The sequence below is a fragment of the Odocoileus virginianus genome, chromosome 12 (assembly GCF_023699985.2).
Source record: "Odocoileus virginianus isolate 20LAN1187 ecotype Illinois chromosome 12, Ovbor_1.2, whole genome shotgun sequence".
In the NCBI taxonomy this organism is placed as follows: domain Eukaryota; kingdom Metazoa; phylum Chordata; class Mammalia; order Artiodactyla; family Cervidae; genus Odocoileus; species Odocoileus virginianus.
In genome coordinates this window covers 55,882,857-55,954,945 of record NC_069685.1, presented here as the reverse complement: position 1 = coordinate 55,954,945, position 72,089 = coordinate 55,882,857, and the positions used below count along the sequence as shown (strand labels likewise).

Sequence of the window (72,089 nt, the reverse complement as noted above, 5' to 3'; positions counted from 1 at the left end):
ATTCATGGGGTCTCAAAGAGTCGGACACGACTGAGTGACTGAACTGAACTGAACTGAACTGAGTAGCAAGCAGACTTTGCAATAAAGACATGGTAAGCGTTGTCTTATTTCATTCTCATAGCAATCTTATCTTATGGATCAGGACACTTTCCCCTCCTACTTTCCTATTTCTTATGTACTCTGCTCTCATACTCACATCCCAGCTGATCTTACTGTTTGCCTTCTTCTCCTTAGCTGCTTCCTTGGTCTTTCCCATTTTTTTTTTCATTGTTTTTAGCTGGTCCCTTTGGCTTTGAGTTTTCTTTTTTTAATTAAAAAAGATTTTTTTTTAATGTGTGCCATTTTTCAATGCCTTTTTTGAATTTGTTACAATATTGCTTCTGTTGTTTATATTCTGGTTTTTTTGGATTCAAGGCATGTGGGATCGTTGCTCCTCCACCAGGGATGGAACCCGAAGCCTCAGTATTGGAAGGTGAGGTACTAACCACTGGACTGCCCGGGGAGTCCCGTGACTTTGCTCTTCTGCTTTCGGTTCCTTTAGTACTCCACTGACTCTGAAGATCTGCCTGGCCAGATTTCCTAGACGAGTTCTTGAAGGTAGTGGAGCAAGGGATCTTTTTATAAACTCAATATAGTTTAATGAGCATTTATTGAAATCCGCTCTGTGAAGGTGCTGGTGATCTGGGTCTCTTCTGAAATTTGTGTGGCATTTACCTTCTCCCTTCCTGCCCTGCTTCCATGCTCCATTGAGTCTGGGAACTGCTGATGCATGTGGTTCTCTGGAAACGGGGTTCGGGAGATGAGAGGTGGCTGCTGTTAGCATCCAGGGGAAGGGCACTCACTGCACAGAGAGATGGGAGAGAGAAGGAGCCTATTTTTCCGAGTCTGAGTGGAAAGTTCACTGTGTACAGTGGTGAAGAGGAAGGTGTCCCAGGCCAGCATGCACTTCACTGTCGCCTGGATAGAAAACGTCTGAAATCAGCCCTGGGGCCTGGGCATTTCACCTGGAGAAGAGCTTCCACCTTGCCCTTGTTTTTGACTGTTTAAAACTAGCTGGAATGAATGGATAAGGAAGTTGTGGTACATATACCCAATGGAATATTACTCAGCTATAAAAAGGAACACACTTGAGTCAGTTCTAATGAGGTGGCGGAACCTAGATCCTATTATACAGAGTGAAGTAAGTCAGAAAGAGAAAGACAAATCCTTTGTATTAATGCATATATATGGAATCTAGAAAGATGGTACCTGTGATCCCAGGTACAGGACAGCAAAGGAGATACAGATGTAAAGAACAGACTTTTGGACTCTGTGGGAGAAGGAGAGGGTGAGATGACTTGAGAGAACAGCATTGAAATATACACATTACCTTATGTGAAATAGGAAATCACCGAGAGTTTGATGCATGAAGCAGGGCATCCAAAGCTGGTGCTCTATGACAACCTGGAGGGGTAGGGTGGGGAGGCAGGTGGTGGTGGAGTTTGGGATGGAGGGGACCTATGGCCGCTTCTTGTTGATGTGTGGCAAAAAACCATCACAGTATTGTAGTTATCTCCAATCACATAAGTAAATTTTAAAAAGTTATAATGTAAGAAACCAAAAAAACAATAAAAACCACTCTTTGGAGCACCTATGGGTTCTTGCATTAGGGGTGTGTGTGTGAACTCATAACAAATGAAAAACCCCTCTTTCCTCTCAACAGCTGCCCTTTAGAATCTCCTTGTGGTGGAATCATTCCCAGAGTTCCCCTCTTTACTGATGTCTGTGGACTTGCTCAAACCTTGCCTGATCTTCCTTAACCATTCCTAAAACTCTGTTCCTCAGATTTACCACTTGTGCCCCACACCACAGAACTTGTGCCAGGAGCACTGTGTCTCCCTCAGTTGCACGCTTAAAGCTCAAGTGAGGTTCCCAGACATCAAATTCCAGCAGAAATCTCATTTTCCACCTGTCCCTAGTTGGCTATATCTATGCTGTCCTCTGAATCCTGCCCCAGTCCTCTATAAGGTCATGTTTACTCTCCAGTTCCCGTTTGGGGAAATGGAGGCATATGGAGGTTATGCATCTTCCCTGTAGTCACACAGCATGTGAATGGCCAAGTCACAGTCCGCAAAGCCAAATCTGTCTGAATCCAGAACTTCTTTGTTCCACTGTGGTTTCTACGAGACTCTCCAGGTGGTGGGGAAACGCGAGGCAGAACTATTGGTTATGAGCACCCAGCTGTCCCTCTCTTGGAGTTTACTTCCTTCCTCCCAACAGAGCCGGCCATTTGGTTGGTTGAGGATTGAACCACCAACTCATTGCTCAACTGACATCATGTGATATTTTGTCCTTCATCTGTAAAATGGGCTTAATAATAGCAGGGGTGTTGTGGGAGAGATTAATTAATGTTTGGACAAGTTCTTTGTGATTCCTTGGATGAAAGGTGCGACAGCAATGCCTAGGGCTGTTCAGAGACCTATGCTATGCCGTGCCTAATTTAGTATTCCTTGTACTTCCCTCTTGGCGGGTTCCATGGTGATTGCTGACTCAGGAAATATTTACCAGGGCAGGCGATACCCCAATATCAAGTCTGAGTAGTGATGGCAGAGGGAATGGGTCATGATGTCTTTGCAAGGATTTGTGGCCTCATTCCACTTTTAAAAGTTAATTATGTTTTTATTTTTGGCTGTGCTGGGTTTTCCTTGCAGCATGTGGCCTCTTCGTTGTTGTGTGCAGGCTACTGTCTAGTTGCAGTGCAAGGCTTTCTCATTGTGGTTCAGCCCTTCTCATTATTTATTTATTTATTTGGTTGCTTCAGGTCTTAGTTGTGGCACGTGGGATCATTGTTGGGGGGTGCAGGGTTCTCTCTAGTTGCGGTGTGTGCAATTAGTTGCTCTGAGGCATGTGGGATCTTAGTTCCCAAAGCAGGGATCGAACCTATGTCCCCTGCATTGGGAGGCAGATTCTTAGCCACTGGACCACCAGGGAAATCTCAGTCTCATTCCTTGTTGGTGGTCTGTCCTTCCATGTTGGGCTTCCACTGATGCACAGCCCTTGGCTGGGGCTTAAGGATTTAAGAGGAGGGGCGTAACAAGATGGGCTGAGGATACCCAGAATGGCTTCACCCCAACACAATACCCTTGCCTCAGTTGAAGAGATGATGATGGTCAACAGTTTAGGTATCCCAAGATCCTGGAGATCAAGCAAATGTGAAACAGAAAATATTCAATAGCTACCTATAAAGGGAATGAACGGGTGATGGATGGGCTTCCCTGGAGGTTCAGTGGTAAAGAATCTGCCTGCAGTGCAAGAGTCACAGGAGACAAAGGTTCGATCCCTGGGTCGGGAAGACCCCCCGGAAGTGGGCCTGGCGGCCCTCTCCAGTATTCTTGCCTGGAGAACCCCATGGACAGAGAAGCCTGGTGGGCTACAGTCCGTAAGGTCGCAAAGAGTCAGACACAGCTGGAGAGACTTGGCACGCTTGTTCGGGTGACAGATAGATTTTACACAGCCATGTCCACGAGTCTCAGAAAGGCATAATCTGTGTAACTGAACGTCAAAAAGCAATTCCTCCCTCGCGGTTCAGCTTCTCTTCATTACTCTGTTCAGTGACGCATGATTGTTTTAAATTTTGACCTTTTACTGATTTTTATTGGCGTATAGTTGCTTTACAATGTTGTGTTCTTTCTGCTACACAGCAAAGTGAATGAGTCATACATGCACACACATTCCCTCTTTTTTGGATTTCCTTCCCATTTAGGTTGCCACAGAGCCTTGACTAGAGTTGCCTGTACTACACAGCAGGTTCTCATTAATTATCCATTTTATATAGTAGTCTTATATATAAGGTGGCTTTTATATGCAGATGATTGTTTTTTTAAATCAATATTTAATTTTAGAATCGTTTCACATTAATAGCAGAAAAATTGTGATGATAGTACAGAGGGTTTTCTCTAGACCCCACACCCAGTTTCCCCTACTATTAACATCTTATGTGAGTGTGATACCTTTGTTTCGATTAATGAACCATTTTCTGTCCCAAGATTCCACCTAGGATACCACACTACAGTTAGTCACCGTGTGTCCTTAGACTCTCCTTGGATGTGACAGTTTTCCAGACTTTCCTTGTTTTTCATGATCTGGAAAGTTCTAACGAGTACTGCTCAGCCGTTTTGTAGAATGTCCCTCAGTGTGAGCCTGTTGGATGTTTTTCTTGTGATTAGACTAGGATTATGGGTTTTGGGTGATGAAGGTCATGCAAGATGTGAATTGCTGTTCTTATCACAACCTATCAAGACTGCATATGTATATGTTTTAAGGCTACATATTAAATACTGTTGATATGAAGTTTTATCCTGTGACTTAGGTAGTGTTTGTCAGGAGCTGATCATTTTTAAACTTATTTTTATATCATGGAACATTTCAAAGCTATGGAAAAGGATGGATGAATAGATGAATAAATGGGAAGATGGATAGATGAATGAATAAAGGGATGGAAGGAGGAAATGAAGGACAGATAGATGAATGAATGGGTAGATGGATAGATGAATGAGTGATGAATAAATGAATGACTGATAGTGGTAATCAGGTGCCCCTTCAACACAGTTCCTTGTAATCAGAAAATGATATAATTTAAGTACTCCTTCAGCATATGTTTTAAACTTCCCTAGGACTTGTTTGGGAAGTTTCTCTCTAGCCCTTAGCTCTGTGCTTACCGAATACCTAAATGAAAGCAGGAAATGAGCCTTGGTTTAAAAAAAAAAAAAAAAAACTTGAAGGAAGATAGATTGTCCACATTGAACTTAGAAAAACTCTTCTGTCCTCCAGCCTTACCTGATGGTTTAACTCATACATTTGAATGCCCTGGTCATTTTCATCAGACTTGTTTTTCTGATATAAAGTTTTATTTTCATGCTCTCATGAGAGTCCAATCCAGTATTTTCATCAATCTAGCTATTTCATTAGCCAACTCAAAGGTTATTGGTAAGAGGCCCTTTTGCTGGATAAGCAAAGCCCTTCACTTAATCAAGGCCCCATGGGGATTTTCCCAGGAACTAGGAAGACTAGCTTAATAAGGGTGCTGCCGAATACAGAAGGGATCCAGGAACACCGGCTCTAGACTTTAGCTCTGCAGAGTGGCCTGGCCTGCCTAGGTCTTAGTTTCTTCATCTGGGAAATTGAAATAAACACCTCTGTTTCACAGAACCTGTGAAAGAAAATATATTTGTGGGCTGTAAAGTAGGAATGGAAAAAACATTATTTGGAGAACTTCTAGACAGTGGTGGATACTCTGTCTTGGTTATGGTTTTAGTCCTCAGCCCTTTGTACAGCACCAGGCACATGGCAGGGTGTCAGTCAAGGCTTGCCAAATGAATGAATGAGTGAGTGGAGATGGGCGGATGAGTGGATGAATGAGTAAATGGATGGAAGAGGGAATGATGGATAGACGGACGAATGAATGAGTGGATGGAGGGATAGGAGAGTGAATGATATATGAATGAATGAATGAATGACAAAAAGTGGCAATCAGGGCCCCTCCAACAAATGAATCTTTTCTTTCCAGTTCCTTGTGATCAGAGGAAGGCAATCATCCCAAATTTGGCTTCTGCCTTACAACTGTTTTGTGGCCTTGAGCCAGCCAACTAACCTCTTAGTTGCCTGGCTCATAAAAGAACGATAATGACACCTTTGAGGGGTGGGGCTGATGGCGTAGTGGATGTTGAGAAAATTAATTGGGTGGTGGTAAATGGCTTTGAGAGCACCAGATGAAAGGTGCCGTGGAGGTGAGCTGTTATTATCTATGTTACCTGGGGTTTCCTCTGCCCCCTTCTGCCTCCCCCGAGAATGGCTTCTCTCCTGGTGCCCCAGAAGCGAGTTTTCCTTGGAGAGGGAGCCTGCCTTTCATTGGACTGACTCTTCCCTGGGGTCATTTGGCAGAAGGCTCCCAGGTGAGAGAGAGCTATAATCCCAGAAACCTGGCTGTCCTGCTTTATTTCCTTCCAGAAGGATTGATTTTCCCAGATGCCAACCAGGCCCTGCAGTGCACGGCAGCCTGAAAACAGATTCTCTTTTTCCTCTTCCTGGAATGATAAAAGAGGGATGTCCCTCCAGGTACTAATTTTGAGGGCCCCACCTGTTGGCACGACCTCAGCACTAGAGACCAGGTGTGTAGCATCTGGTGTCCAGAGAGACCTGGGAATTCACTGACATCCAAGAGTTTTGCAGGCTCCCTCCTTGCCATAGGTGGCATCCCAGGTTGAAAGCATGGACTACATGTATCTTTCAGTTTATGTTTTTCTCACAGAGGACAAAGGTCCCAGGCTTTGGGGTTGGGAGATGGTTTAGATCTACAACTGTGTGCCCTTGGACAAGTTGCGTAACCTGTCTGGAAATTTCTGAATTTTGAAACACATCTGGTTCTGGGGTTTGGGATTAGGGATGGTGGGCCCATATTCCTTTTTATGGCTACCTCTTATTTCTGGCAAGCATTTAAGAGTGGATAAAGTGAGTTAATATAAACAAACAGAAAAACAGCAAATAAATAACAATAAGAGAAGTGCTCAGATCTGGCTTAAATTGTCAAGCGGTACAGAAAGGACGAAAGTTCAGGAAAAGCTGTGCTAAGGGGGATTTTCCATCTCTTTAATGACCCACCCACTCTTTTCTCTTGTTCCCTTCCTTATGCCGCTCCATGATTACCAAGCTGCCCTCTTATTGCCTCCAAACTCAGACCATCTCTGCGTGTGTTGGTGAGTTAATGAACAATCCTGTCTTACCCATAAAACCAGATGGGGCGCCAGGAGCTCATTTGACATTCCCAACACTTTTGAGAGACCAACTTCGAGGTCGCCAAGGACCCCTCGCAGGGAGATGTTCCCTGGAGATGTGGGGTTGGGAAAGGAACTGTGACTCTCAGCGTTCGGGGTCCCAAGGATGGTCTTGGGGTGAAGGCTGTGGCTTCTAGACCAGGCTCACTAGAGTGCTGTGTTCTGAAAGGGGCTGCTTCAAGCCTTTCAAGGGGCAATCTCCCTGGCCTTAAGTAGTTCTTAAAACACCAAACAACATTAGTGCCCACAAATGAGGGACATTTAAACCTAAACCCGATTACAGCCAAGAGTGGCGAGGCGGCCAAGGTGCTATAAAGAAATGATGTTATTATGTCCAAGGGATGCCATTAAAACTCTGTTTACAAACCAAATGTGCCAGAGAATGGGTCAGGGAAAGAATTATTAGCAACAGAGCTATTTGATCTCTTTTATGATCCAATGAGTCATATTGCTCCATGCTCTAGAAGGTGAATAATGAAAACCTCAAGCCTGTTGATTTATAAACAGGCCCAGAATTCCCTGTTCTTTAACCTCAAATGCCCTCTTAAGTGTGACTTACCCTAAATCACATGTGACATCAGATGCCACCGGGCCTCTCCCTCCCCCCACCCCCCGACAAGAGGTAATTGAAGAGGTGATTGGCGTAGAGGGTGCATAAAATTCCTGTTCACAATAATGGATAGCTGGGGTAAGGGTCAATGGCCAGGACTTAGAGCCATGGCTTTGTTTCTGCATGCCCCTATCTGCAGGGCTTGCAGCTCTAAAGCCGTCTTTGTTCACGCTCCTGGATTCTCCATAGACCAAGGGAAGTGAGGCTTGGGGTGCACATAACCCTTTGTCCTCGTGACCACAGTCTTGCCTCTCCCCCCCCACCCATCCCCGAAAGATGTTCTGAGGAGTAGGACCAATGAAGAGTCCCACCTGAACCCCACCCGTTATTGAATGCAAACTTGGGAAGTTTCCTTAGGGTCTCTGAGCCTCGGTTTCCACCTCTGTACAACGACACAGCCATCTTCAAGTGCTTCCTTACTATGTGAAGATACTTTGCACATGCCAAGAGCCAGCTTAGTCCAAACCTCATAATAACAGACTAACTTAATCATGACTTGACTATGTGGCAGACACAGTTTTAAGAACTTTGCATCTAATCATGTATTTCATCCTCACAAGGTCTCTGTGAGGTAGTGCTGAGAACCTGGATCCTACAGACGCCCCTACGGTAGGACTTGAGTCTGAGTGGTTAACTTGGGAGATCGTAAGAGGCTGCGTAAGGAAGTAAGAAAGTAAGACTAGAAAGGGAAGAAGTTGGGCAAGCCACCCCCCTTGCTCAGTAATATCAGCATCTCTACAGAGGGCAACTGGGATGAAGTTTCTATGGGGCATCTTCAGGAAGATAGCATCAGACACACCCGAGTTGTCTCACTGGAGAGGCAGGAAGTTGGGGGTAGTTATGTGTCAACTCGAGCCCATCCTAGTGGATGGAAGGCTCCTCCAGGGGTCTTAACTACTGGTACCCCTCATCTGTGCCATGTGTGGGCCAAGTGGGTCCCTGGGACCAAGGAAACTCCTTGGACAGAGAATTGCAGGTGCTTGTAGTTGGACGCATTGGGTTGACCTGCATGGGAATGGTGTGGGGAGGGTATGGGTGTGTCCCCATATTGTCCACTGCAGGTCCGAGCCAGGGAGAAGAAGACTGGGCCGCCAAGAGCTGGGAATCTTCCCAAAGCTTCTCCAGCTGGCAGGAGGGGGAAGTGTTAGTCGCTCAGTCATGTCTGACTCTTTGCAACCACATGGACTGTAGCCTGCCAGGCTCCTCTGTGCATGGGATTCTCCAGACAAGAAAACTAGAGTGACATTTCCTTCTCCAGGGGAGTTTCCAGACACAGTGCAGGAGTGGGGAGCCTGCGTCTGTATCCCCTGGTGGATATTTTTTGGTGTTTTTTTTTTTTGATGTGGACCATTTTTAAAGGCTTTTATTGAATTTGTTACAATATTGCTTCTGTTTTATGTTTTGGTTTTCTGGTCATGAGGCATGTGGAATCTTATCTCCCCAAGCAGGGAATGAACCTGCACCCCCTGCTTTCAGAGGTGAAGTCTTAACCACTGGTTTGCCAGGGAAGTCCCCAATGGTGGTCTTAGGTTTTTAAAAAAATTTTGGCTGCACCATGCAGTATGAGAGATCTTAGTTCCTCAACCAGAGATTGAACCCATGACCCCTGCAGTGGAAGCGTGGAGTCCTAACCACTGGACCACCAGGGAATTCTCTCCCCTCATGGTCCGATTTCAGGGTCCACAATGAAAGTTCCTGGGCTACACATTATAACCCTTCGAGGAAGGTATCACTACCCCATTTATATATGCAGCATCTGAAGTTTAAAGGGGTGAATTGACTTGGTCCCAGGGAACATTGGCCACTGATCTAGGATTGCAGCTTGGCCCCTGCTGACTTCAAAGTCAAGGTCAGCTTCAGCACACCACCTGCTTTTTGCCTGCCAAGGGGACCCCCAAGTTGTCCTGAATTAAAGCAGTGCCCCAAAGTCTCCAACGAGAGGCTCAGGTTACAAGGATGCGAAGAAGGTCAACCTTGTGGCTGGAGGTAAGGGGAGGACTGTGTATCCACCTCCAGGAGCTGACTCATAGCTCTAGTTTCTTTCAGTCTGGTTCTGGCCCCTAGAGACTGCTGGATTCAGCTTCGTCTTGATTCCATCTCCCATTGTCCCTCAGGTTATCTGCCTTCATGCTTTGGGGGCATGTAAAAAATTCTGCACCTTTGATTTGAAACTGGCATGAAAAGCTGTAATTATATATCCTAAAATGGAATCTTGGAGGGCTTTAAGCAGAAACTCAACTCTCCCCTTCCTCCTCCTTCCCCCCTCCTCCCCTTCAAAGAATGATACAGAGGCTTTGAAAGTCCCACTGGGCTCGCAGGCACCTTGGCAGAGAGTTGCATTAGGAAACCGCACGGCGCTTGTAGACACTCTCGACACGCTGTGGTTTTCTAGTCCACTTCGCTAGACCGTGCCCAGCGCTGTTCCCGGAGTAGTCTGTCATTGTACTTACAACTCACGTCACAACCCGAGTCAGCCCATCACCCTGCGGAGCCAACGGCCTGGCCGTTTTCATGCAAAGCCAGCAAAAACAGACCGCCTGGTGGACTTGGAAAACACACAGGCTCCCAAGCCTCTTCTTTCTTGCAGAAATAATAAATGATAGCAGCATTAAGACTGACTGGGGCCAGGTGATGACAAGAAGAAAAAGGAAAAAAAGAAGAAACCCAGTATCTTCCAAGCTGGGGAGTGGGAGATCAGGCCTGGCTTGGGCACACATTTCCTGGGTGACTTTGGGTTTTGTGACTTCCTTTCTCTGGGTCTCCTCTGTTTTCTCATTAGTGAGATGGAAATATTGGGTGAAAAATCAATCTCAAGTTCTTTTCCAGAATTTGGGTATGGTATTTGTTTCCTGGGGCTCCCGTGACAAAGAACCATGTCCTGGGGGACTGAGAAGAACTGAAATGTATGCTCTCCCAGTGTGGAGGCTATGGTCTGGGATTGAGCGGTTGGCGGGCGTGCCCCCTCCCGAGGCTCCAGGGAACGACCCTTCGGCGACTCCGCCAGCGTCTCGCGGTGGCCGCCCGGCCTTTCCACTGCTCGGTCTGCACCTGCACCTCTCAATCTCTGCTTCCGTCTTCTCGTGCCTTCTTGCCTGGGTACTTCGTGCTCAAAGTTCCCTCCTCTTATAGGGCCACCCGTCGTATTGAGTTACAGCCCATCCCACTTGAGTATGACCTCGTCTTGACCCGATTGCATCTGCCAAGACCCTATTTCATAGGCTCCAGGGGTTAGGACATCAACATGTAGTTTTTGGATGATACAATTCAACTCATAACAGGTATCACTGAGTGCTTTCTTACTGAATAGAATTTAAGGATGCTCACTTTTTTTTTTTTCCCGTGGCATGTGGGATCTTAGTTCCCTAAACCAGGGATCAAACCCATGCCTCCCACAGTGGAAGCTCAGAGTCCTAGCCACTGGACCACCAGGGAAGTGCCTAGGGAGATTCATTTATGAATTTTGAGCTAGGAGATGTTCATGGCTTGACCTTAGTGGGGGAGAAATTGAGGAAACAAGAGGAGGGACCAGGATTCACCAGGGCTGAGATTAAGGTGGGATGTGTGGCTCCCTGACAGTTTGTTAAAATATCAGGGGACTGACCCACTGCCCTGAGATGTCCCTGCCCATGCATTCTTCTGTCCCTTGGCTGTCATGGGAGCAAGGTGATTTGTTCAGGGTTTTTCCATTGCTGGAGTTTCTGATTGGCTTTGCGACTCTGCTGAGCAATACAGGGGATCCACTGTGATGTCAGAACATCCTCAGTGAAAACCTTGGCCACGTTGGCTGAGTCTCGTCCTCCACCGTATGCTGACCATCCCATAGATCATACACTCCATGAGGATGGGGATGTCTGTTTGTCTTGCTCACTCATGTAGTTCCTGGCTCAGGGAATTAGGGGCCAGATCACATAATGTATGCATGCATGCTCAGTCACTAAGTTGTGTCTGACTCTTGTGACCCCATGGATTGTAGCCCACCAGGCTACATGGGATTCTCCAGGCAAGAATACTGGGGTGGGTTGCCATGTCCTTCCCTGGGGGATCTTCCCAATCCAGGGATGGAACCCGTGTCTCCTGTGTCTCCTGATTTGGCAGGCAAATTCTTTACAACTGAGCAACCTGGGAAGTCCATATCACATAATAGACACTCAATAAATATTTATTGAATGATCTTTGACACAGAAGACCTTTGACAAATGCGATGACAAACATTAGCCAAGGAAGACTTAAGAAAGAATCTATCTGCACCAAAATACTCTCTTGAAATGTTCAGAGTTTCTTAATTTGGTATCCATGCATCCCAGGAATAGCTATCTTGGAACCTGGAGTTCTCTAATATTCTTGTAGCCGTTGACCTTGTCCTCATTTTCCAGCAGAGCCTAATGACACTAAAAGAGGTTGAATTCTTGCTCAAAGGCACATAGAAAATAAGTGGCAGAAGCTAAAACCCTGGTCACACCTGACTAGCAGAGCTGGTCTGTCTCCTATTCCGCATTCTAAGAGAATCACATAATTTGCTCCAAGGCTCATGCATGATCACATACTTCTTTGTGTGATTGGGTAAGTAATGCCTGTCACCTCCACTAGACTGGGAACTCTGTATTTTTTTAATTAACTAACTTAAAAGATTTATTTACTTATTAATTTGGCTGTGTTGTCGAGTCTTGATTGTGGCATTTGATATCTTTTGTTTTGGCTCTGGGCTTAATTGCCCCAAGGCATGTGGGATCTTAGTTCCCCGACAGGGATTGAACCCGCACCCTCTGCAATGGAAGGCAAAGTCTTAACCACTGGACCACCAGGGAAGTCCCTAGGAATGCCTACACCTGTCGGTGGCACAGAGTAGGTGTGTGCTGTCAGCAACCAAGATGGGCCCCATGATCTTTGCCTTCTGGGCTTTGTGCTCATGGGTTGTCCCTGGATACACAAGTTGGCCTATGTATCCCGTAGGGTATTGTGAAAATAACTACGGTTTGCAGTGTAAGAGACGCTGCAACGTCCAACCTCTTCTCTCTTGGGTCCCTTCAGGGAGCACCTGGCACTCAACAAAGATGTATCTTTTCATAGACTATACCAGGGCTTCCCTTGTAGGTCAGATGGTAAAGGATCTACCTGCAATGCAGGAGAAGTGGGTTCGATCCCTGGGTCAGGAAGATACCCTGGAGAAGGGAATGGCAACCCACTCCAGTATTCTTGCCTAGAGAATTCCATGGACAGAGGAGCCTGGTGGGTTACAATCTATGGGGTTGCAAAGAGTCAGACATGACTGACTAACACACACACATACACACACAGAGAGAGATGCCTAGTGAAAGTGCAGACTGTGCCTCTGCACTCGTTTTGGAGGTTCCAAAACAGGTCTGGCAGGTCTTGACCTTGTGTTGCGTGTCTTCATTGCCATGCCTGCAACCCCTGGCTTTCCTCCTCTTGAGCTGATAGAGTGAACTTGAACTCCATGGGGACGAGCAGCTGCCAGGACACAGACCCTCCCTCCCCACCATCAGCACATGTCTCCCTTGCTTGGAGAGGTGAGACTGACATTGGAACTTCTCACATTTCTTCCAGTCTCTGTTCGCCAGGGTAGGGAGACCTCTTGAGGAACTCATTCTTTGCCCCTCAGTTGGCCAAGAAACCTATTCTTGCTCCAGTTTGGGGACTAAGAAATCAGTCCTAGGCCAAACTATAACCCAAGTTCACCATTCATCTGTCTTGGGACATCTAACATGTCACTTAGCCTCCCTGAGCCTCAGTTTTCCCATCTGTAAAAAGGGAAGCATTGTGGTTCTTACCTTCCAGTAAGCACTGAATTCAGACAGTTTCTAGTACCATGCCTGACACCAGTAAGAGCTTTATAAGGGCCATGTGGCTTACTATTGTAACTGTTTTTATTATTTGAAGTGCTAAATGATACCTCTTCTTCCTGGAAGTTTCAGTTCTCATGGAAAGGATGTTCTCCATGAGAGACAAATCAGTTTTCCTTCCCACACATACTGTACACACTGCTCCCTTGAACTTCAAAGAGAACCCCCACCCCTCACCCCCACCAGGAAGCTCAACTTGTTATAAGTACAGCCGGAGAAATATGGGCGCTGCAGCCACGGCCTGGGAGCAGCTGTTTGATATCACACCGGGGTGGCCAAGACTTCGGGACGGGCCTGTTTACTCCTCACAGATAATATCTGGAATGAATCGCGGGGAATGACGCTCAGGGTCAACCTTCACCTTTGTAGTTGTTTAAATATCAATTATAATGCATCTGAGGCTGAGCTGGATGAGGGTGAGGAGTGAGCGATGTGTTTGCAGACCTTCCATCTGTCCACTTGCAAACTTCATTTAGAGAATCTTAAACCTCTTAACCGAGTGGGCGATTTCCAGAGCTCATTTTTCCAGTTAAGAAAGAGTTAACCAGCTCCTCGTTAAGGACTGATTGTTGAAAACTCTAAGATGCTAGAGGCCTCCCCCATCTTAATTACATTTGTCAGGGAACATATAAGACAAGATGGAGCTTTCTTGCTGATTTAGAATGGGAGCAGGATGGTAATTGGATTTCAGGAAATAAGGAGTCCACGGACAGAGATGTTTGGGAAGAAACTTGTTTTTAAAAATGCAATGATTTTTCATAACTGCAGAACTTTCCAGAGTCTCTCAGAGGTTCATGTGCATCTTGTGATTTATTTTTCCCCCTGAGATGAATCCAGTCGGTCACATTTCTGCAAACACTTTTGGACCATGTAGTCTTCAACTTATGCAGTATATTGTGAGACCAGCATTCTATGGAACACTTCAGTCAAGGCTACTGTGTGAAATAAAACAAGCAAAGGACTTAGAACAAGGCATACAGCCCCGTGTATGCCCTTGGTAAATACCAAATATTGTTGTTAATATTATAGAGGGGGTTGAACTTCAAAGGCACCTCCAAGTCTAAAAATCCATTATTCTAGTTATAGTGCCATCACACAAAAAAGTGATTCTAGTTATAGTGTTATCACAGAACAACTGGGCTTGTTGGCTTGGGGAAAATGAAAAAAAAAAAAAAAAGAAAGAATTAGTAAGGCAAGTCAAATAATCCCCAAGAAAAACTCTAGGTTACTCATTTCAGCATTTGGAGGAAAGGCATTGTCTTGAAAGGGTGGCATAGTTTGATGAAATATGGGTTGGATGCATGTCCTACTTGGACCTGCATGAGCCAGGACCATATGGAAACCACCTCACTTCTTGGGTCCTGGGCTTCCTAACTGTCAGACATAAACAAGAAATGAAAATATCCCCTTGCCACTTGTAGCGTGGCCCACAGAGATTAGCAGTGTTGACACTGCCTGGGAGTTCTTCTCTCTTTTGGAGAGTGTTCCACCTACGTACCACTTCCAGGCTCTGTTTGGAGACTTGGTAAAGGGGCCACTTGCTTGGCCAGATGTGACAACACAATTTGGAATTCCAGGTTAAGAGGGCAGTTCCTGTTTTAGGGAGAGGGCTGGTGCTGATTGTAACATACATCTGTGTTTCTGGCTCTCTATGAAAAAAACCTCATCAACCTGGAAGACTAACTCTGGGTTTCCTGTCACCTCCGTGATCCTTTGCTCTCTCTCTCTCTTTCTCTCTCCTCTTTTCCATAATAAAACAGAAATGTAATCAGACTCTGGAATGTGCCTTGGCAGAAGGAATAAACTCAGGCAGCTTAGTTTATTAGCTGTTTCCATGGGAGAGAATTCTCGGGGCCAAATAGATATTTACAAATATTGAAATACTGTGCTGATCCCCAGTAGTGTCTGGAGATAAATAGCTTCTCAGAGAGGTGGTACTTTTTTTTTTTTTTTTCTGCACCCTCTCCTCCTCCATCCCATTTATCTATCCTGCTTTCAGCTGGATCATCCAGCACGGAGAAGGTCTCCAGAAGAAAATTCTTCCCTGCCTTTGCAAATTCAGGACCCAAGGGCATGGAATTTAGTACTTCAGGGGGTGAGACCATCAATGGGGTTTTGGAAGATGAATGATTTGGTACTTTCAGTGATTTAGTCAGCTGGGAGACTTTGTGACCAGAGGTGAGTATCCCATAAGAGGTGTTCTCAGCCAGAGAGCTCCTCTGAGTGGTCAGAGGACCAAATTCAGGGATTATGTTAGCATCCTCCTCCTCTGAGTATGTATTCATCCAGCAAATATGCATTGAATCCCCTACACATACAAGGCAATGTATTCAGCACTGGAGTTACCATGTTGTATCTGTGAGGGTCTGGACTGAAAGTAGACATCATGAAAGGTCCTTCAAGCAGAGAGCATTTAATGTAGGGGATTGACTCCCTAGGTGATGGAAGAGTTAAGGAGGTAAGCAGGGGGAAATGAGGCTGCTCAGAGATTACCAAGAGCAGGAAGTCATTACTCTCCCTAGGGAAAAGGGACAGAAACAGAAGCTTGTGTTACGAGAGCCCAAGTGCCAGGACCTCCACGTGGAGCCAAGGTTGGTTAGCTGCTGCCAAAGCAGGATGGATGAGTGGAGTAAGAAATACCATGGCATCTTCTTCCTCCCTCCCTCCAGCCTGCCACCATTGGCTGAGCCTACCAGGAAACCAGAAAGCAAAGCAGCTTGGGAAATGTAGTTCTCTGTGATTTGGAGCTGCTCATGGCTGGCAGAGGTGGTAGATGGGACCTGAATTGTCCTTACTCTCTTGGAAGGATGTGAGTACTGACTACTGCCTGGTCCTACCCATACTCTTGACACCCATTTCCCAAATTAAAACTGAATCTAAAGGGTAAGAGACCACAGTCTTCTAATTTTTTTTTTTTAATCTGAAAATTTGGGAATTTGCCAAGGAGAAAGCAAGTTCACATTTCAGAAGGAAATCCACTTAGTGGATGAGCAAAAATGTGGATGAAGGAGTCCATAGTGGTGTCACCTTAACTTTTGTGCCCCAGACTGAACTTAGTATCAGGTCTTCTTCCAGCCCTGCAAACATCTTCCCCTGTAATAAAAACTAACATTTTGGGAATGCTGGGTGTGTTGTGGTCCTAGATGCTTTCCATGCATTATCTCATTATGCCTTATATCATTAAACCTTATGCCAATCCCATGAGTTAGCTAGGCTGATTACACCCAATTTATAGATTAGCAATTTGCAGCCTAGCTCAGCAAATCACTTTCACTTATCCCATTCTCAGGAAGTGGTAGAGCTGAATTTGGAGAAAGTTAACCTGACTTCAGAACCCATTTTCTTTTTTTAACTTTTTATTTTTTATTGGAATATAGTTGATTAACAATGTCATGTTAGTTTCAGATGTACAGCAAAATGATTCAGTTATACGTATACATGTATCTATTCTTTCAGAATCCATATTCTCTCTTATTTTAACTTTTTATTTTATCTTGAAATATAGCCAATTAACAATGTCGTGATAGTTTCAGGTAGTCGGTGAAGGGACTCAGTCATACATACACATGTATCCATTCTCCCCCCAACTCCTCTCCCATCCAGGCTGCCACCTAACATTGAGCAGATTTCCCTGTGCCGAACGTAGGACCTTGTTGGTTTTCCACTTGAAATGTAGCGGGTTGTACATGTTGATCCCAAACTCCCTTACTATCCTTTACCCCTATCCTTCCCATGAGTCAGAGTCCTGTATTCTAAGCCTTGTCTCAACACTGCCTCTAAAGTCTTGTACATAGGAGATGCATAATGATGGTGTATTTAATTGTGTGGTAGATAAAAAGAAAATGCTACTGCCTTATGTAGGATATAGTTCAGCTGCTTGAGGAGCAATTCCAAATACCTATAGCTTACATGAGGTAGATACTTACTTCCCTTGCACATAAAAATCTGTGCTTGCTGCTATGACAACTCTGAACCTTGGGATTTTTTTCCCCTTGGGTTTCTTCTTTTTTCTTTATCATCCTTCAGGTGTTTTCACTGTAAACACTTTTTAAGGAAATTTAGCACCAAGTCTATAGCCTAGCCCGTGAAGAGAGGACAATGAAGATGGAAAAGAAATGCCCCTTCTTCTTAAGGGTTTAGCTGGGAAATTGCACACATTTTTCTCATCTCCATGGTTATAAATTCCCACCTAGCTGCAAGGGAGCTAGGAAAAACCCACCTAAAATCCAGTTGTTCTATCAATATAGTAGAAAAGAAAAACTGGTATTGGAAGACAACTGTGGTTCTCCTTTCTTCTTTAATTTTCTGATTGCAAAATTTTACCATGCTTCATCTTAGCTCATGTACAAATCTTCAACGTGGGCTAATTTTGTCTGCAATTTACACCCGAGGCAACAGAGGACAAAACAGGTGAAATTATTTGCTCTAGGTCACAAACTGTGTCAATTATGTGGGGAATGAGGTTTTCATGGTAATTAATTTTATAAGTGGCCATCCACTTATGAATTCTTCTTTATATTATAAATGGCATTTTGCTTCCAGATATAACCTCATTACTGTGTTAGAGTTGGATAATAAATTCTTATGTAATGAAGACCCCCATGCCCATAAACAGCCTTTTGTTTTGTGCTCAGAGCTGTTCAACTATTAAGAATTATTACTGAGAATATTACCAAACTCAATTTTTGGACATTTACACAATTCCAGCAAGTCTGAGCTAAGTACTTCATATGAAACAATAAAAAAAAAATTAGTGTCAGAGCTCAAGTGTCTGGAGGATTTAGTTAAGAATATTTGTTTTTGTGGACAGAAACTTAGTCTAGCTCATGCCAAGAGGATTAAGTGTAGCATATACCAGATGATATCCTGTGTACTCAAGGGTTAGAAATAAAGTTTAGGAGATCTCATTAACTGGGAATTCATTGTCTGAGCTCATGTTGTACAGAGTCATGCAGAGAATCAAATGTTGTCATGATATGGTAAATAACCAATAAGCTCATCGTACATGCTAAGTTACTTCAGTCATGTCGTGACCCTATAGACTGTAGCCTGCCAGGCTCCTCTGTCCATGGAGATTCTCCAGGTAAGAATACTGGAGTGGGTTGCCATGCCCTCCTCCAGAGGATCTTCCCAACCCAGGGATCAAACCTGTGTCTCTTACGTCTCGTGCATTAGCAGGTAGGTTCTTTACCATTAGTCACCACCTGGGAAGCCCATAAGCTCATCACTTACACACAAATTTCCCCCTTCCACTTCATACAAGCCTAATTGTCCACCAGGGCACCAACATCTTTGTGGGGCACCCCCCCCCAAAGGTTGCCAGATGCTAGAGATATCTGATAGTATGATGCAAATATGATGCAAATGCTTGCAAAGTGGAATTGCAAATCTTGTAAAAGATGCATGGTTTCATAAAATGGATGAAAATCTTGCTGGAGAGTGGCTCTAATTACAAGCGAAGCATTTGATGGATGAGCATATGGTAGCATCAGGCCAGTTGACACGACAGGTGCTTCAAAAGAGAGTGATTTGTGAATCAAAGGATTAAGAGAGTCTCTTCAGAAAATTGATGGAGCCCTCCAGTATTTCTGAAAAATTGCCTTCTGTATGCTCCTGCTGCAGAAAGTTATATGTGAAGGGAATGTGTCATATTGCGGTGTCATATTATCTATCTATCTATCTATATATCTACAAATAGTCTCTGAAGACTTGCCAAAACTTGATTCAAGCTTCGTTCGTTCTAAGAACAAACGAACAAGCACAGTTGACATTACAGCTGAATTGTTGTTAGAGATGATAAAATAAAACCTGTTTTGATGATTTTCAGTTTAAAGAGTTTTCAACCTCCTAGGGTCCCTTGCATGTTTTATTAGATTGTAGAGTTGATTGACTGCACCTTCTTGCAAGGTGGAAATGGAGGTCTTGACTTGCCTGTCAATCGTATAGCTTTAGATGGCTGGAAGGGACACAAGGAAGTAGTATGTGATGGGGGAACAGCAGTTCCTGGCAGCTTGTCTGGGCACTGGAGTAATAGGATGTTTCTGATGATGATAACAAAAACAATAATAACAAACATTAATTGGGTCATTATTATGTTCTAGGCAAGGTGCCAAATACTTTGCGTGGGTTTTGTCATTCTATCTTCAGATAACTCTGTAAGGTAATTACTGTTTTATCCCCATTTAACAGTTGAAGTGATAAGGGTTTAGCAGAGTTCAGTGCTCTGCTCTGAACAGAGCATGTTCAACAGGTAGTACTTTGGGAGACTAAATTACCCCCTTTTTCGATTGTAATAGGAACACTGAATATGACACTGAACAAATGTTTAAGTGTACGATACAGTATTGTTGACTACAGATAGGATGTTATGCAGCAGATTCCTAGAACTTATTCATCTTGGATAACTGAACACTTATACCCATTAAACAGCATCTCAGGGACTTCCCTGGTGGTCCAGTGGCTGAGATTCTGTGCTCCCAATGCAGGGGACTCAGGTTTGGTCCCTGGTTGGGGAATTGGATCCCACATACCGCCTGTAAGAGTTTGCATGTCACAACTAAAGATCCTGCACGCAGCAAAGATTAAAGATCCCGTGTGCCTCATGTAAGACCTGGCACAGCCAAATAAATTAAAAAAAAAAAAACCCTCCCCATTCCCCACTCCCTCCAGCCCACGGCACCCAGCATTCTACTCTCTACTTCTGAATGGCTGTATTAGATACTTCATTTAAGTGGAATCATACAGTATACATCCTTTGGGGACTGGTTTATTTCACTTAGTGTAATGTCCTTCAGGTTCATCCATGTTTCCCCTTAAGGGAAAGGATTTCCTTCTTCCTTTTTTAAGGCTGAATAATATTTCATTGTATGTATATACCATATTTTCTTTATGCTAAATCCCCTTTTGATTCCTGCAAGTTGATCAAAAATAGGAAAGTAACTGGGAGACATGGTAGAGTGAATTTGAGATCCAAATCATCACATCTTAGCTTGCTACTAACCTTGGGGAAGTGACTTAATCTACATCATATATTTCCATTACTTTTTTGTGTGTGTTGATAACATTTAAGATCTATACTCTTGGCAACTTTCAAGTATTGAGTTGGCCAAAAAGTTCATTTGGGTTTTTCCATAGCATTTTACATCTTACAAAAAGACCCAAATGAACTTTTTGACCAACCCAATATACAGTGCAGGGTTATGAACTATAACCACCATGCTGTACATTAGATCCCAATATCTTATTCATATTATAACTAGAGGCTGTGCCCTTAGAATACATTTTAAAAAATAATTTTATTTACTTCTTTATTGTTGACTGTGCTGGGTCTTTGTTGTGGCCCTAGCCTTTCTCTAGTTGCAGAGAGTGGGGGCTGCTCTCTAGCTTCGGGGCCTGGGCTTCTCATGGTGGTGTCTTCTCTTGCTGCCGAGCACAAGCTCTCGGGCACATGGGTTTCGGGATCTGTGGCACCTGGGCTCAGCTATTGGGGCTCCCGGGCTCCCGAGCACAGGCTCAATAGCTGTGGCACACGGGCTTAGCTGCTCCTTGGCATGTGGGGTCCTCCCCGACCAGGAATTGAATCCATGTCCCCGGCATTGGCAGGCGGATTCTTTACTACTGAGCCACCAGGAAAGCCCCAGAATAATTTTGAAGATTTTCTTAGAAACTTATAACCAAGTCTAGAACCAAATCTCCCCACCTCTTACCGCCACTGTGTTTTTGCTCACAATAACTCTGATATGTACTGCACTTTGCACAATAGAAAGGATTTTTACCTTTATTCTCTTACGTCAGACCCACAGTGACTCTGCAATATAGAAATGAGTGATTAACCCCATTCTCAGGTATAGAAAGTGAAGCTCAGAGAGGTTGAGTGGCTGGCTTAAGGTCACACAGCTGGTAAACCTTACTCCCCACAGCAGTAATATTACTTCCAGCCCTAAAGTTCCATTTTGCCTTCCTAGCCTGGTCTCAGCATCCCACAGTCATCATAAGCTTGCCAATGCCTATCTTATAGTCCTGTTGATAGAGACAGCCATTTATTTATTTGTGCATATTTTCCTATCAGTTGAAAAGTTAGCGATGTGAATAAAGTGATGGTTAAGTTCAGGCTACAGTCCATAGGGTCGTAGAGAGCTGGACACGACTGAAGCGACTTAACGTACACACACACACAGGTTGGTTTTATCAGTAAGTATACCCTTAGGTCACTTAGATGCCAGGCTGTCAGGAAAAACTAGCCAGGTCTCTGCAAGCTCAACGATCCTGCTGTTGATGGTTTCCTTATGTATCGCCCAAGCATGGCAAATGCAGTTACCCAATGACATCTGCGCCCAAACTCGAACTTATTTACAGTAACTACACCTGCTTCTCCAGTAAGGAGGTCCTGTGTAATTGAGTGGACTGGGCGGGAATTAGATCTGGGCCCATGATCTATACAGCCTGCCCATAGCTTAATCTATGTCAATTATTTCCACTGATCACTGTTCTGTAGCAAAATTGAACCATGTGGCTTTTGGAAGGCCAAGAGAAGGGGCAGCAACCGATACATTCAGAAAAGGGTCCTCAGGATAGCGTGACTCGTCAGTCCTAAGACGACAATAGCTTTGGGAGTGGGCTTGGCTATTTTTTCCTCATAAACTCCAAATGCTCTCTTCCTGGCACCCTGGGCATCTTCTTCTCCAGGAAGCTTTTCCTTCCCCTCCTAACGGTATCCACCCTGTTTTGAGATATTCTTTATTTGTCCGTCTCTCTGACTGGCATTTCCTGAACATCAGGATTGTGTCTTGTTTATTTCTGTATCGCTAGCATGTCATCCAGTGCTGGGTACGTGGCAGACGCAGAGGGATTGCTAAATTGTTGAACTGGAAATAACGGGGGAAAAAAAAGAAAGGAGAAGAATGTCTCTCTCCACCCTAAGGCTCCATGGGCTTCCTGCCCATCGGCTACCTCTTCCTTCTCACGAATGTCAGTGGAGGGTAAAGCATGGTTTGTTGTAAATAATGCATTTGGCATTCTGGAATTGAGACAGGGTGTGAGAAGCAACCTGAAATGGCCTCAAAATAAACTCCTTTTTAAAAAATTGAAGTATAATTGATTTGCAATGTTGTGTTTCAGGTGAGTGGCAGAGTGATTCACTTATGCATATATGTATATCTATTCTTTTTCAGACTCTTTTCCACTATAGGCTAGTATATTAAATATAATTCCCCATGCTGTACAGTAGGTCCTTGTTTATCTCTTTTATATATAGTGGTGTGTATCTGTTAATCCCCAGTTGCAAATTTATCCCTCCCCTCTACAAATTCTTGGCTAGTATCCAAGGCTTTCTCTTCTTTTCTTTCTTTCTCCTCCCTCCCCTCCTCTCCTTTCTTCTCTCTTCCTCTCTCTCTTTCTTTCCCTAGGACCCTGAATATTACATTTGATCATATTTTTCTTTTGAAGGGTCCACTTGTATAATTAACACATAGAAGGTTCTGAGAAGCCCTATCATAATAAAGAAACTAGAATCATTTTCTTCAACTCAATATTTTACTGATTATTTTGACCCTGGGGCCATTTTTTTTAATATATACATACCCTTCCTCCTCTCCCAACAAAGTCCCACTAGAAGTGTTCCCTCGCACTCCTTCTTGTTTTATGGTGGAGGGGTGTATGGCAGTCCAGATGAGGGGGGACTGGTCTCTTTGGAGACTTTTATTGTAATAGTATCTTATAATATTACATTATTGTAAAAATGTAGTTGACAATTCATCCCTGGGTTCTTTCATTCAAGTGTTCTCAGACTCATCCTGTATTATTCATGACTGTTTTGGGTAGCAAATGGTAGAAACCCAATTAAAGAAGGGAAAAAAAGGGAGCTTCCTGGCAGTCCAGCAGTTCGGACTCCATGCTTCCACTGCAGGGGGCTTGGGTTCAATTCTTGGTTGAAGAACTAAGATCCCACATGTGGGGGTATGTGCTGCCCCACCCACCTCCCCCCGCCCCACCAAAAAAAAAAAAAAAAAAAAAGGAGAAAGAACCAAAATTAATTTGTTGGATCATCTAACTGTGAAGTTCAGAGATGGACCTGGTTTTAGGACCATAAAGACTCTATGAATTGCCCTTTCTCTCTTTTTATTTTTTTCTTTCTTTCCATTTTTAGGTCCATTTCTCCTCTGCTTATACTGGTCTCATTTTCTTCTACAGCAGCTGAATTTCCTCCTTTGGTGAGGGAGTGGAGAAGGAGACGTGTGGTCAGAGGCAGTTTCAAGCTGATATTATACTAACTTGTTCACTCCAGAGTGAAAAGCTCTTTTTTTCTCTAGTATCTTTGTAAAAACTCCAGGCAAGGAATATGGTTGGTTGGTTTGGTTAACCCCTCCTCCTTTTTATGCCACTCATTCTGGTCATTGGGATAAGAGTCTACAATACCCAGTTTGGGTGGCACGCCTACACCTGTGGACAGGAGGCTGGGATAGTTTGTGATTTTCAGCCCATCAAAACCTCACAGAATGGGTTTCTCAAAGAAAGAGGGAATGTTATTTCTAGAAGACAGCTAGACATGGAGTTCCAGGTAGACTGAAATAAGATTCCATTATACCTTCTTCTACTATCACCTTGTAATCTTCGACTTTTGTTTAGCAGCCATTCAAGAATTTATATTATAAGCAAGATGGCAGAAATAATCATTTGGTCCCTAGTGGGGCCATACTAAGTTAGGGTGTCTCATTTAGGGGGCATGAAATGAACAAATATTACTTTCATCCGAAGATTAACTATCTCATAGAATTGAGGTCTGTTAGGAGAAGGGAGAATGTTAAGTGTGTTACAGCCTAACCCATTATGGAAATACTCTTCAGGTTAATCCAACAGTTTAGCACCTTGGGGATGCCCAATATGGGTTTTCAGCTACTTATCATTCCCACAGTCCCCTTTCCTGAAGATTGAATGACCTTTTTCTGCGGTGGTACCTACCTGGACAGCTACATTATCAGGGTTCTTTGGGGTCTGAGGAATCTATGCTCACCCAAACAAATCCAAGTTAAAGGGATTTTTATTGTAAGCTTATTCTCAATAATAGGGAATATTATTATCATTATTGATAACAGACTCACAACACAAGAAGGAGAAAGGTACTTTGAGAGATTTGGAGTTGAGAACTGGGAAGTAAAGGCCATCATTCCTCCTCCTGGGGGGAGGGGGCACGGTGGCCCTGTGGTCCCTCTCATCTTTGCTCCCTTTTGGAGTCTTCGCCATTCTCATTTAAAAATAAAAATAATTTGTTTTTTCTATTCTTTTTCAATTCTTTTCCCTGTTTAGATGATTGTAGAATGTTGAGCAGAATTCTCTGTGCTCTACAGTAGGTCCTTGTTGGTTAACCATTTAAAATACACACTGCTGGTGGCTCAGATGGTAAAGAATCTGCCTGCAATGCGGGAGACCTGGGATGGAGGATCCCCTGGAGGAGGGCTTGGCAACCCACTCCAGTATTCTTGCCTGGAGAATCCCCAAGGACAGAGGAGCCTGGTAGGCTGCAGTTCGTGGGGTCTCAGAGTTGGACATGACTGAGTGACTAAGTGGGAGCAGGAGGAGCATATTTAAAACTGATAACACATTCTCCTTCTTGCCCCGACCTGTCACTGCTTGGGGTGGCTAGGCCCATCGCCTCATCACTTTCCATCACGACCTCTCTACTCCCAGTGACTCCTATCAACTAGCAGGTTGGTTTACTGATTCTCAATTCTTGGAGCAGGATTTATGGCTGAATCATGTCTTGGTGGACAGAGCCCTTTCTAACGGCATATGGATGGTCTCCTGTTGATCAGGTTATCGCCTCTGGACCAGCCTGGGGCTGGCAGCACAAGACCTACAGGCTTTTCACTGAGGGCTATGGGAGGGCTATGGACCAGGATTCATCTCGAACCTCTTTGGTACTTCAGACAATTCAAGTAAGACACTGGACTAGTATGACCCTCATTTTTAATAAAATAAAGACACCATGCCAACCAAAAATGTCTTTAGACATTGTCAAATATCCTCTGGAGAACTAAATTATCTTCCCCAGTTGAGAACCCACATCCTAGAGTAAGAAGATGACATAATAGGTGCTGACTCAGTTTCAGCTGAGACCACAGATTTCAAAGGACCTCCGTGTTTCAAAGCAAAATGCTAACTCACCTTAGAGATTTTCAAAGGAAGTATCTAAAAACCAAATGGTTGTTCCAATGGCGTTAACCCATGGATACTTCAGGGCGAGCCTCCTTCACCCCCACTTGCAGCTCAAGTCTTGACTTCTTCCCCGATTTCTTCTTCCTTCTCATTTTTGGCCTGTTCAGGAAGGGGATGGCAGTGTCCATAGTCCACTCATTTATCTTCTTAGTCATTTTGTTTTTCAGTCCACAGGCTACCCTGTCCCTATCTAATCAGGGGGCTGCTTCCTGTTTTTGTTCACTGCCATTCGTCCTGCGGGAGCGATTTTTATCATCAAACAATATGAAAATAGAATGCTAGGAATTGGCACCCCTCTCCTGTTGGAAGGCCATGGGCCTGGCCAGTTGGCTTGGGCAGAAGATACGGAAACAGCAGGGGACCCAGCCATGTATTGTGTGTGGGACAAATACCAAAGCATGCCTCTAGTTCCTTCACATGGAGGCCCCTCAAAAAAAGAAAAATAATGATGCAATTTGTTTAAACCTAAAGACATGTATTTACAAGCACTTCATGGTCCTTCTTCCTGGGGAGCGGGGGGCAGTTTTCATAGTTTGATGAATGGGTTCCTTCTGCCATCCGGAATGTGCACAAAGGTGGGCATTCCCATTCAAGGGTGGGTCTTAGCTTCCTCTCTGGTCAATGTCTGCCGCCGGGAAGGAGCCATGGTTCTCAGTGTTGTGGCAGAATGGCAGCATATGGGTGAGATATCGGGGTGAGCAGGAAAACTCAATGATATGACGTCCTCAAAAAAGCAGTTTTCTCTATAGGTTCATCAGTTTTTGCCATTGCATGAACTTAGGGGACTCACGATCTGCCTGGTGGGAGGAAAGGTGACATGTTGGGCTTGGGCTCATGGGTCAAGCACCTCCAGGGTGCCTAACGTCAGTTGTTATTATTGTTTAGTTCCTCAGTCGTGTCTGACTTTTTGCAACCCCATGGACTGTAGCCCACCAGGCTCCTTCCTCTGTCCATGGGATTCTCCAGGTAAGAATACTGGAGTGGGTTGCCATTTTCTGCTCTAGGGGATCTTCCTGACCCAGGGATCAAACTCGTGTCTCCTCTTTGGCAGGAGGATTCTTTACCGCTAAGCCCCCAGGGAGGCCCACCAGGTATCAGTAGTGCTGCTTCAGGGGAAGAGCAAGAATCAGAAGATCAAGAAGGAGAAAGCATGGTCACTATGTTCCTTTAAAAAAGGTTACCACTTCCTTAAAAAAAATCAGTCACATTTCTATTTCTTTTGCACATTCATTGATAAACCCTGCTTCTCCTTCTGTTTATTTCTCATCAAAAAAAAAAAAAAAAATCACCCGAGTTCAACACTCCAACGATTCCATTAATTACACATCATTACAAATCTGACCTGTGGTTGTAAATATGTGGCTTGCATGCCTTTATTCTCCATCCCAGACCCACAGCAGACACTGCTGATCAATCATGACATTCTTTCTCCCATTTGTTGCTGTGGCTTTAGAATCATTCCTAGAACATCATTCCAAAGTAAAAAACATCCCTTCCTGTCCCTCTTGGAAGATCCCTTTCCTTCAGAAACTATCATAAGCTCAACAGGCAGCAAATCAGTTGAAATGATTCACACATATGCCAACAGCTCTTAACCTTTTCCTTTCTGGTGGCTCAGTTAGTAAAGAATTCGCCTGCAATGCAGGAGACCTAGGTTCAATCCTGGATCGGGAAGCTCCTCTGGAAAAGGAAATGGCAACCCACTTCAGTATTCTTGCCTGGGAAGTCCCATGGACCGAGGACAGAGGAACCTGGTGGGCTACAGTCCCTGGGGTCACAAGAGTCGGACATGACTCAGCCACTGAGCCACCAGAGTTGCCAGATAATATACTCAGTGAAACACACTCAGTGAAATTGGAATTTCAGATAAATAACTGAGAACTTTTACTTTAAGTGTATCCTCACGTATTGCACGAGACATCCTTATACTTAAAAATATTTATTGTTCTTCTGAAATTCAGATTTTCCTGGGAGTCCTATATTTTTACTTGTGAAATCCATGTCTACTACCTAACACCCACTTCTAGAAACAGAGATGGGAGGCTGTAACCTGTATAAATCTGTAAGGTCATCATTTCAGGTCTGAGCCAAGAAGAGGTGAGACTTATACTAGTAGACCTTGGGAGGGTAACTACTTTGCCGCCAGCTATGGTGGGAGGTGAGAGTCTTTCTTTGTCTTGATATTACACTCCATCTTCCTACTCAGCCTATAAAACAAATAGGGGTACTGAGACATATTGGGCTCACAAAACTCAGTAGCTTTTGCATAGTTAGACCCTTCAGCATTGCCTTGGAAGTGGGAGCTGACTAGACAACCTGATTGTAGCCAACCAAGGCTCGCTGGAACCAGCTGTGTTTTTGAGGATGTGGAGTTTTAACTCGAGGGCATAGTGGGAAGGATCAGAGAGGAGAAACAGAGGCAGAGTCCTGGAGAGATCTGATTTCTGTGCAGGATTTAAGATGTTGAAAGCCGGGATTAAAACACTGCAGTGTGGCTGCATTGGCTGTGTCCACAGCGCTTTCTCTGACAGAGCTGGTCTTCATCGGGCACATCCAGGCATGGCCTCCCTACTTGTTTCCAGCAGGCAGACATTTCGATGGAGTCACTTGCCCTGCAAGATGTGACCTATTTTATGGACCACCCTTGATTTTAAAGGGTGCCAAGGTGGCAGATGGGCATGGAGAGTTGAGAACAAGTTCTCTGCCTCACCAGTATTTCCCCCAATTTTCTGCACGTTTGAGTCACGTGCAGAGGTTTTACCAGTCCTGCTGTCCTGATGTCATGGCTCAGACCCATCCGATCAGAAGGTCTGGGGATGGGGACCAGGCCTTGCTAGAAGATTCCAGGAGATTCCTGTGTGCAGCCACGTTTGCGAACCACCGGCCTATGCTCAACGCGCTTCTCCTGCTCCAGCAAATGCAATCTCAGCTAGACATCCATGGATCTGCCAGGGTGGGTGGTGGTGGGGGGGGATATGGAAAGTCGCCCTTCCTTGTCCGTCCAGGGGGAGGAAGAAGGGGGGCGGTCCCCTCAGGATAGAGTGGCATTGTTTTGTATCAGTTTCTGGCTTTCTAGCTTGGCTGGGTTGGCAGAACAAAGAAGGCTTCATGCAGGACAAAAGCGCACTGTTTCACCTAATGAGGAACAGTTGAGAGGTCTGGTGACAGCGCCCCATCAGTGAGGGACAGAGGGCGGCAGAAGAGAGAGGCTGTCGGGCCGCCTAATGAAGACCAGTTGAGAGGTGCCGGCCAGACACCAGACTCAGCTTTCTTTGTGAGGCCCCAACACTTGCCCCCCCACCTCTCCTGTCTCAAGAGGCTTGGCCCTGCTTCCAGAGGGAGAGAGAGACAGAGACAGGCTTAGATTCATCTGTCACGGTGACGGGTCCTGACCTCATGACCTCTTGAGCCGTGCCCTCCGGCCCCTGGATTTGACCTTTCCAAAGAGCCCCCGGTCCTCAGCCAGAAGGTCCCTATTGACTACCTGCTAGTGGCCACCTGCTGAAGCAGCCCCTGAGAAATGAAAGCCGGCAAATGGTCCACCCGGGACCCTTTGAGGCTTTGCCGGATGGAGTGCTGTGTGCGGGCCCCCGAACCAATCTCTCTAATTGTGTTGCAAGATGCCTTTCTACTTCTTTTTAAGGGCTTGGAGCTTTGTTGAACTTGGGGCTTGTAAAGAACAGCACCGTGAGACCAAGGAAGAGACAGAGTTGTTGGGAGGACCTCTGAAGTCCTCCTGCTTGCCTGAGGGTCTAGTGCAGGCAGGTGATCTGGCAGGATGTTCCTTTTGCAGGGCACTGGCTTCCAGAAACACAGCCACTCTGCGGTCTTTATTGGAACACTGTGCATCACTCCATAAACAGGCTGGTGTTTATCCAGACCCTTGAGTCCTTCCCTCGGTCATTGTAGAGATTGTACCACATGGAAACTGCCATTATTTTTTGTGATTAAGATGGTCAAACATTGGCAATTTCATAGCATGTAAGCTAATGAGGGGACTTCTGATGGCTCAGCTGGTAAAGAATCCGCCTGCAATGCAGGAGACCCTGGTTCGATTCCTGGGTCAGGAAGATCTCCTGGAGAAGGGAAAGGTGACCCCCTCCAGTATTCTTGGGCTTCCCTGTGGCTCAGCTGGCAAAGAATCTACCTGCAATGCAGGAGACCCTGGTTCAATTCCTGGGTTGGGAAGATCCCCTGGAGAAGGGAGAGGCTACCCACTCCAGTATTCTGACCTGGAGAATTCCACGGACTTCCATGGGGTCACAAAGAGTCAGACACGACTGAGTGACTTTCACTTTCACTTTCAAGCTAATGAGTGAATTGGATAAATTGGATCTTCTCTAAAAAAAAAAAGTAATATAGCAGTTACCTATTAACCCCCAAATTACAGGCTTAAAAGGGCAAACATTTATCATCTGACAGTTTCTGTCAGTTAGGACTTTGGGCTGCTTAGCTGGGTGAGTCTGGCTCAAGGTCTCTCTTGGGGCTGTTGTCAAGATGTCAGCTGGGGCTGCAGTTTCATGTGAAGGCTTGACTGTGGTCAGAGGAGCCACTTCCAAGATGGTTCATTCACATGGCTGTTGGAAGGAGCCACTTTCTTGCCTCAAGTGGACCCCTCTACGGGGCTGCTTGAGTGTCTTCATATCATGGCAACTGGCTTCCTTCCAAATTAATGATCCAAGAGATGAGGAAGCGGTATTGTCTTGTCTAGCCTTGGGAGTCACCCTCTGATGCTTCCACAATATCCTATTGGTTACGAAAGCCAGCCCTATTCAACGAGGAGGGGAACATACAAGTATGTGAATGGCAAAGGCCAAGAGTCTTGGGGGCCCATCTTGGAGGTTGGCTACCACAGAAGGACCTAGTTTCTTACCTTCTTCTGCAATGTAATGATTTACTGCTCCTCTGGTCACTTCCTCTCCCCACTTCCTGATGCATCTTCATGTTATTTGAAGGCTTAATCTCTCTGTCAGCTCTCTTCCTGTCTCCACTATGCTAAATGGGAGTCTGGGTTGCCCAAGAGCTTTTAAAACTTGTAGCTGGAGAAGTAGCAGGAATAGACAGTGTCAGCAAGCACAGACATCCTTTTCTGTTCAGCTGCCAGGGTTTTGGTGCCCAAATCCTTTTTTGAGAAAATTTCAAAGCTGACAAAGAGGACATTGGTATGGCATTTATTGTGTGATTAATTTATCAAATATAGTTAAGCCTCCCAAGAAACTCTAGCTTACACATTTTCCCACCAGCAAGCACAGAACAAGGTAGTGAAAGATGCTAATATTTATTGGGTGTTTACTGTGTGCTGGACCCTTGACTGAAGGCTTTGCCTGCCTTATCTCATTTAATTCTCATCATAACCCTGGACTGTTGGCACTACTATTATCTTAGTTTATAGAAAATGAGATTCAGAAAAGTTGGACTTGTCCACTGTCACATGGCTGTTTTGAGTGGTAGGATTTGAACGCCCGTATGTGACTTTGGAGTCTGAGCTTAGAACCATGATAATGAACCAGTTTGAATGAAGGGGAGGGAGGCTAGACTGGATGACCCTTCACATCCATTCCATACTGTGACTCAGGGATTTCAGACTTTGGTTCCTGCTGTGTCATGGCGGGTGAGCCTCTCCAGAAGCTGACTCTGAGATGAAGATTAGCATGCAGGAAGTTTACTAAGGAGATGTCTTGGGGCCAGTCACTGTAAAGGGAGGGTAGGGAACCAAGATTAGGTGGAGAAAGAAGCTGGGTTTTGATGTGAGCCCAGGAAGGGCCTCAGCCAGCCCATGGGGCATCTGGAGCTCAGATGGGTCCTTCACAGACGTCCCAGATTGGGGTGAGGAGTCTGGTCTCTTACACCCCGATGTGGATCAGTTACCTAGTGTGGGCTCTAGACCCTCTTCCATCTTGGAAATATCCAAAGAGGGCTGACTCCAGAGGACCATCTTTCAGCATCACTCCCAAGCAACAGTGACAATAAAATCCTTCCTTTATGAAGGGAGATCTAGGGGGTATGTCAGTCTTTGGTGTCAGTTTCTAATATAATTAAGAAAGTCTAAGTTTATAGACCCAGATTCACAGATGCACATACAGGCACATACATATACACACCTGCACTCATAATGGGCAATTCTAGGCAGCAGTAAAGAATAAATTCAGCTATAAAAACTAACTTGAGTGTTCAGAAAAAGGGACAAAATACATTTGAGAGCTTCACAGGAATTTCTGTCCTTTGCAGTGTCCAACTATCTGTGTTAAATCTGTCCACTTCTGCCCTCAGCATAGATATACCCAATCACCAAACAAAATATCTGTATATAACACTACTATGTTTAAAATGGATAACCAACAAGGTCCTACTGAAAAGCACAGGGAACTCTGCTCAATGTTATGTGGCAGCCTAGATAGGAGGGGAGTTTAGGGGAGAGTGGATACACATATATGTATGGCTGAGTCTCTTTACTGTTCGCCTGAAACTATCACAACATATTTAATTGGCTAAACCTCATTACAAAATAAAAAGTAAAAAAAAAAAGAATATCTATATACATGGTACATAATGCAGCAATGTATATGGAACACACACCTACTTACAGACACGATTTATTCACACACTACACTAACAAGTACCTACAATATCCGCACATGTGTTTGTAGATATGCATAGCATGTGTATGCCCATTCAGGGTTTCCCAGGTGGCTCAGTGGGTAAAGAATCTGCCTGTAGGTGCAGGAGATGTGGGTTCAGTCCCTGGGTCAGGAAGATCCCTGGTGGCGGGCATGGGAACCCACTCCAGTATTCTTGCCTGGAGAATCCTGTGGACAGAGGAGCCTGGAGGGCTACTGTCCATAAGGTTGCAAAGAGTCGGACACGACTGAAGTGACTGAGCGTGCCTGCACATGTGTCCCTTTAAACACAACACACAGCTACGTGCCCCCAACAAGCATACAGATGGTGGGGTTAGTCTGAAATCAGTGAGAAATATCTCTTAAAGATGAAATTATCTTTTTATAAAAATAAGAATATAGTTGATTTACAATGTTGTATTAGTTTTAGGTGTATAACAAAGTTATTCAGTTGTACACATTTATAGTTATACATATACATATGTAAATATGTACATATATTCTTTTTCAGATTCTTTTCACTTATAGGTTATCACAAGATATTGAGTGCAGTTCCCTGTGCTTATCTATTTTACATATAGTAGTATATATATGTTAATCCCAAACTCTTAACTTTTCCAAAATTATCTTCAACAAATTGATTAAATTACCACACTTTGAGAGACATATGGGGAACTAGACCAGTTTGGGGAACAAAAGAAGCACATTTTACACCTGAAGCCCTCCCTGCGTCATAAGATGTTCATTGAGTAAAATGGGTGTGCAGTGTTCAGTTTAGATTATTTACTTTATCTCTCTGTCTCTGTGTCTTGTCTCTGTTCTTTCCCCTATCTGTCTCATCCTCTCTCTCAGTAGTTGAATTAGTATCAGATGAGGATGAGATGGTTAGATAGCATCACTGATTCAATGGCCGTGAACTTGAGCAAACTCTGGAAGATAGTGGAGGACAGAGAAGCCTGGTGCAGTGCAGTCCAAGGGGTTGCAAAGAGTCGGACATGACTCAGAGACTGAATAACAACAAAATAGACACATGATGTTTCTGCACAACATCATGTTATTTAGACACACACACACACATCCACACACCAGTGATGGAAGAGAATTCCAGTAAAGATGGAAAGTCAAGAATTCCTGCCTTTCTGAGCCCAAACCAGCAAATCAGTGGAGAAGCATGCATAGCTGTGGACCAAAGGTGGTGGGTCTGCTGTTGTCCTCATCACTTCTGTATCAGGGTGCTGTGTCTACAAGCCTCATTGTCAAAGAGAGGGCAACGTGGAAAGAGATGACTAGACAGGTCTGGCAAAGGTCTCTGGAGTGATTGGCCATAGGTCTCTTATCCTGAAAGCAAACACTTTGTAAGTTTGGAGGGCCCCTATCAGATCTTGTAAGGTTACTTCTCACCATCACCCATAGTTGGAACAGAGCTTTCTTTTTCTGGTCTTCTTAAGCAATCAAGTCCTTCTTTCCCTTTCCCGCTGCCTTGAACCCTCTCTCTTGCTGCCTGCTCACCTTACATTGTTTTGAACTGACCATTCCTGTTCCCACCTGTCCAAGATCAGCCCTCTTCTCTCTCTGGAAGATCCCTCCTGACGGTGGGCTGCCCATCTGTGAGTTCACCCTTCATTTCTCATGCAGGGTTTCCTTCTGTTCCCAAGTCCCATTTCAGCGCCCCCCTTCTGCGTTCCCACAGCCCATAACTCTCAGGCCAGGGGATTAACGTGGTGATTTATCTGCAAAATTCCTTGAGTGAGAGATGAGGAGGGAGGAAAGCCCAGACAGACCTTTGTCCCTGAATATTGAGTGGCGATTCTGTACATTTAGCAAATGATAAAATAAGCTCTGGGGGTCTGGAATGGGGGGAGGTGACTGGATGGTTTGAGTCCAGTTAGAGGGTATTGTCAGTCTGGAAAGTTCCAAGATTTCCTCTCCATCCTCTGCCCGACCTGTATGTATAGCCTGGTCCGCTTTTTGTTAACAATGTAACTCTCAGATACATTCCCCTTCTGCATTCCTACAGCCCATAACTCTCAGGCCAACTCATCTACCTTCTTTCAAGACCCCCTCACCCCCATGGAAATACCTGGTGGTTATATTAGTAACCACTTGACCATACTTATAAACAGCCATGGACAAAAAGACCAAAGAAACTGTCTTCTTGTATCACTCATCAAGGAAGGGGTAAGAAAAAAAAAATAGGAAGAAGGGATAGAAACAGAAAGTGTGATCAGGACATCCTTGGTGGTCCAGGAGTTAAAAGGTTTCAATCACTGGACTTGGACCTAAGGTCCCACATACCGTCGAACAACTAAGCCCACATGTCACAACTAAGACTCAATGCAGCCCAAAATAAAATAAATAAAATACATAAATTTTTAAAAGTGTGATCAAAATCTCTTTCCCACCCAACTTCGGCCATGATGGTTACCATTTGTGATGAATATCCCTAAAGATTTCCACATGGATAACTCCATTCACTACCTGTTGTTCGTTCTGTCGTAGGTGCCTTTTCTACTAGCTGGGAAGGGCTAATGCAACAGTGTACCTTCTCCTCTGGCTGTCTCAGGATCCCATGCCATCTGTAAGTCAACCAGCCTAGACCAAAGGCATAGTTTGTTGCTGTAACATAAAAAAAAGGAGACCAAAGAATGTTTCCATTTTATTTCATTTTAGTCCTTTTCTTAATAATGGCATTTCAAGAGCTCTGGAACCTCAGTGTGGAGGGAGGTGGCAATGCCCCTGGGATATGATAAAAATGCACAGGGAATGCTTGGAGGGAGATTGTGGCACCTGAATTGTGTGGTTCCTATATTAACGTATATGTAGAGAATCTAGAAAAATGGTACAGATGAACCTATTTGTAGGGCAGGAATAGAGACGCAGACATAGAGAACTGAAGTGTGGACATCGGGAGAGGGAGGGAGGGTGGGGTGAACTGGGAGAATAGGATTGACATATATATACACACTACTATGTGTAAAATAGACAGCTAGTGGGAACCTGCTGTAGTAGTGGGACCTCAGCTCGGTGCTCTGTGATGACCTAGGGGGTGGGGTGGGGATGGGTGGGAGGGGGGCAGGCTTAAGAGGGAGGGGTTATATGTATACATAGAGTTGATTCATTTCATTGTATAGTAGAAACTAACACAATATTAAGGTGACTATACCCCCATTAAAAAAAATAACAAATGTGCCAGTATTGATTTCTTACCTTGTGATAAAGGTACCAAAGTTGAGTTAGGTGTTAACAGTAGGGGAAACGGGTGAGGGGGACATAGAGAATGGTCTGTATTATCTTTTCAACTTTTCTGTAAATCCAAAATGATTCTAAAATGTAAAATGTAATATAAAAGCATTTGCGTGTATTGGTATCAATAAAAAAAGGCACCAAATAGAGAGCCTCTAAGAAAAGGTAAAGATCCCCTGGAGAAGGGAATGGCTGCCCAGTCTAGTATTCTTGCCTGGAGAATTCCACGGACAGAGGAACCTGCATGGGGCTGGGCTACAGCCCATGGGATTGCAAAGAGTCAGACAGGACTGAGTGGCTAACACACACACACACACACACACACACACACACACACACACACACACACACAAGAAAAGCTAAAGTGGATTTATTGGGAGAAGGGCTGAGACCCTGCCCAAGTCACCTGTGAGAAAAGGGTTATTCTGTTACTGCTGTTCATCTACCCAGAGGCTGGGGAGCTGGGGAAGCTGAGATAATGAAAGAGTACAAATAAACATGTGAGAGGAGAGAAATTGGTCAGGTGGTGATGGAAACACCCTCCCCCAGGCATCTTTGCTTCCTTCCAGCTGCTGGCTAAAAAAAGACTTGAGGGTGACATTCTATATTGAAGCTCAGAGTTCACTAAAGAGTCCTTGCCCCAGATTTTCAAATCCCCCATGGTTTACCCCTCTCTCCACTTAAAGCACTTCCTCAATGCCCTTTATTGCCTCTTTTTCAAAAGGGTGTCAACAGCCATTGGAGATCAATACACATTAGTCCATCTGTTTTCACTTTGAGGTGCTACATTCAGCATATGTCTTGCAGTTCTTCTGATTGATTACTTTGGAGCACCTCCATATTGCTTCTGAGTCGGAGTTCATTCTCTTGCCTTATCTGCAGTCGAAATTTCATTTGTAACCAACCAAATTTTTCATAAGATTTCTGGTAGAACATTGCTTCTCTTCGATGTTGCCCAAACCAGAGAAGAAGGTAGCATGCTCCAATCTTGAAGGTTCAAACCAGGAATATGCTGTCTGGTCCTTGACTTGGTTCATCTTTTTGGGTACCACGAGTATCCCAAAGTCCAGCCCAATGTACATCCATTTATTTACACAAGAGTCTGCAGAGCTGTTTTACTTTTTCAAACCAGATGCCAAAGCAACTAGCTGCATTTGGAAAAATGAACTTGTGTATAATGAAATCAGGAGGAGACTAATTCAGGTATGGCCCCACCCCCAATCCTGGGCCAATGCATTACTAGTTTTTTTTTTGTTTTTTTTTTTAGCATATGTGATCTTTGTTCCCTGACTAGGGATCAAACCCAGGGCCACTGCATGGGAAGTGCGGTCTCTAACTTTAGTCTTCACTGGGCCACCAGAGAAGTCCCACGTTGTGAGTTATAGACGAGCAAGCTCTGGAGGGCACCAGCCACTGTGTTCTGATAAACTGTATTTTCTATAGAAAATATAAAGGCATTTTGTAATAGGGACTGTCTCTTAGTGCTCTAGCCAATAATTCCTCACATCTGATGTGAGGTCAGATGACTGGGAACTGGGATATTTCCATGGTTGAGGTTGTGAATGCAAAAGTACAAATTACTGAAGGCTGACCAAAACCACATCATGAAACCCCTAATTACCCGTGTCCACTGAGAGAGGCATTTTAGCACAGATAATACAAAAATGAGTACCCAAGGTGTCATTTATCTTTGGTTTTGGATTATGTGCTATGACTGCTTCTTTTTGCATCAGATTTTCCGTGCTCAGTATTGTTATGATTATCATTATTAATTTTATGTAAAATCATAATATTTCAGAATTGCAGAGCTGGAAAGAATTTGGGGATTTGATAGTTTCAGGATTTTCAGACTGTGTTTAGTGAGGGTCCAGAGTTCTGGAGAGGATCCCTGGGAAGTAAGGGGAGGAAAAACAGGATGCAGGTCTCCCGTTGTACAGATAACAAACTGAGTCCCACAGAAAGGGTGAGAACTTTCTAGCTGGTTGGTGCTAGAGTTGCCCAGACCTGTGATCTTCTCTCACTGCAAAGAGAGAAATTCTTTTTTTATTCATCTTTCAGATTTGGCTTATTAAAATAATTTTTATCAAGTTGTTCTTGTCAGTTAATAAGAATTTGTTTTTCTTTTTACATAAATAGCTCTTTTTAGCATTATTACATTTTACTTAAAAAAACTTTTTTTGGCCACACCATGAAGCATGTAGGATCTTAGTTCCCTGACCATGTAGGATCTTAGTTCCCTGACCAGGGATCAAACCTGTGCCCCCTGCATTGGAAGCCTGGAGTCTTAACCACTGGACCACCAGGAAAGTCCAGGAGAAAATGGATTTAAGGAAGGAACAGAGGAAAAAAGAAGGAAACGAATACATATTTTCATCCTTATATCAGATCCTTTACATAATTTATTTCCTTAAATCTTTGAAACAATCCAGTGATGCTGGGATTATCACCTGCCTGCATGTTATAGACAGGAACAGTGGAACTTCAAGAAATGACAGAGTTTCTTGCCTAATGTAGAACAATCAGAAAGTGTCAGAGAGTGGATATCATGCTGCTTGTGCCAACCCAAGAGCTCGATCTTCCCAGGAGGGAACATGAAGAAAAATAACAGCCAAGGGAGGTGGCTCAATCCGATCCAGTAAAAATGGTGGCGCATGAAAGTCCAGGATGGATTTGTCAGGTGTGGCTCTGTGGGTGTCTTGGTGAAGAGAATGCACTGGCTGCCCAGTGCTTTGCTTTCCTTGTCTTTTTTTTTCAAGTTTTTCTTTCTTTATTTTGATGTGAACCATTTAAAAAATCTTTATTGAATTTGTTACAATATTGCTTTTTCTTTCTTTTTTCTTTTTTTTCTAATGTTTTGGTTTAATGACTACGAGGCTCATGGAATCTTAGCTCTCAGAGCAGGGATTGGAAGGTGAAGCCTTAATCCCTGGACCGCCAAACAAGTCCCTTCCTTGTCTTCTTTACAGACAACAGAGCACCCAGCAGAGATAAAACTCACTATGTACCAACCCTCAATGTACCCAACTAAGGAGCATCCAAAGACCAGTAAATTTCCTGTCTCCCAATTTGGCTGGGAATGTTTTTCTTGGATAATCACCCCATTTTTTTTTTCACTTCTTTTTCTCCCCTTGTAGCCCTTGGCATACTTCCATGCCACCCAGCAACTACAACAGAAGGGATATAAGATTTTCCCCTGAAGCCAAATTCCTTGGGTGTTAAAGTTGCATTGTTTTAAAAAGGTTGATGATGGCTTAGCCTCAGAAGAATAAATATGACACTATTCTTTGCTCCTTGCTAGGGAGGCACCTGTGGGGTGATGTCACCTGTCACTGGGAGACAAAGAAAGTCATGTTTGTTACTCTTTGAATGGTATCTCTGTAAGAGTCACTGACCTTGTTTGTTGAGGTCCAGCCTCTTGTCTAGCAGGTTGCGGCCTTTTTTTTTTTTTTTTTTTTTTTAAGGCTCTGTTCCAGATTTTTTTGTGAATGCCACCCTCTGAGATTTGGGGATTTAAGAGACCTGTTTCTAGTGGCTTCCATGATTTCATCTTTCTACCTGTTGCTCCTGAGAAAATGAGCTTCACATAGTAGAACAATTTATGATTCTGCCTAGCAGCTTTCATAGAAACAGGTGGCAAAGTGAAAGAGGATACATCTTTTCTCTTTTCACCTGGACCAGAAATTTCGGGCTAAGGAAATCATGAGCTTTTTTGTTTATCTGCTACCTTCTGTGAACTCTCGGTATATGAGAACTTGCTTTATACAAACCAAGAAAGCGATGTTAATTGTGAAGAATCTGATAAAGTTTTTTAAAAAGCACTACTACTCAACAAAAGACCAGTATTAAAATTGTGGAGGAGAAAATTCTAGAATTCTCCTTGGTGATGCCCTTTGATTCATGTGTAATCCTCATAGGTATTTGGTCTTGAATATTACAGATATTTATGGATTACCTACTACATGTTAGGGCTTTCCTGGTGGCCCAGACGGTAAAGAATCTTCCTGCAACATGGGAGACCCAGGTTTGATCCCTGGGTCATGAAGATCCCCGGGTCATGAAGATCCCCTGGAGAAGGGATTGGCTACCCACTCCAATATTCTTGCCTGGAGAATACCATGGACAGAGGAGCCTGGCGAGGTACATGGGGTTGCAAAAAGTCAGACATGATTGAATGACTAACACACACACGCTGCGTATTCAGTTCAGTTCAGTCACTCAGTAATGTTTGACTCATTGCAACCCCATGGACTGCAGCTCGCCAGGCTTCCCTGTCCACCACAACTCCAGCACTACTCACAATAGCCAAGACATGGAAACAACATAAATGTCCATCAACAGGTGAATGAGTAAAGAAGATGCGGTACATACATACAATGGAAGGCTCAGTTCAATTCAGTCATGTCCGACTCTGTGACCCCATGGACTGCAGCATGTCAGGCTTCCCTGTCCATCATCAACTCCCAGAGCTTGCTCAAACTCATGTCCATCAAGTTGGTGATGCCATCCAGCCATCTCATCTTCTGTTGTCCGCTTCTTCTACTGCATTCAATCTTTCCCAGCATCAGGGTCTTTTCAAATGAGTCAGTTCTTTGCATCAGGTGGCCCAAGCATTGGAGTTTCAGCTTCAGCATCAGTCCTTCCAATGAATATTCAGGACTGATTTCCTTTAGGACTGACTGGTTTGATCTCCTTGCAGTCCAAGGGACTCTCAAGAATCTTCAACAACACAGTTCAAAAGCATTAGTTCTTTGGCACTCAGCTTTCTTTATAGTCCAACTCTCACATCCATACATGACTACTGGAAAAACCATAGCTTTGACTAGATGGACCTTTATTGGAAAAGTAATGACTCTGTTTTTTAATATGCTGTCTAGGTTGGTCATAGCTTTTCTCCCAAGGAGCAAGCGTCTTTTAATTTCATGACTGCAGTCACCATCTGCTGTGATTTTGGAGCCCAAGAAAACAAGGTCAGTCACTGTTTCCATTGTTTCATCATCTATTTGCTATGAAGTGATGGGACTGGATGCCATGATCTTAGTTTTTTGAATGTTGAGTTTTAAGCCAGCTTCTTCACTCTCCTCTTTCACTTTCATCAAGAGGCTCTTTAGTTCCTCTTTGCTTTCTGCCATAAGGGTGGTGTCATCTGCACATCTGAGGTTATTGATATTTCTCCTTGCAATCTTGATTCCAGCTTGCGCTTCATCCAGCCTGGCATTTCACATGATGTACCCTGTGTATAAGTTAAATAAGCAGGGTTACAGTATACAGCCTTGATGTACTCCTTTCACAATTTGGAACCAGCCACTTGTTCCATGTCCCGTTCTAACTGTTACTTCTTGACCTGCATGTAGGTTTCACTACATATTAGGCAGTGTGATGGAAGTACAAGAGCAAACCAGACAGATGTTGTTTCTTAGGGAATTGGGGAGTTGACAGGTCATTGGGAAGGAGAGACATCCAGAGAGTATTTAATAAATTCAGTCCAATGAAGAAGAAGGGTGTATCACTGGGAGGGAACTTGTAAGAGGGAGTCTTAACTTTGGGGATCAGGGAAAATGCCCTGTGTGAAGTGACTCTGAATTCCTTGCCACCATGTCCTATTTCTCCAGTCTGCTAGACCCAAGCTTAAATGGTGTCATCTGAAAGTTTAATTCTCTAACCTAGAAGATTCCATGACCACGATAAACACTGTTAGCTCCGGATCATCCGTCATGTCTTGACACTCAGAGGTGATGTCAAATCTCTGATAACAAATCTTCTTTGAAGTTTGCTTCCCATCCTAACATGATTGTTGAGTCTAGATGTATCCTTCTATTCTTTATGCGAGTATTCAGTGATGGAGGGAGGCATGTGTCCTTTTTTTTTCTCTATATAGCTCAGATCTTCATTACAAAATGATAGCTGTGATGAAGCCTATTAACTATTCTGTCTCGTAGTAGGTTTAGGAGCTGTTAGAATCTCTGAACAGTCTTCTCACATTTCTACAGATTTATGAGAAGAAAGGGAGAAGGCGATGGCAGCCCACTCCAGTATTCTTGCCTAGAAAATTCCGTGGACAGAGGAGCCTGGTGGGCTGTGTCCATGGGGTCGCGTAGAGTCGGACACGACTGAAGTGACTTAGCAGCGGCAGCAGCAGCAGTGTGAGAAGGAAGGATGGAGACTTTTATCATCACTGTTATCAAAAAGGAAAAATAAAAAGACTTAGCTCCTCATTCTCTAAAACATTTAAGAGTTTGAATAGCCATAATTAGGTTTTTTTAAACCAAGAATTAGTTGATTATGACCAAGTGTATCCCAAGGATCATATGACAAACATTTGTATCAAACATCTATATGTTTTTAGGGAAGGTGTCTCTTCATTTTTATACTTTAATTATTTAATTTGTGAAACCAGAAGGTGAACTAGATAATCTCAAAGTTTATTTCTACTCCTAAAATTTCTAACTGATGTCTTAGACCTTAAAACATCTTATGATATTCAGATTTTATAAGATCTAGCCCACAGTGGGGGGTTGGGCTTTCCTGGTAGCTCTGCTGATAAAAAGTCCACCTGCAATGCAGGAGATCCTGGTTCCGTTCCTGGATCGGGAAGATCCCCTGGAGGAGGGCATAGCAACCCACTCCAGTATTCTTGCCTGGAGAATCCCCAAGGACAGACGAGCTTGGCAGGCTACAATCCATGTGGTCACAGAGAGTCGGACATGACTGAGACTAACCACAGTACAGCACAGCCCGTTGAGGACTTCCAAAATGGTCTTTGCTATCTAACACCAGCTAAAGCAACTGGGTGAACTTTGAAACATGACCCGAAATAGAGCTGCAGAGAAAATCCTTCAGCTCTAGGTAGGTACCATCTTGTTTTCGAAGACTAAGGAAGTCTCTGATCATCTGGAGTGTGAGAATATTCTGGAAGCTGGTTTGAGAGATTGGTAAGGCAATGTAGAGCAAGAGAGATAAGAACCTGCCAACGAATGTGCAAATAATGGACTGATTATCTCAATGAGTGGAGGGATAGATGAGGAAGTCTTCATCTCTGACCTGGGGGTGGTGATTCAATCACCCAAGTGGAATTCAGTGAGGAAATCCATCTCTACTAAAATAGATTGAGTGCTGTAAATGGTAGAAGCTCTAGGTTCAAGTCCTGCACCCTCCTGCCATATATACTTACTTGCCACATGGTTTTGATGGCTTTAAATAGCCTCTTTGACCTTCAGATTATTCAACTGGTAAATTGTTTTGGTGTGAGGATGCAATGAGACCCTACATTTATGAATTATTGCAATTATATATAAGCGTGTGTGCTCCATCATGTACTACTCTTTGCAACTGTTTGGACTGTAGCCCTCCAGGCTCCTCTGTCCATGGGACTTTCCAGGCAGGAATGCTGGAATGTGTTGCCATTTCCTCTTCCAGGGGATATTCCTGACCCAGGGATCAAATCCACGTCTCTTACATTGGCAGGCAGATTCTTTACCACTGAGCCACTGGGAAAGCCCTCATTGGCTCATAGGACATGCTCAATAGAAGTGATGAATCTGGTTAGAATAATGATTTCTTCACCCAATTCGCTGAAAAGCAGGTGGTCCACTTGATAGTAAAAGTCATCAAGAATGTGGGTAGCTAGTACTTGTTTTGCAGTCTGTAATTTGGAGAGAGTTTTTCTCATGTCTCCCAACAGCATTTTGCCTTTTTTTCCCCCCTCCAGTCTCTTTTTCACCTCTCTTTAGAACTTCTGCACATGCTGCTCCCTTCACCTGAGATACTCCTCCCTCACTTCTTCTACACAGTATACTCCTATTTTTTATTTTATTTTTCAATTTTATTTTATGGCCACATCAGGCAGCATGCAGGATCTTAATTCCCTGACCAGGGATAGAACTTGGACTCCCTGCAATGGAAATGTGGAGTCTTAACCACTGGACCACAGGGGAAGTCCCAGTACAATTCTACTTTTATTTTCAGGGTAAGTAGCTCTATCTTTCTCCAGGCTTCCTCTCCTGCCCTCCCCCATCGAGCCTGGATTACCACCCTCACTGGTCTCCTGCACCCTATACGCACCCATCCATGCGTGCTCAGTCGCTCAGTTGTGTCTGACTCTTTGTAACCCCATGGTCTGTAGCCCGCCAGGCTCCTCTGTCCTGGATGTTCTCCCAGGCAAGAATACTGGAGTGGGGTGCCATGCCTTCCTCCAGGGGGTCATTTCCGACCCAGGAATTGAACCTACATATCCTGCATTAGCTGGTGGATTCTTTATCGCTGAGCTACCAGGGAAGCCCTCTAATGCTCACCCACCTCACTTCTCAACTATCTCACTGTTGGGTCCTCAGCACCCAGCCCAGTTTGGAAACAGTCCAGACTCTCAACACTCATCTGCTGGTTGAGTGAAGAGGGCGCAGATGAATAGGAGTTCTGGGCACCACAGCGAGAGTGTAGGGAAGTGATGACAAAACAGCGGCCACAGATTGGTCAGACGGGGAGCCGAGATTGCCTGGCCTGCTGACTTCTGTCATGTCATCTCTCCAGTGGGCCCTCCGGCGAAGGCTCCATTGCAAGTCCTGAGCTGTCTTGCCATTGCAAGTGGAGCAAGTCCCCGGCCCACCCGGAGGAGGCCAGCTTCCTCTAGCTCTCTGTCTGCAGCCTTCCCCCCACTTTCCTTTCTGAGGCTGTCTGCTTGTGGAGTCAGGAGGGGACTGTCTGCACCTTCTGCGGAGACAACAAGGGAACATGACGTTTCACTCTGGCCCCAACCCCAAGCGTCATTGGTGTTGGCTGGCGATCAAAGCCGCCGTTCCATTTTTAACCTTCGTCAGGCCCCACCTCACCCTGAGCATGTGTTCCCGACATTTCATTGTGTGCCAGGGGGATAAACAAAACCCACTCCCTGAGTCCAGCGGAGGATGCCTTCAGGGGAACACTGAACCCAGCTGAGGCAGATAAGTGACTTTTCCACCCGGAGCCCCCCTTGAGTGCTGTGGTTTTTTCCTGAGCTTACATGACACCGCGTAAGGGAGATGGATGGCTTTATTTTTGTGCAGAACAAATCTACAGATGGTGACCCCCGACCAAAAAAAAAAAAAAAAAAAAAAAAAGCAGAGGCCGGGAGGAAAGTCAGAGAAGTCTATTTCAGACTTTCCTCTTTCTGTCTCCACGTCTCCGAACTCACATCTCCTGAGTCTCCTATAAGTGTCTCCATCGGTGATTATCAGGGCATATTGACAAGAGATGATTTGATTTTCAAATGAATCCAGATAACAAATGAATATATGTTTTTAGAATTTTCAAGCAATTAAGAATAAATAGGAGGAAGAAAGGGGCTTCCTTGGTGGCTCAGCAATAAAGAACCTGCCTGCAAAGCAGGAGCCGCAGGAGACGCGGGTTTGATCCCTGGATTGGAAAGATCCCCTGGAGGAGGACATGGCATCCCACTCCAGTGTTCTTGCCTGGAGAATTCCACAGACAGAGGAGCCTGGTGGGCTATAGTCCTTGGGGTCACAAAGAATCAAATATGACTTAGCAGCCGAACAACAAACAATACTATACATAGTACTATGGTATAAAAAGCATAGTTCACACTATACATGCAAACAGGATCAGACTCTTCATGGTGTTTCACAAACTGCTTTTTTTTTCACATCCTTGATGTCTTTCCATGTGTGTGAATTTAGAACAAATTCATCGCATTTCACAGCTGCCAAGTAGCCATTTGTGTAGCTCTGTTATCACTTACTTAACCAGTTCAAGAGAGCTGGTTTGAAATCCCCACCTTAAAGCAAGCTCATACTTTATTTTTATTCTTATGACGTTCCCTCTCTGCTGTCTTGACCCAGCTGAGGTCTTAGTTTTCTGCTTCCTCGATTGCTACCTTCTCAGCACTAAGATGGTGGATGCACACTGGCAGAAATCCATTTGGACTTCTCCATTATGCTTTAGCTTGGAAAAGCAGCCTATTTTCCTTGGGCTTCACCCCCATAATGTGTTTCCACATTTGTTTCTTTGTGGTGGCAATTATTACATCAGTCTTTCAAGGGATGGGGTCTGGAGATTCATAGTTTCTTTTTTTTAAAAGATTTTTTTTTTAATGTGGACCATTTTAAAATTATTGAATTTGTTACAATATTGCTTCTGTTTTATGTTTTGGTTTTTTGACCACGAGGCATGTGGGATCGTAGCTCCCTGACCAGGGATGGAACTCCCACCTCTTGCATTGGATGGTGAAGTCCTAACCACTGGACCACCAGGGAAGTCCCCATAGTTTCTAAAGAGCTCTTTGTGTGTCTAATGGACTTCTAGAACCAAGAAATGTGAAACGGCATGGAAAGAAATGACCTCTGTTGTCCAAAAGGACCAAGATCTCATTCTATCTCTGACTTTGGGAAAGCGACTTTTCAGTTCAGTTCAGTTCAGTTGCTTAGTGGTGTCTGACTCTTTTCAACCCCGTGGGCTGCAGCACGCCAGGCCTCCCTGTCCATCACCAACTCCAAGACTTTACTCAAACTCATGTCCATTGAGTTGGTGATGCCATCCAACCATCTCATCTGTCATTCCCTTCTCTTCCCGCCTTCAATCTTTCCCAGCATGCAGGTCTTTTCAAATGAGTCAATTCTTCACATCAGGTGGCCCAAGTATTGGAGTTTCAGTTGTAGCATCAGTCATTCCAATGAATATTCAGGACTGATCTCCTTTAGGATTTACTGGTTGGATCTCCTTGCAGTCCAAGGGACTTACAAGAGTCTTCTCTTTTGAACCACAGTTCAAAAGCATCAATTCTTCGGCTCTCAGCTTTTTTTATGATCCAACTCTCACATCCATACATGACTACTGAAAAATACATAGCTTCGACTAGACGGACCTTTATTGGCAAAGTAATGTCTCTGCGTTTTACCTTGCAGGAAAACGCAGTTTCATTGTCTGCAAAATTGGGAAAATTATAACCGAAGTGACCTTGCAGGATTATTCTGAAGATGAAAGTAAGTGTGAGGGACACAGTTGTTGCTTAATAATACCAGCTTTTTTTATTTTCTGAGAAGTGTTGGAAGTAAGAGATGGTCCATTTCTGGGTTTGAATCTGAACCTCACCTCTTTTCAGATAACTGGATAACTAACTAACCCCTGTGAGTTTCCATTTCTTCATCTGTAAATTGGAGCTGAAATAGTCATCAAAAATTATTGTCAGATATATTGAAGACTTCCCTGATAGTCTGGTGATTAAGACTTCAGGCTTCCAATTTAAGGTACTTAGGTTTGATCCCTGGTTGGGGGGCTAAGATCCCGCATACCTGGCGCCACAGCCAAGAAAACAATTTAGAATATATTGTATAACACAGGGAATATAGCCAGGATTTTATAAAACTATAAATTGAGCATAACCTTTAATAATTGTGAATCACTATTTTGTACACCTGTAAGTGACATATACAGCAGCTACACTCCAATAAAAAATTCTATCACAAAGCTTACAAGTAGTGTATATAAAGGACCTAGTTCAGGCACTCAAATGGTAGCTGTTCTTACAGTTTACTTCATTCTAATTCTTCTGTTTTCACTCTAGGCAGGGATTGAATTGTCTACTATTCCCACACCTGTGGCCGTGCTTTCCCGGCTTTCTTGCTTGAAGAAGATGCTTATTTATATGTAGAAAATATGGAGACAAAAGTCAGAAACTTCATTCTAATCCTGCCTTTCCTATTTACTTCTCATATGACCTTGGACAAGGCACTTGGCCTCTTACTTTTGTTATTTCTAAATTGTGCCATTATTTGTAATACAAACAACATCGTGTTTCCTTGATACTTAACAGTTTATGAATCATCTTCATAGTCCTTATTCTAGGTCAACTTCCCAGCCAGTGGGTTGAAGATCATAAATACACATTCAACACATCAACATTCTATCAAATTTGGAGCCCCTTTAAAAAATAAAATCTTTTTTTTTAGGAAGCAAGTTTGGGCAGAGGGGTGGGAATGGGTGTTAAGATTTCCTGAGCTACTCAGAGTATTTGCTTCTTCATTCATTCAACAAACATTGTGTAATTGCTTGTAATGTGCTTGCTCCTGTACTATGATTTGAGGATAAAAGAAGACATTATTGTCATTACTCTTGGGAGTTTCTTTGTAGAATGTACAAAGAAAGATGTACATGGAAACATTTAATATACTGGAGTGGCAGCAGGTAGTCTGACTGAGGTATGCTGGGTGGGGGAAATGGAGGAGTGAATACTTAATCCTGCTTGCAAGGCTGGGAGTTAGGGGTGGTGTTGAGAAGAGGTTTTAAGCCAACGATGTCCTTGGATTCGTTGTCAGTGATCGAGTTCACTGGATCAGGATGGGGTTGATGGGCATGATGGGGTCAGGAAGAGAGCTTAACGCTTCCCTGGTGGCTCAGATGGTAAAGAATCTGCCCAATGCAGAAGACCCAGGTTCGATCCCTGGGTTGGGGAGATCCCTTGGAGGAGGACATGGCAACCCGCTCCAGTATTCTTGCCTGGAGAATTCCATGGACAGAGGAGCCTGCTGGGCTACAGTCTATGGGGTCGCAAAGAGCCAGACATGACTGAGTGACTTTCACTTTCACTTTCATCAAATGTTTAAAGTCTTATAGGCAGGATCCATTATGGCATCTTCAAGATACTCCAAGAATATGGAACAATATATGAGAACAGGAGATAAAGTCAGAGTATTCAGTGGGGCAGAGCTTGAGAACCCTGTGCTCCCTTATAAGGGACCCATCTCTTCTGAGGACAACGATGGGCTTCACATGGGTGGGCCACATGGTGGCCCCAGTTGTGTTTCTCAATGATGAGATTTGGTAGTGACCCAGTTTGGGTTCTCAAGAATGCAGAGCCTGAGGCAAGGCTTTGGGTGGAAGGGATTTCTTTGGGGTGTGAACCCAGGAAAGCACTGGGTGGGGGTGGGGAATTGAGTCAGGGTAGGAGAGAAAGCCAAGGAAAGGTGCCCTACAGGGCAAATGGGGTTCCATGCCTCCAAGCCTGTGAGAGACATTGTGGACATCTCAGGCTTTTCCACCGTGAGTGAGGAAGCTGGGTGTTTATCCATCACCTCCTCCCATCCCGGGATGTGGGATGCTCCTGGGGCATCCACTCCCTGGCACTTCCTGTATGTCCCTCCTGGGCTGAGCATACTCTAAGTCAGAGAACACTCTTGGACAGAGTGATTGGATGGTTCAGGTAAGAAACTAGGTATAAGGACTGTCCCTGAAGCTTCGGATAGTTTCTTTTCTTTCTTTTTTTTTAGAGTAATCAATCAAAGAAATTTATTTGTTTATTTCTTTATACTTTTTATTGAGAGCACCATTTTAAAAAAATTGAAGTATAGTTGATTTACAATGTTGTGTTAGCTTCAAGTGTAAAGCAGTGACTCTATCATAAGTGTGTGTGTGTGTATTCTTTTATAGATTCTTTCCCCTTATAGATTATTACAAGATATTGAGTATAGTTTCATGTGCTATATAGTAGGTCCTGTTGGTTATCTATTTTATTTATAGTAGTGTGTATCTTGGAGAAGGAAATGGCAACCCACTCCAGTATTCTTGCCTGGAGAATCCCAGGGACAGAGGAGCCTGGTGGGCTGCCGTCTATGGGGTCGCACAGAGTCGGACATGACTGAAGTGACTTAGCAGCAGTGCGTATCTGCTCATCCCAAACTCCAAATTTATCCTTTCCCCCTTTCCCCTTTGGTAACCTTAGAAAACATGTTTGTTTTCTATGTCTATGAGTATATTTCAGTTTTGTAAGTAAGTTCCTTTCTATCATTTTTTTAGATTTCACATAGAAGCAATATCACATGGTGTGTGCCTTTCTCTCTCTGACTCACCTCACTTAGTATGATAACCTCTGTCCATCCATGTTGCTGCAAATGGCATTATTTCACTCTTCTCTGTGGCTGCACAGTATTTCATTGTATATATATATGCCACATCTTCTTTATCTATTCATCTGTTGATGGACCTCAAGATTGTTTCCAAGCGTCGGCTATTGTAAATAGTGCTGCAATGAACATTGGGGTGCATGCATCTTTTTGAATTATAGTTTTCTCTGGCTGTGTACCCAGGAGCGGGATCATTGGATCATATGGTAACTGTACTTTTAGTTTTCTAAGGAATCTCCATACTGTGAAAAGAAACACTAAATCCTGATGGCATCATTTGAGCATCAGGATCCAATCATACCTAAAGACCGACAGCTCTACTCCTAGACATTTTTATGAGAATTATTTTTATTTCCTTAAGTCTGTTTGAGTGCTGAAGAATTGATGCTGGGAAAGATTGAACCACGTGCTGTGGTTCATGGGGGCTTGCAAAGAGTCGGACATGACTGAGCGACTGAACTGAACTGAACTGAACTAAGTCCATTTGAGTTGAATTTCTCTCCCTTGCAAACATAAAAACCCAAATTAATATTGTCTTTGGGGCATAGTAGGATCTCTTTATCTAGGGGATAGGCATCTAAGATACTAGGATTCTGAACCATCCAAATAATAATAACTAAAACCTCAGCAACAATTTATTGAAGGCTTTCATACAGCACATAACTAACTACATCCAGAGGCACTATTATCAATCCCATTTTATAGATAGATAAGTCGAGGCTCAGAAAGGTTAAGCAACTTGCCCAAAGTCACACAGCTTGTGAACGACCAGCAACCACACTCCTGTTTTCTGTCTCTCGACTCTGCCTTGTCAATGTCAGCTTCCCACAGTTCCTTCCTGAAGCATTGGAAGTCCCCTACTGAATAGACTGAGATGAGTTGAATTTTTCTAAACACTCACGGAGCATCTGTAGTGTCACTTCATTACCAAGGTGTTAGCAGAGGTCAACAAACAGACAAGAGAAAGGTCGTGCTCTCGCTCAGAGCTTTTAGCTCTTCTTCCCTCCCAGCCAGTCTGCTAGCGTGCCAGCGTGGCTGGGAAAATGGCCTGTCACCAGATACTCTGTTCATCTCCGGGTTTCTGTATACAATCTTATTTCCTGTCCTGATTGGAACCTCCATCAGGGGGGCTGTAACAAAGTCTGCCCTATAAAGTATATACACACAAACGCTGTCTCTGGAGCCCCCAGAATCTAGACTATCAGGTGTACTTATCCAAGTATCTCCTAAAGCTTTGAAACATTTATCCTATTTGCTCCTAAATTCTGCATAACCTCATGCAAAAAGCAGAGAAAGAGCCCTGGTCTTGCGGCTTTCGGAGATGAAAGATGTTGATAGCACAGAGTGGCGCCCAGCCATTGAAAGTCTAACAGCCATCTAACTAAGCTGCTGCATCTGAGAGATACAGTTAAATACCAGGCAGTGTCCTCAATCTGACACTGAAATCAGAGATATTAAAACCATTTGAATATTAAAAAAAAGAGAAAACATTCTGAGTCCATCCAGTGTTAAAGGTCTGCTAATAGTTTCAAGGGCTGCTTAGCACAGGGAACTCTGCTCAGTACTCCGTGATAACCCAAATGGGAGAAGAATTTGATAAAGGATAGATGAATGTGTTGGGCTCCCCAGGTGGCTCACTGGTAAAGAACACACCTGCCAGGGCAGGAGACGTAAGAGACATGGGAGGAAAGCATGGCAGCCCACCCCAGGATTCTTGGCAGGAGAATCCCGTGGACAGAGGAGCCTGGTGGGCTGCAGTCCATGGGGTCACACAGAGTTGGACACGACTGAAACAGCTTAGCACACACGCTTGCACATACATGTGTAGGTACAACTGAATCACTTTGCTGTATACCTGAAACTAAGACGTTTTAAATCAACTATATTCTGATATAAAATAAAAACTAAAAACAAACCAAAACCAAAATCAAAGAAAGCCCACTCTTCTAGTCCCCAGTTTAGTTTTAGCTGTTTTCTGAACTCTGCTCAAGCAAGAAGAAAGGTGGGTGGAAAGGGCATACCTCTGTAAAAATGGGGATATAGCGACGAACTGAGACCCAGCTGGTCTCTCGCAGGAGACTGCAGGGTCTTCTGTGACCTAGAGATTGAATAAAGGGGCTGGGATTTTCCCCATGTTTGTTCTCAGGACAAGGGCAACCAGAGGGGGGAAAATATAGAAGAGGGTTTAGATGATTCGGAAGCCGGAGTTAAAGTCTCATCTGTGCTACTGGTTGGCCTTGAATAGGTTCTTCTCTTTCTCAGTTTCCTCCTCTGCTATAACCAAACTGGACTGGTAGCTCCAAAAGGCCATCACTGAACCCCCGTGTTAGAATTACCAGGGCCAAAGACATGAAAATGCAGTTTCCCAAGCACTAGCCTAAAGGTCAGAATCTCCCACCCAAGTGCTGTGAACCTATATTTTTAGCAGGCTTCTTCAGGTGATTCTGAGTCAAAGTCAAGTATGGAAATCACCCGAGTAGCTCGGCCCGTGGTCCCTCCCAGCTTCAGCATTCTCTTAGGATGTTTTCGGGACAGATGTCTGGGTGTTCTGTTCTCTGTTGGAAGAGAGACAAGGGTTCTTGGGGGCCCTGAGTGAAACAACCCGATCAGCTTTCTCAAACCAGCCACATGGAAAATAAGCTGGAGGATCTAGAGACTTCGGGCTTATCATTTAAAGAAGAACTCAAGGACTTCCCTGGTGATCTAGTGTTAAGAATCCACTTGCCAATCAATGCAAGGGACATGAGTTCCATCCCTAATCGGGGAAGATTCCACATGCCCTGGGCAACTAAGCCTATGGCACTGCCACTACATGCTCTAGAAGGCGTGTTCCACAACGAGAAGGCTCTGCACAGCAACCAGAGTAGCCCCTGATGGCCACAACTAGAGAAAAGCCCCCACGCAGCAGTGAAGACCCAGCACAACCAAAAGCAAAGAAAGGAAGAACTAAGCCCCATTTCTAGATTAGCTAGACAAGGGCACTAGATGTCAATACTTGTTGGGCACTTACTCTGGGCGACACACTTCACATGGATTACTCTTTTCAAACTCCCCATCCTAGAAGTTAGACGCTATTATTAACATCCTTATATTACATCTGAGGGGATGAAGACTGAGTCATTTCCTCCAAATTCCAGAGCTAAGAACTGTGGCAACTATAATCACAAACCCAAATAGTCTAATTCCTGATGCTGAGCATTTTATAACCATACCCCCAGGTTGCTACTGCTGTCACGACCATTTGTGATTGATTTAACATCTGCCTAGGTGGCTCAGGCGGTAAAGAATCCCCCTGCAGTGCAGGAGACCTGAGTTTGATCCCTGGATCAGGAAGATCCGCCGGAGAAGGAAAAGGCAACCCACTTCAGTAGTCTTGCCTGGAGAATTCCATGGACAGAGGAGCCTAGCAGGCTAAAATCCATGGGGTCGCCAAGAGTCGGACACGACTGAGCGACTAACACTTTGACATGTGCCTGAAATCTTGCAAAGTCTTTATGCTTATTGACTGTTTATGAAAACCTTGTTGGTACTGTTTTTTTTTTCTCATTTTAAGGATTAAGAAATTAAGGCTAAGAGTTCTTTTCTCTATTGTACCCAGACTTACATAGACGTTGTCCTTAAATATGTACACTTGGTGGAGAAAGTTCACCCATTACATAAATGTCAAGAGGGACGCATGTACATATGTGTGTTTGTGTCTGCAGCCCTATTATAAAACAACCCTTTGTGTTTAAAGGGATGGACTTTGCATTGTCTAGGATGGTTGAGAGGGTGCAGACTCCAGTCTTTAATTCCCTTTTTGTAAGAAGTGTTGTCCAAACAAAATAAACAGAACTTCTAATGGCTCATTGTGTTGCTGGCCTGAGCCATCTCACACGTCCAGCCTCTGTCATTCCATCTGGAAGCTGCCCCTTTACTAAAAGGAGCTGGGGACATTAGCAGTGGAATATATATATATTTTAATTATAGAAAGGGATTGTTTAGACCGATCTCAGGACCATAACATGGAATGATAGAGTGACAGGTTGGGACTGATTTTGCTAGACCAAGAAAGGTCTGATTTCGTGATGGTTTTGGTGACTGCTTCTCCATCACTTTTAACATTAATGCTGAGATATATAGTGGAATGGGAAGTAGTGGGATTTGATCACTCTTAGCTTCAGTTTACCATGACCAGGACTCATGTCAGGTTTGTTTGTGTGCAACAAACCTTTGTTTTGGCGCAAGACTGAAAATGGGGGACAGGAAAGTGTGCTGGGCTGAGTCTGGGCTTTTGTTCTCTCTGCAAACAGAAGGTAGGTGACTGCTTGCCACCCTGGAAGTCTCAGCCTGTCCATCTGTACAATAGGATGACTGGGTGGGAAGATTCCCAAAGTCAGGCTGTTTTTGGCTAGAGACCTGGGGGTACAGTAAATGCAGCCACAGTCATCACACCTGGTTTGCAGGCAGATGCAGTTGAGTGACTAGAGTACAGGACATGGATAAAAAAACCTGTCTCTAGCCTGAATGGGAGGGAAGTTTAGGGGAGAATGGATACATGTATATGTATGGCTGAGTCCCTTTGCTGTCCACCTGAAACTATCACAGCATTGTTAATCAGCATAACTCCAAAATAAAATAAAAAGTTAAAGTAGTAAGAAAAAAAAGTATACCTGCCTTTGCCACCATCCAGCTGGATGACCTTGGGCAAGTCATTTACCTCCCTGAGCTGTTTCCTCATGGCATGGGGCTTACACCGGAATACTTTCTGGATGAACAAACCCTGGAGCGCTTGTTAACAACTCAAATCCCTGGATCCCTTCCCAGATCTGCTGAATCTGAATCTCTTGGAGGGGAGAAGGAAGGAAGGGGATATGCATTTCAACAAAGACCCCCAAGGTGATTCTTAGGCACACCGACATCAGATAATGTGTTAAAGTGCCTCACAATTTTTAAGTGAAGGCTCCAGGCATGATTGATGACTTTCATGAACTCATGCTCTAAAAACACCCTTGATTTCACCTACTTGGCTCCATTGAACAGTGCCTTATTGCACCTGTAGATTTTTTCTTTATTTATAAATATATGTTTGTGTGGGTGCAGACATGCACATACACATATATTCAAATACATATATCTTAAACTCTGTTTACTGACTGAACACTTATCCTGTACCAAATTTAACTTATAGAACCTCACTTATTCTTACAAGCACCTTAGGAACTAAGGACTGACTATTTACTTATTTACTTAAATAGTTATTTGTATTTTTTATTTATTTGACTGTGTCAGGTCTTAGTTGCAGCATGCAAACTCTAGTCGTGGCATGAGGGATCTAGTTCCCTGACCAGGGATAGAAGCCAGGTCCCCTGCATTGGGAGCTCAGAGTCTTAGCCACTGGCCCACCAGGGAAGTACCAGAACTAAAGACTATTTAAAGTAAGGAAAGTGACCTTCAAGGAAATTAAAAAGCTTGTTTGGGATTGTGCCCTACGTAAGATATGGAGCTGGATGTGAACCCAGATGCATCTGACTCCAAAGCCTATTTAATACACAACCTCCTGCTCTTTCTTAACCAGGGCTACCATGAAGAACTTCTTCAGGGGTAGGGGGCGCCGTTCATGTAGAAAATAACATAAACGGTGCCCTCTGTCCCCCAGAGTTCTGAATCAAGGATGTCCCTCAACCCTCTATTCCTCTTCTCTGCATCCTTCCCTCATCTTCTTCCAGTCTTAGCTAAAATCTCCTTACTTCTGGCTAGAATAATCTAGTCCTGAGTGATAACATTTTTATTCTCTACTCCATCTTCACATGTGACATTAGCAACTGTCATGCTTGTGGGGATAGACTGAGAGTTATCTCTACCTCCCTCCCACCCCCACATTTTTTAGGGTATAATTCTTTTGTTTCAGTTATCTATGGCTGGATAACAAAATGCCCAAAACTCAGTAGCTTGAAAACAAAATTTGTTACATTTTTAAAATATTTTGCAGACTGGGAATGTGGGCAGGGCTCAGCTGGGTAATTCTTCTGTTCCTTGCAGCATTAACAGGAGTCACTTGGGGTGGTCTAGAGCAGAGATCAGGAAACTATGACCTGCAGGCCAAATCCAGCCTGGCAACTGTCTTTGTAAATAAAGTTTTATTGGAACCCAGCCTTGCCCATTCTTTTTTTTTTCCTTTTCAGATTTAACACTTTAATTTCTATTTTTCCAGTTTAAAAGGTAAAACGTCCTTGTAAAGATCAAGTAAAATATATATGTAAAACAGAGATAATGAAATTGTTGCACATGTCCTTCATCTGGAAAATCTGTGGAAATATTCTTTGTTTATAGCTTTGAGAGCATTCCTTCAGAGAATTTTCTTTGGGGATACACACATTTATTTCAACGAAATAGAGAGACAGTACTAAAAATATATTTATTATTCTGCATGTATTTTTCTAATTCATAGGCTTACAACATTTGCAGGCTGCACTTTTTACTTAGCAATAAACTCCGAACATGTTTTTGGTCAATATATAATGTATTTATCTGTACATCGTTTTATGACTCACTCACTTTTCAGTAAGATTGCTTCCAATTTTAGGATTTTTTTTCTGTTCACAAGTTATATATCATGCCATATATACCATATATACATGTATATACACCATTCTTTTATATACTGTCTATGATGGCCTTCATGCTATAAGAGTAAAGTAGGAACAACAGATACTGGATGGCCTGCAGAGCCTTCAGTATTTGCTATCTGGCATTTTGTAGAGAAAGTGTTTTGATCTCTGATCTGGAGGGGCATAACAGGGGGTGTCCAAAATGGTTTCATTCATTTCTCTGGGGTCTTGGAGGGTCTGGCTGGCAGAGTGGCTCAGTCAGGATTGCTAACTGAACTACCTACAAGTGGTTTCTCCCCAACATAGAGAAATGAACTGCTTCAATGGCAGCTAAGGCATAGAAAGAATGTTCCAAGGGGTCCAAGTGTAACTCAGAAGGCCTCCTATGACCAATCATAGAAATCTGAGAACATCCTTTGTGCCAGATTCTATTGATCAGAAAGTTTACTAGAACAAGTACAGATTCCAAGGAAAGGAATTAGTCACCTCTCAGTGAGAAGGGTTGCAAATAATTTATGACCATCTTGAATCCACCACATCTCATTTTTGAAAAGCTTTTCTAAAACATCTGCATCTCCTTTCTTACCTTCCTTGGTAGTTCAGATGGTAAAGCATCTGCCTGCAATGCGGGAGACCCTGGGTCCAATCCCAGGGTTGATCCCTGGGTCAGGAAAGATCCCTGGTTGGGAAGATCCCCTGGAGAAGGAACTGGCAACCCACTCCAGTATTCTTGCCTGGAAAATCCCATGGATGGAAGAGCCTGGCGGGTTACAGTCAACAGGGTTGCAAAGAGTTGGACAGGACTGGGCAACTAACACATTCACTTTGTTGACTTGGACAATGATGATCACAGTTGAAACATTCCTTTGATGCTTAAATATCTAGGGTACACTTGAGTGGGACAAGGGTCAGCATTTATTTAATAAACATTCATTGCACTCCTAGGAAGCACTCTACAGTCCACTAGGTAATAAGGACGCAGCAGTGACAGAAAAACGCAGCCTATATCCTCATGATATTCACAATCTAGTGAATATAGATGGAAAAGATGCAGAGGTACTGGAAATTAAGTTAAGTATGTTCTGACTCTTCCTTTGACTAAATTTCTGAATCCACCTTCACTTATTTTTCTAATCCATCCTTTTTTCCCCTAAAAAAGAAATAAGAAAAAAGAGTTATGGTTAACTGACAGTTCAGTGAGTCAGAACTCTGATTCCATACTTTTTCATTTTTTACAGTGTTTACGTGTAGATGATCTTTTGTCATTTGTATACGTGATAGTTTTACTGACAACCTTCATTTCATAGGTATTTCTTTCTTTTTTTAATCCACAAATATATTTATTGCACCACTGTTTATAATACCAAAAAAGTGGACACCTAAATGTCTATCAGACATACTCTGTTAAATAAATGAACCATAAGTTCTACACAACAGAATGCTATACAAATAATACATCTATATTTAAGGGCAAAGGAAAACGTATCCATTCTATATTAAATGAGAAAAGGTTACTAAACAGAGTATATAATATGATTCATTGTCTATTAACAAACTACTGGAATGTATAGAAAAAAGTCTCTATGTATATATACATGAATTTTAAAAGTTTTTAATTGAAGTAGAATTTTTATATATGTTACAGATGTACCATACTGTGATTCACAATTTTTAAAGGTTACACTCCTTTTATATTTTTCTAAAACTATGGGCTATGTTCCCCATGTTGTTTAATACTTCCTTGTGGCTTATATTATACATAAGAATTTGTACCTCTTAGTCTCCGTCCCCCATGTGGCTTCTACCCTCTTCCTTTTCCTCGCTGGGAATCACTAGTTTGTCCTGTGTATCAGCCACAGGTTTTCTTTCTCTTTTTTCTAATTCTGCCACATGGATTCTAAGTTGTCACCCTTTATGTCCTACGTGCCATGGTGGTGAGGACCAGAATCCCATCTCTCACTGCCCCTCAGTTGAAATTCAGACGTAGCGGAGGTTCAGTAATGACGTTGCACCTTCACGGCTGCATGTGCGAATGCCTCTTGGGAATCTGGAATGAGAAGGATGGATTCTGAATCTCCCTCCAAGAGTCTACTTGATGCTGTTCATTTGTTCACTGGTCTGTCTCTAACATGGACGTTTCTCCATGTATCTGTTAGTTTGGCCCACAGGAATTTCCTGACAGTCTTGACCCGTTGGCCCCTTGGGAGCTGATGCTCAATCCATGTTACATCCTGGTGCCTCAGTGGCCGGGGGTCTCTGGAAGAATAGAAGCTTTATTAGTCTTTTCCCACATCTATCACATTTCCATCAAATCTCTTCCCCCCTCGGATCTTTCACTGTTGGGTATCAATGGCTTCATTGTAGTGAGAGGCTCTCATTACCTGTAAGTTCCTTTCTGCTCACCTTTCTTTTTCCCCTTAGCTCTGGAAGTGGAAGTTTCTTTGTGTGTGTGTGTGTTTTCAATGAACCTACCTGTATGTCCATTGATCTATTTTCATTGAGTATGTCATGCTTAGGAGGTAGTATCTATCTATCTATCTATATATTTTGGAGGGGGGTGTAAATAGAATCTTTAAAGAAACAATTTTATTGAGGTATAACTGATATACAGAAAGCTGTGCATATATAATATATACCACTTGAAGATATTGGAGATAAGTAAGTATATGCCCGTGAAACCATCTCTGCCTGTATAACACAAACCTATCCATCACTATAAAAGTTCTTTCCTTCCTTCCCTCCTCTCTCCCTCTTTCTTTCCTTCCTTGATTATTCATAAGATAATGACACAAGACCTACTCTCTTAGCAAATTTTCAAGTATGCAGTTCAGCATTGTGAACTATGGGCACTGTGCTGTATGCAAAACTCTAGGATGTATTCATCTTGCGTAACTGGACCTTTGCACCCTTTGCCCAGCTCCTCTCTGTCCCTGTTGAGCCCCTGGAAGCCACTGTTCTACTCCTTTTCTATGAGAGTCCTCATACTGCGTTTGTCTTTCTGTGTTTGGCTTATTTCGCTTTACTTCATGTCCTCCAGATTCACCCATGTTGTCACAAATGGTAGACTTTCCTTCTTTTTTAGGCTGAATAATATTCTTATGTATGTAAATACCACATTTTCTTCATCCATTCACCAGCTGATGGACATTTAGGCTGCTTTCATGCCTTGGCAGTCATGAATAACGCTGTCAGGAATGCAGATATGGCTTAGAGATCCTGATTCCAGTTTCTCTGGATGAATACCTAGGAGTGGAGTTGCAGGCTCACATGGCAGTTCTATTCTTAATTATTTGAGGGACTTCCATACTGTTTTCCACTTGTTTGGTGCCTTCACCAAATTCCATTCCCATCAACAGCATACAAGGGTTCTCTCTCTCCACATTCTTGCTAACATTTGTTAATTTTTGTTCTTGTATTTTTGATAATAGTCATCTTAATAGGTCCAAGGTGATGTCTCCTTGTGGTTTTGATTTCCCTGCTGAGCATACTTTCCTGTACCTTTTGGTCATCTATATGTATCTTTTTTGGGGGAGAAATGTCTATTTGGTTCCTTTGCTAATTTTTGAATTGGGTTGTTTCTTTGCTGTTGAGTTGTAGGAGTTCCTTGTATTTTTCAGACAGTAATCTTCTATCAGATCTACATTTGGCAAATATTTTCTCCCATTCCATAGCTTGTTTTTTCACTTGATGATTTCCTTTGCTCTGCAGAAACTTTTGAGTTTGATGTCATTCCACTTCTTTATTTTTGCTTTTGCTGCCTATATGTCCAGTGAATAATTCTGTTAGGAGGTGACACTTCCCTTGAATCTTCTCCCTAAATTCTCATATCAACTTTTGTGTTAAAACCATGTTATGAGTTTGTTTTCCAGAGCCAGGTAACATAGGGGTTGGTACTGTCATTTACTCTGTGACTATGAGAAAGGTGTTCCATCTCTGAATATTTGTTTTCTGTAAAATGGGGGTGATATTACTGAGCTCAAAGATTTACTGTGAGAATTAAGAAGGCTCATGGCACACAGTAAGCATTCAATAAATATAATCAATAATTATTATTTACCACCTCTCTTCCTAATTTTCAGAAAAGGTCACAGAGGCTCAGAAAGATGAAGTTACAAACTCAAGGTCACATAGCTTATGAGAACAGAGCTGAGATTTTAGCACAGCTCGAGGCTTATTTTATTTTATTTATACAACTTTAAAAAAATGTGTTTAAATGTATTTTTGGTGGCACTGGGTGTTCATTGCTGTGGGAGCGGGGGCTCCTGTTCACTGTGGAGCCTGGGCTTCTCACTGTGGCGGCGTCTCCTGTGACCAAGCATGGGACCCGGGACTCTAGAGCGCTGGCTCAGTAGTTGTGGTGCCCAGGCTTAGTTGCTGCGCGGCATGTGGGATCCTCTCGGACCGGGGATCAAACCAGTGGCCCCTGCATTGGCTGGTGGATTCTTATCCACTGCGCCACCAGGGAAGTCCAAAATAAATATTTTTATTTGGCTGTGCTTGGTCTTAGTTGCAACACCTGGGATCTTCAATCTTCACTGTGGCATGCTGGATCTAGTTCCCTGAAAAGGGATCAGACTCAGGCTCCCTGCATTGAGGATGTGGATACCTAGCCACTGGACCACCAGGAAAGCCCCAGCCTGGCGGCTTTAGTATGTGTTCTTTCTCAAGGTTCTACCAGCGCCTATCACCCACTAATGCACACATGGCCCTTGGTATGTGCAGAACAAATCGTGGTAGAGGCAACGTCACTCTTGCCTTTTTTTCCCCTTCTCATTTCATTTCCTGTTGGGGGAGATTCTTCTTCCTCTAGATGGCCTTTCTTCTCTCTGGTGATCCTTCTAACATGGAGCAACACACACACACAAACATGCAAACTGAACAGGGCCCACATTTGCAATCAAGAAAACACTTCACAGATGTCTTCAGCTTGGAAAGAGCACAACAACCAAAACAGATAAACAATCCCTGGCTAATATTGCCCAAGACTTGGAAAGCCCGAATGCTTTCTGGGAAGCCAGGGTGGACTGGCCCAGGATCGTTCCTGTCCACAAGAGTAACTCCACATGAGCGGTCTCAGCTGGGTCTGGAGACCCTCTCTTCAATTTCCACATATGTGTGACTGTGGGTGGGAGCTGGGAACATTTCAACTCACAAAATCTGGCAGTTGTATTTTTTTGACATGTGCGTGGTTGACAGAATTAATTGTGAATAACTGGAGACCGCTGACCTCATCTGGGGAGGTAATGATATGAAAGGACTGAGTTGAGCAGCCTGGGGTTCCATTTGCAAAATGTGTTTTTTACCGTCTTTGAATTCAAACTGAATGCAGACAGAAGGAACTAGTGCAGATGAGAAAGAAGCCTACCATTTTCACATAGCTTTAGCTCTGACTTAAGGCTTCTACTCTCCTCTCTTGAACTCCTTCTCAACCATTGCCTCGCTAATCCTTAAGGCATGCTGTTGATTTTGAGGGTGAGAAAAGCAAGGTCCTAGGACAGATTGCTTTAAAGCATTGAAAGTAGTGATGTGGATGGACCCAGCATCTGTCATACAGCGTGAAGTAAATCAGAAAGGGGAAAACAAATATCGTATATTAGTGCATATATATGGAATCTAGAAAGATGGTCCTGATAAACCTATTTGCAGGGCAGGAATAGAGACACAGACTTAGAGAAAAGACTTGTGGACTCAGTGGGGGAAGGAGGGGATGGAACACTTTGAGAGAGCAGCATTGATATAGACGCCACCATGTGTAAAACAGATAGCTAGTGGGAAGCTGCTGGATAACACAGGGAGCTCTCTGCTCCGTGCTCTGTGATGACCTAGAGGGATGGGAGTGGCCTGGGAGAGTGAGGTTCAGGAGGGAAAGGATATGTGTATACATAGAGTGTAGCAGGAACTAACACAATATTGTAAAGCAATTATACTCTAATTAAAAATAAATTAATGGGTTACTCCTCAATACAAAATAAAAAGCTAAAAAATAAAGTATATGTGAGAAAAGAATTTAAAAGTTTTATATATATATATGTATATATAAAATCATAAAACATTGCAGAAAAAATATCTTCCCAAATGCTTTGCACACAGAGCAATATTAAACACTATAGTTGCTAATGGAGGAAGAACCTCATTACCTGGTTTTATAGTAGCTAAATATTAAGCATTAATCACAGTATAGTTTAATGCATTAAGTTCATGACTTAGAGAGTCTGGCAGGCTTGTGTTTGACCCCAGTCTCAACTGTTTGAACTTAAGCAATTGCTTAACTTCTATGATCTTCAGTTTCCCCCTGTGAAATGCCATTAGTAACAATCCCTGCCTTTAGGATTGTAGGGAGGTTTATTTATTTTTTTAAAACCACAATGCATGGCGTGTAGGATCTTAGTTCCCTGGCCAGGGATTGAACCCGTGTTCCTGCAATGAAAGCATGGAGTCTTAACCATGCGACCATCAGAGAAGTCCCAGGAGTGTTGGGATGTTTGATATGAGTTATGTAAAATTCTTGGGCTTCCCTAGTGGTTCAGACAGTAAAGAATCCACTTGCAATGCAGGAGACCTGGATTTGATCCCTGCGTTGGGAAGATCTCCCAACCCGGAGAACGGGATGGCAACCCACTCCACTATTCTTGCCTGGAAAATCCCATGGACAGAGGAGCCTACTGTAGGAGACTACAGTCCTTAGAGTCACAAAGAGTTGGACATGACTGAATGACTGAGCATGCATGCATACAACAAAACTTCACAGTGAGTCTCTAGAATAATGCCTTTATTTTTTTTCTGAAGGTATCCCACAACCTAGTTGGAGATTATAAGCTACTTTCTTTTCTGTGAATAATTCCAGTCTACTTGGCTCAATGTACCAAGGTTTATGATAGAGTGTTTAAGACAAAGCCATGCTTGGGTTTCTTTGAAGGACAGCAAGGAGTAACTTACTGACTTTATTCCCATTTAGGATGGTTTAAAAACACGCAAGTGAATGTTCTCTTCCAAATATCAAATGACGGCTCCAAAAATACAGGCTGAAAAAAAATCCCATCATCCAATTTTTTGGCCACAAGAAACAACAGTTTATGAGAAACACAATAGATTCAAGAGACACGGCAGCATTCCTTAGCGTCTAATGTCAATTGACAATCAGCAGGAGAACCACAATAAACAAGCAGCTGCAGGTGGAGCAGAAAAGTTACAAACCCACACCATATGGAGGGGCTGCCACTGCTGTTGGCCAGCGAAGCACCTTCGGTCCCCCTGACCTCATAGAGGACAGCCATGTGACTCTGAAATGGCATTGGCTCTGATGGAACCCCACCATCCCTCCAGCACCCCAGAGCGTGAGATAGTGCACACATTCATTGCATGTGGTCTTCTCAGTCCACTGGCACCTCAGCCATGAACTCTTCCCTCCAGATCACCTAAACCATGTTGCCCAAACTTTGTTCTTATCCCAAGAGATGGTCCTTAACGAACTGGTTCCAAGGTCAAGGAAGACTAAAAATGCTATCTACATCATCATCATCAGGGACTCAGGTGCCTTCTGATTACCTGCACTGTGAAACTAGACCTTAACTTGCATTTGAGACAACAAGGAGAGGAAGGCAGAAGAGAAGCCCCCTCCCTTTAAGAAACTTCCTAGAAGTAAAATCATTCATTTAGATCATTGTTCATTTAGAATGAACAAATAGATCATTCATTTAAAGTTTGTTGACCTAAACTAGGGCCCATGGCTTCTCAGGGTTATAGGAAGGCTGAGAGAAGTGGACTTTTACCTGGGACATAACTACCCTATTAAAAGTTAGGACACTAAGACAGAGGATGAGAAGAGATGTTAGGATTGGGGCGGGGAGCATCTGGAACCCTGCTTTGCCACCACGATCCACTTCTCATGAAACACTGGACACAATAACGACTGACATCTAACATTTTTTTTTGCTTATTATGTATCAGGCACTATAGTGAACACTCTGCATCTCTTACCTTGTGAGTCCTCAAAATTGATGAAGTTAGTACTCCTATTTTACAGATGAGGAAATCAAGCCTCAGAGAAGTTAAATGATTTTTCCAAAGACACCCAGCTGAAAATTAGTGCAGAAAAGTTTCAATTTCATCTTGATTGTGCAAAACAAATGAACAAAACTCATGCTCTTAACAACATAGTACTAATAGATCATTTTATAATTCAGCATCCATGCACCAGACTCCTTCTCTGTCTTTGCCTCACTATTTGCCTAGTGGACTTCTATTCACCCATCAAGCCCGGTCATAAATGTCCCTGCTTTTGCTAAGTATTCCTTGAACCCTCCAACCTCTGGAATATGACAGGTTGATCATTCATTCATCCTTTGAACTATCATCTGTGGAGTCTTATGGGTTAATCATTGTTCTAGGGGGTATAAAAAAGGGCGAAATACATGATTATCTTCAATGTTTGTAGGTTTCTTAGACCATCAAGAGCAATGCTGTTCCAACTGAACTTTCTGCGGTGATGGAAATATTTTATATCCCTGCTTGTCCAATATGGTAGCTTATAGGTACTGGGACTGTTGAGCACTTGAAGAGTGACTTATACAACTAAATAACTGAATTTTCAATTCTGTTTAATGTTGATTAATTTAATTTCAAGTTTAAAAACTGACATGATCCAGCTATTGGAAGCTATTCAGCTATTCAGCTGAATAGCATGATCCAGCTATTCAGCTATTGGTTTTCAAGTATGTTTGAAACAACTTTAGCATGTGAATCTGCACTTTTCAGCTATAATGATTATGACTCCTAAACATAAAATTTCCAGAATTTTTGATGAAAATTTGGCATCCAAATAAGAAGGGTTGTTAGTATAAAATATACCTCTTTTTGAAATCTTAGGATGAAAAAAGAATGTAGAATATCTCGTTGATAATGTTTATCTTGATCACATGATAAACTGACCACATTTTGCATGTATTGGGTTTAATAATATACTTAGTAGATTAATACATGTAATGATATTAAATTAATTTCACAAGTTACTTTTAAAAAATGTGACTGCTTGAGGGAATTCCCTGGTGGTCCAGTGGTTAGACTCTGTGCTTTCACTGCCAGGACCTGGATTCAGTCCCTGGTTGGGAAACTAAGATTTTGCAAGCTGCATGGCATAGCCAAAAAATTAAAAAAAAAAAAAGTCAGTGCCCCAAAATTAAAAATGACAGATGTGGCATCCCTTAGATTTTTATCAGCTAATGCTGGGCTAGAGTGTAGACCATTTTATAGGTCTGTTCTTGCCGCTGAAGAAATATCATTTCTGCATTACCCCTGGTCTTAGCATGAACCTAGCACACACCAGCTCCTCATTTAATAACCACTGGAAGAGCAAAGAAGCATCTCTTTATAACCACAGTGGAATATTTTTTCTCTTTCTGGGTTTCGCCATAGTTGCTGAAATCTTCCAATTCATGTGAGAGGCTTCTCTAGCTATTTCACATTTGGTCAGTGATTCTATGGATTATGATCTGAAATACTTTTCTTATATTAAGACAGTGTTAGGTCTCAGAATTGACATCAATCTAGAAATAAGAAAGTAAAGGATACTCTCATTGGTTTCATTCATTCATTCAACAAATAATCACAGAGCCTCTACTATCTGCCCAAGACTGTCTTCGGAGGCTGTGGGTACAACAGTGAGGCAGCCAGACATAGTCCCTACCCTAGAGGGAGAACAAAGAAATAATAAGAAACATATAGATCCTTCATTTAAGAAGCTGATCTACTGGATTTCTTTCCCCATGATCTTCCAGTTGTTTCTCTTACTGAGACTTTTTCCTTTTTTTTTCCCCTCCTTCCCCTCCCAGGCGAGGTTAGGGAAATCCAAAGCAGAGATTTTGTGATGAAATCCTCCTTGTCACTCAGACAGGTTCCTGGAGGGACCCGGGAGAGGAAATCACAAGCCAGACCCCAGGATGAGACAATCATTCCAACGCTACGATGGCTTCTCCGTCTCCAGGTCTTGACAGATAGTTAAGATTAGTCAGCAGGAGGATTGACTGTGGTTCTTTAAAGTAGCATATAATTATAATGCTCGGTACTTAAGGGTTGTCTTTTATTTCAAGCTCTTTCAGCACAAGCATACGATGAGTCCTAACTCCATAATCTTGGCAGTTTTCACTATGTTATTATTATTATTTTTTTATGAAATTGTAAAATGACCTACTTGAACACCATTTTGAAGAAAGCCTTTTTATTAAGAAGCATTAATCTTCTCCTTGTTCTTTTCTGTGCCTCCTATTACGATCTACTTTTCTGAGCCTACACGTGCAACTTGAAAGCCAGGTGATGCATGCTTATATAGTGCCCTGCATGCTCAGTCGCTCAGTTGTGTCCGACTCTTCGCAGCCCCATGGACCATAGCCTGCCAGGCTCCTCTGTCCATGTGATTTTCCAGGCAAGAATACTGGAGTGGGTTGCCACTTCCTCCTCCAGGGGATCTTCTCCACCTAGGGATCGAACCCATGTCTCTTGTGTCTCCTGCACTGGCAGGCGGGTTCTTTACCACTAGTGCCACCTGGGAAGCCCCATGTGGTGCCCTATATATGCTTTTTCTGGTTTGGTTTAAGAGAAAAGATTGTTCCATTCTTCTACCCCTTCACTGTTCTAGCTATAACGTGTTGAGTTAGTCAAGGACTTTTTAGGTCATGGGGAGAAAGAGTTTACTGTAACTTATACCCAGAACATGAAAGTATTGGAGGACATTGGTAGATAGTAAAGAAAACAAGGGCAAGAGTACATGGTAGACCTCACAAGGGCCTGGGACCAAGGCCGTCAAAACTCCAGATCCAAGATGACTCTTTTCATCTGTTTTGGTTCACATGGCTTCTCATCTTGGTTTTCTGTTTCTGTATATCAACTTTCTCTTCTTTTCTCTGTTTTTCCCTGTTTACTTTCACATGGGCCAGACACAGCCACACTTGTTCCTGTGTACTACAGAGATGAAGCCCCAAAGCTCAGTGCCTGACTTAACGAATGTTTATTTCTCTCTCACATCAGTCTTCTATGTATTTGGGGAGCCCTTCTCCATCTTTTTTGCTCTTGTGAAAGAGTACATGACCCCTAAGGTCATCACAGTGGAGGAAGAAAGGGCTAAAGAGTTGCATGGAGGGTGATTTTATTTTATTTTAATAAAAAAATTATTTATCTGACTTCACTGGGTCTTAGTTGTGGCATATGGGATATTTTGTTGTGGCGTGCAATCTCTTAGTTGTGGCATGTAGGATCTAGTTTCCTGACCAGGGATTGAATCCAGGCCCCCTGCACTGGAAGTGCAGAATCTTAGCCACTGGTCCACCAGGGAAGTCCTGTGGAGGGTGTTTTTAATGGTGGGGCTATCTCTTCCCACATTCCCATCAAGCAGAACCCAGTCAAGTGACCCCAGTCTCATGTCAAGGGCAGCTGGAAAATGTGGAGGAACACAGGGAGAGCTGGTGAATACCATTGCCTCTGACATACTGCCCTGGTAAAACGTAAGCTTCCTGAAAAAAAAAAAAAAAACAAAAAACACCCTCCATGCAACTCTCCAGCCCTTTCTTCCTCCACTGTGATGACCATAGGGGTCATGTGCTCTTTCTCAAGGGCAAAATGTCAGGAAGGGATTTGATTGAGCCTTCTAGCACCTGTCACATGCTAAACACAAATTAATGAAGACGTAAATGAACGACAGCTTACTATCTGGAACTTCCATTTCCTTCTTAGTTATGAGCTGTGTTGTAACATTCATTGTTATAACATTCATTGTGAACTCTTGTCTTGCTAATTCCATTTTCAGTCTTATTAGGGTAGGGATGAATCTTGACATTCTTTTGGATTCACCCTTTAATACCATCCGAAATTCCTTGTGGCTGTCCTTCTCTTTGGAGGAATAATGACAACTGCATTTACCATTGCCCCTGAAAGGAAAAATGGTAACAAGACTTGAATTTTATTCTATCATGGTTTCTATTTTTCATTGCTTTAATGATTTTACAAGCACTCCTTAATATCATTATCACACCCCAGAATTAGATTCCTTGCCTCCCTCTCATGCTTTCTCTCCCCAATCTACTTCCTTAATCTTCTGAAACTTTTCAGGCCTTGAGTCAGTGACCCTGAAGATCCTAGCATCCAGATACAAGGACTTCCAGGTACATTTAAAAAAATCCCTCAAGTTACTTTTTCTAGGCTAGTTTGTGGGGAGTCTGTAAGACTATGGCTTTATATGTCAGAATCTGTTTTTTTTTTTTTTTTGGTCATGAACTCTATCGTCCAGATTTTGACCTTGGTCCCAAGAAGATTTGGAGATAAAGTATAAATGTCTCCATAAGGGCTCAATACCCCTACTACAAAGTTCAGACCACAGATCCTAGAGCCTTGTTTTCCAGGCTTCCTTCAGTGAGAGGTCAAAAAGTATTTCAACAGGAAGAATTTCCTGGTGAAAGAAATTTGGGGGAAAATGCTCAGTATGTCCTCCTTTTGGAAATTTGCAATATAAAGTACAATATTAAAGGCACTGAGAAGGTCTGCACACAAACAAATGAAAAAAAGCAAGCAAACATATTTAATTTTGTTTAGCTTAGTTTATCCTGACTTATTCAACCACGGTCTCTTTTTCATGCAATATGTGTTAACATCTTGTGGACTTGGAATCCTTCTGAGCATAGTTTTGGAAACTCTGCTTTCACTATGTGATTTCCAATTCTTATGTCCGTTGTGCAAACTTTCCCATATGTCAGAATTAAGGCGCAGGGAAGGGAAGGAGCTTATGCACAGTAACTGAAACTCATGAGTTATAGCTGGAATTTGAGCTCTTGCGTGATGGATTGGAACCCCCCCGCCTTTTCCCCTCTCTATCCTATACTATTCCCAAGGTATGGTGAGCTGCCTGGAATTCATTTTAATTGTTTGATAAAAATAATTTGTAATTAATCGTTGATTGCCTGTCAGTGAATGCTATTCTGGAGAACTTGAAGACAGTTTATTCTCAGCTCCAACAGTCTGCTTTGCATTATCAATTTGTTAAGAAACTCTCTCTCTCTTTTTTTTTTTTGTGTAGAACTGTGCAAAAAGCAACTTCCATCCAGACTGTCTGAATTATCCAAAAATTCTGAACTGATGGCATCCAAATGAATAAGACTTTACAGAGCTGCACTGGGAGAGTTGATTGGATTTGTCAGTTTTCCTGTGGATACGAAGTCCTGGGTGGCTTGACCGTAAGTATGTTGGAACATAAATAATCACCAAGTTTTCAGGTGAATTCCACAGAGTCCATGGGAAAAGGAAAACTCTGGCTATGTGTTTGGGAATCTATAAACTATCGGAGAAAATCTAGCACAAAGTCCCAAAGTGGGAACTCAGGGATGAGGGTGTTTTGGGGGGGGAAAAAAAAAAAAACACAGATTTTTTTTTTTTTCCCAAAGCTAAATTACTTTCCAGCAACCAGTGCTAAGATTTAACAGCCAAGAAGGGTCAGGGTAATGAACTTTCCAAGAGTTCATGGACACTAAGCATTCAGTAAACTCCCCAAACTCCAAAATGCTAGAGGGTCAGAAAGCAAGGAAAACATGTTTTTATAACAAAAAAGATGACGTCTTGGATGGATTTATTTATTTATTTCACACAAAGGTTTTTTTTTTCTTTTTTTTTTTTACGATGTTCTGTCTCTTGGCTTCTTGATCTCTTCCTCGCCTATGTCAGGGGAGGGTGAGAGATGGGGCAAAGGCCTTGCAAAAACTAGACTTGGATCCTTCTTGTGTATATTTTCCAGAGACTTCATTCTGGTGATGAAAGGTCTGACCCAGGAATTTGAAGTTCATCAGAGGGGTGTGGGGCGGGCAGGGAGAAGCCAAGAGGCCTCCCCACCCCAGCTTCCGTCTGCCCCTGTTGGCTGGCCTCCAGCCACTCTCATTCTTGAAGGCTTGGGTCAGTGCTGCGGTTCACTAGTGGCTGTATCTTCCCTTAGAAGGAAATGGCTTTTACTTCTTTCTGGGATTTGGGGTGTGGGATTTGGGGTGTGTTTGGCTTCCCTGGCATCTCAGATGGTAGAGAATTCTCCTGCAATGTGGGAAACCTGGGTTCGATCCTTGGTTCGGGAAGATCTCCTAGAGAAGGGAATGGCCACCCACTGCAGTATTCTTGCCTGCAGAATTCCATGGACAGAGCCTACAGTCCATAGGTTGCCAAAGAGTCAGGCATGACTGAGCAACTAATGCTTTCACTTTCAGGTGTTTCTAGGTTATTTCTTAGCGGAGCTTTTAGTGGGTATCAGTATCCATTCATTCATGCAGCAACAGATATTTGAGCATCTACTCTGTGCTTGGCTCTTTGGTAGGCGCTGAGATTGTCGGAAATAGACAACACTATCTCTATCCTCTTGGGAATTCCCACTTATTTACTTTTATTGTTTAGTTGCTTTAAAACCTTGTGTTAGTTTCCATTGTACAGCAAAGTGAATCAGTCATATGTATACATAAATCCCCTCTTTTTTTGGTTTCCTTCCTAATTAGGTCACCACAGAGCGTTGAGTAGATTTCCCTGTGCTATACGATAGGTTCTCATTAGTTATCTAGTTTATACATAGTAGTGTATATATTTCAATCAAAAATTCCCATTTCCTCCAACCTTCTTTCCTCCCATTGTTCTCTACGTCCAAGTCTCTATTTCTGCTTTGCAAATAGACTCATCTGTACCATTTTTTTCCTAGATTCCACATGTATGCATTAATACACAATATTTGTTTTCTCTTTCTGATTTAGTCCACTCTGTATGACAGCATCTAGATTCATTCATGTCTCTGCAAATGGCACAATTTTGTTCCTTTTTATTAAAAAAAAAATGCGACCCCAGCTTGCACTGTAGCTCACTTGGACTGAAAGGTATCATTGGAAATCATCTCTCCAATTCTCCCATTTTACAGATGGGAAGACAAAGGTGCAGAGAGGAAGGGACTTGCTCAAGGTCACATCATGGGTTAGTTACACAGCCTGAAGAAAGATCCAATTTTCTTGCTTTGTAACCCAAATCTCCTTCCTTAGTACCATGTTGCCTCTCACAGTTCATTCAATTAGTCTGTGCTGAGCGCCCACAGGGCACCATGAACTGTGCTGTTGTTGTTCAGTCGCTAAGTCGTGTCTGACTCTTTGCAGCCCCATGGATGGCAGCATGCCAGGCTTCCCTGTCCCTCACTATCTCCTGGCATTTGCCCAAGTTCATGTCCATTGAGTTGGTGATGTTGTCCAACCATCTCATCCTCTGCCGCCCTCTTCTCCTTTTGCCTTTAATCTTTTCCAGCATCAGGGTCTTTTCCAATGAGTCATCTGTTCACATCAGGTGGCCAGAGTATTGCAGCTTCAGCATCATGAACTGTGTTAGGTGCTATTAATATTTGAAACTCAAAGATATCACTCAAGAAACTGAAGATCTAAGCAGTAGGCTGTAGACCCTTAAGTCATGAACAGGGAGATGTTGAGGGGAGAGTGTGGACTTGGGAATCAGATTAGCTTGGATTCAAATGTTTGTTTTCCATCTATTCGAATTCATCATGTATTTTGGGCAAGTTATTTAGCCTTTCTGAGCCCGTTTTCTCATCTTTAAAAACAAGAATGGTGATAGTATCTACCACCTATCAGTTGGGGGAAATAAGCGGTAAAACATGGAAAATATCTTGCAAAGTGCCTGGCATAAAATACAGACCCCTGTCTGGTTGTCATGAATAATAACTACTGTGGTAAGTGCTTCAGATAGTTAAAGGTACAGGATTCTACAAATATATGGGAAGAAGCAGCTAATTATGTCCCCGGGCGGAGATGAGAGAAAGTGGAGCTCTCTCTTGATTGGATTTTTCTGCCTGATTTGTGTGTGGGGAGGGTGTATATTTTATGACTGAAATCTCTCTAAAGGCATTTCCAGTCTAAGAAGTGCATTTTCCTATAAGAAGTGACTCTAAAGACAGAGCTGTATGCTGATGTAAATGCAAAACAGGACTCTCTAGTTATTGACCAAGCAGATAGGAGAGACTTTTAATGGCTATGCCCATGTCCAAGTACAAGGATGTCCCATGTCCAGAGGATGAACCAAGACACAGGAGTTCTCAAAATGCCTTATGCATCATCAGAGATCAGATTAGTCGAATCATTTCGGATTATATACATTAAAAAAAATGTTGGAATGTTTTGAAAACTGACAGTGCTATAGAGTTTGTTTTCTGATGAGGCTCATAGCAGTTGGTCTTGACAAGTGTTTGTGAACAAACGCTTTGGGAACACT

General features: G+C 43.2%; 1 long non-coding RNA gene across 1 annotated transcript; it reads left to right on the top strand.

Annotated features, from left to right (window-relative positions):
- The first annotated feature begins 26,115 nt into the window (after window positions 1-26,115).
- LOC139037715 (uncharacterized) lies at window positions 26,116-40,311 on the top strand. Its single transcript, XR_011490554.1, has 3 exons — window positions 26,116-26,171; window positions 34,607-34,685; window positions 40,225-40,311. It is a non-coding gene; the product is annotated as an uncharacterized lncRNA (long non-coding RNA).
- Window positions 40,312-72,089: the final 31,778 nt, after the last annotated feature.